This window comes from Lampris incognitus, chromosome 1 (assembly GCF_029633865.1).
Source record: "Lampris incognitus isolate fLamInc1 chromosome 1, fLamInc1.hap2, whole genome shotgun sequence".
In the NCBI taxonomy this organism is placed as follows: Eukaryota; Metazoa; Chordata; class Actinopteri; order Lampriformes; family Lampridae; genus Lampris; species Lampris incognitus.
In genome coordinates this window covers 141,713,891-141,777,943 of record NC_079211.1, presented here as the reverse complement: position 1 = coordinate 141,777,943, position 64,053 = coordinate 141,713,891, and the positions used below count along the sequence as shown (strand labels likewise).

General features: G+C 42.7%; 3 protein-coding genes across 4 annotated transcripts in view; 2 read left to right on the top strand and 1 right to left on the bottom strand.

Annotated features, from left to right (window-relative positions):
- The first annotated feature begins 15,432 nt into the window (after window positions 1-15,432).
- Window positions 15,433-49,778, top strand: tcf7l1b (transcription factor 7 like 1b). 2 transcript variants are annotated; one of them, XM_056283129.1, is made up of 12 exons: window positions 15,433-16,456; window positions 16,621-16,693; window positions 16,859-16,986; window positions 36,647-36,730; window positions 43,663-43,798; window positions 43,993-44,095; window positions 44,953-45,036; window positions 47,296-47,436; window positions 47,578-47,737; window positions 47,891-47,998; window positions 48,223-48,277; window positions 48,889-49,778. In XM_056283129.1, the coding sequence occupies exons 1-12, from the start codon at window positions 16,271-16,273 to the stop codon at window positions 49,353-49,355; spliced, it is 1,725 nt and encodes a 574-aa protein (XP_056139104.1). In that variant the 5' UTR covers window positions 15,433-16,270; the 3' UTR covers window positions 49,356-49,778. The 2 variants fall into 2 exon arrangements, with proteins under 2 accessions (XP_056139104.1, XP_056139027.1); XM_056283052.1 differs by having other exon boundaries at window positions 47,575-47,737.
- A 7,740-nt stretch (window positions 49,779-57,518) lies between these two features.
- On the top strand, window positions 57,519-61,693 carry tgoln2 (trans-golgi network protein 2). Its single transcript, XM_056274453.1, has 4 exons — window positions 57,519-57,740; window positions 58,660-60,071; window positions 61,341-61,424; window positions 61,554-61,693. Exons 1-4 carry the CDS (start codon window positions 57,671-57,673, stop codon window positions 61,557-61,559), a joined length of 1,572 nt encoding a protein of 523 aa, XP_056130428.1. The 5' UTR covers window positions 57,519-57,670; the 3' UTR covers window positions 61,560-61,693.
- A 1,696-nt stretch (window positions 61,694-63,389) lies between these two features.
- The window catches only part of zgc:153044 (uncharacterized protein LOC751678 homolog), an 820-nt gene continuing 156 nt past the window's right edge, over window positions 63,390-64,053 (bottom strand). Inside the window, exon 1 of the mRNA XM_056274464.1 lies at window positions 63,390-64,053. This exon is cut by the window's right edge and continues 156 nt beyond it. Within this exon, the coding sequence (XP_056130439.1) occupies window positions 63,440-63,982 (543 nt within the window). The 5' untranslated portion in view covers window positions 63,983-64,053 and the 3' untranslated portion in view covers window positions 63,390-63,439.

Sequence of the window (64,053 nt, the reverse complement as noted above, 5' to 3'; positions counted from 1 at the left end):
AGAAATTTCATATGAGTATGTAGCAGTTTCTCAACACGGGCAAAATATGTCCACATGGTGTCACTATTTGAAAGGTCCTAGATTAGCAATGAGCACTTAGAAAAAAAACTATTGCCAAAAATTTCATACATACTTGACATCCATCAACAAAATAATGTGTATCAAAACTAAATTATGATTGGTAAAGAGCACAGGACAGCCCAGCTTTGTGTAAATTTCCCCTTTTGCCATCTTTAATGTAAAACAAATCCAGAGTTAAGCACAAATACACATCACACTGATTCAAGAAAGCACAATGAGTTCAGACACGTATTCTATATCTCTTTTTGTAGGATTATAAGGAGGTGAAGAAAGACTATAGAATTGTTCATTCAATGCCCAATCATTGTAAACGCATATTCATCTGAGTCAGCTGCACACTCCAATTTCTGCACAGCACAGCCATGTCTCGCAAAGACTCATGAACTTCCCTTTATATGTCTTAAACAAGAGTGAAAAAAGCTCTCATTATTGTAGTGAGTATCAGTGAATGGGTTGCAGTGTTCATTCTTCTTAAATGGCTGATTCGATGTCAGGTTGAGGATCCTATAGTCAATGTGACACTGAGAGGGGCCATTTTCTTTAGGAAAGCTGGAGATTCCTTCAGATAATATCTTATTGTTTGCTCATCTCTGTGCTCTCAATGACCTGACTGTCCTCAGGGCTTGTCTGTAATCAGATTCAGCCAGCAGCAGAGGTAGCAGGGGCCTTGTGTTCTGAGTTTGTCTTCTTGGAGAGGCCATTTATCAGCATGAGATTTTCAGACACAGTCAAGCCAACACTTTGTTGGCTTGAAGCCTCAGCACACAGTCATCCTACCATAGTTTCCCTCTGTAATCCAAATGCGCACTGTTTTGCTAACTACTGTGTAGTTTCTATATCTGTGACCCAGACTCAAGGCTTGGCCCTTCAGTCACGGGGTGTATCAGTTGCTACCAGGGATATTCAGAAAAATGTGTGTAGAGGAGTTAACCTTCAAGGTAACCAGTATGTAGTTGTTTTTTTTTTCTTTCTTCTTCTTTCTTATAGATAAGATCACGTTAGCCTGTGTAGGGAAACCCCCACCTTTACCCCGGAGGTTGAGTTTTTAGTTACAGCACCGGTGCCCCAAGATCCAAATGATGTATGAGTCAAGGTGTAGATGCATCAGGATTGGGATGACATGGGCGGGGGATGTGGCTTAGTTCACATATCTCACATGGGGGAAAAGAAAACCCCATCTTAGCGCTGCAATATGAGACTACAAACTAAGAAGAGTCTAGCAGCGATCTCCTTTTGAGCACATGAATAAAGACGGACTGACGTCCGATTGCAGAAGGAATTCCGGTTAATGAAGCAGTTACACTACAGCTGTAGTATAGCCCCCTCTGTGGAATGTTTCCCATAGCTGCCACGACAAGGCACATGTACTTAGAATAATTTTTTACAATTATTTTAAATCGGTCTTGCTAATGCCTTTATTATCCAATAAAAGCATAACCAATTAACGCTGAGCACAAACTGGGCTCCCAGGGTCCCTGGAGGATGGCGCTCTACCTTCGGTCAGTATATAAGCTTTCAGAAGGCCCTCGTATGGAACAAAGATCCATTGTTCTCACACACTGAGGGATATTTGTACACTCCCTGTATCGATGGTCTTGATTCGATTATACACTTAGGCGATATGTGCAGGCTGTTCTCATGTTTGCAGAAAAGTCAGCAACTTTACACAATCCCATAATTCTCAAGCTAAGCGGCCGGACAAAAAAGCACATTATGTACGGAGCCATCACCGTTTCATGGCTTATTTCCTTGACTGTGATTTGATTGCCGATAGCCCTTTAACCCTGACGATATCTGAATTATTGCTCAAATTCTCCCTGTGCTTGAGTGGATAACCAGCAGTTACACAGGTCAATCCCTAAAGGTGCATGGTTTGCGCTCTCGGTAGCCTCCCCTTGTTTCCATATCGGTGGAAATCAAAACCAGCTGCAATAGTTTGCTTGGCTTTCAAGGTTCAGGGGCATGTTCCGATTTGTAGAGCTTGTTACGGACTTCATACAACAGTGTAAACATTTATAGCCCCAAGGATGTACTCATTAAGTGGCATTATATATTTTAACTGTGGCTTTGGTGAACTCTGCGGGCTTTAATTGGCCTAATTGGCAAGCTATTGAAGGGATGTGTCATTTAGAAATAGAGTTGTAGCGTAATAACACTACTTCGTTTATGTGTCAGCATCACTAATGTGAGTAAAATACCACTATCTCCAAGAGCAATCGAGTATGTGAACACAAGTCTGACGCCGCGCCTAGTTCAGGTGTCCAGAGTGGATCACGTCTAAGGTAATTTCCTGTTGTGCTTACGGCGAATGTGAAATTGTACTTCAAAAAAATTTGCAAAAATATGAAAAAAATATGGTCAAAATTATATATGAACTATAGCAAAAAGCAAACTCGTAAGTGTGTTCTTGCCTCAAGCTATAGTGTGGTACAAGGCAGGGAATTCATATTTACATCTGCATCATGACTTTAGTTTTGTTATTTCCTGTGTGTGTAATATTCCCAAGGTTGTTGGCATTGACGCTCCCCCGAGATGAAGAAAGGCAGTGGCGTAGAACAGCACGAGCCCTGTCACCGTCATCTGTCACCTCCCGTGCCCCCTTCTCAGGTGAAGTGGGGAGGACAGAAAAGCGCCACACATGGCCACAGACACACAGTCACCCTTGTGTGGCGAGCATTTCAAGAGGGCCAGCCGGAGTCCGCGCCGTCTGCTTCAAACACAGGGCCCAGCACCGTGATCCTTGCCCCATGGAAACAGTCTCGCCATTCCACTCGGCGGTGACTAGTCCCCAGCAGGCGATATCTAGTCCCGAGTGTTGACTAACACGTTTATTGCCGCGTCCGTGCAGCAGTCATTAAGTGAGTCGCAGTTGTTTAAATTCTGATGACAATTTCAGGTTATCCTAGTTTGCTGAGCTTCCTCGAGAGACAAAGAAGGGATTTCCTCTGACACAGACAGGCAGTGGCAGCACCAACAAACGGGCTTAGCGCCGTTATCAGATCGAGAAAGTCGAAATGTAAACTAATAATACGCTTCTTGAGCTAACGTGGAACACCGCAGCGGCGGTTTCCATTGTGTGCCCGTTGTCCACCCGCGGTCAGCCCCGCGGACTACCTACACGAGGAGTCCAAACAGACGAATAACTCAAGAAGAAGAAAACAGGCCTCGTTGCGTCAGCCATGTATATAAAAATATTCAGCGAGGAGTTGTTTTACGACTTGTTTTACAAGCCAAGCGAAATCTCTACATTTATTTGGTTACCGAGTTTATTTGGCCTTTTTTTCCCTCTTTTTTTTTAACTTGTCAGTTCATCTTTAAAGTCCGGTGTTAAATTCCTTTCCTTTGAGCTGGACTGACTCCGCATTCTGGACCGAAAGCCTCGCTGAGAAATTGTACTTTTATATTTTGACAAAAGCGGCGTCTCCTCTTTCGGCTGTACCCTTGAAATTTTGACACGAGGCTTTTTGTGCGTTATTGAATTAAGACAACAAAAGATGGGCAAGGTTTATTTACCCCGTGTGTCTGGCGCACAACAAAATGTGATGGGACAAATTCAAAAAGGTTATTCAACTCCCAGCAAGAATAAAACGAGTCGAAAATGCTAGTCCTTTACCTGATCTTGTGTATCCGAGCCACCCACCCACACGCCCACGCACACAAACACACATGCACGCGCACATGCACGCACACTCACACTCATTCAAAAAGTCTCTTCAACTTCCAAAAAGAACAAAATGAGTTGAAAATGCTAGTCCTTAACCTGATCTTGTGTATCCAAGCCACAAACGCACAAACGCACACACACACAAAGAGCGACACACACACGCACACACACACACTCATTCAAAAAGTCTCTTCAACTTCCAAAAAGAATAAAATGAGTTGAAAATGCCAGTCCTTAACCTGATCTTGTGTAGCCAAGCCACACACACACACACACACACACACACAAAGAGCGACACACCACGCATACACACAGGGGACACAGACACACAGAGGGACACACACAGACACACACACAGACCTGAGGTTGTACTAGTGCTGCCATTAGTTTGTAGATCTTCATTTCATGTTGGTGTGTTAGTGTGTGTGTAGGTCTGTACTTCATATGAAAAGATAGCAGGTGCTGAGGTTTGTATGTGTGTGTGTATGTGTGTGTGTGTGTGTGTGTGTGTGTGTGTGTGTGCGTGTGTGTATCTGTCTGTGAAAGAAAGTGAGTGGGACACAGGGCCTGTCCATCCTGCTACACAATAAACAGTTTGTTTCCCAGGAGCACCCCTCATGTTCCTGTTGTTTGCTCCATCGCTGCTCACTGGGAAAAGTCTTGGCTTCTATTGTCCGAGGGGTCAGGGGTCACAGGATGCTCCTAAAGGCCCGAAAAAAAAGGGGAGGTAAGAGGTTGGATGTGAGGGATGATAAAGAGCTTTCCCCCTTTCAAAAACAAAACATTAAAATTGGTCCTTTTTCTCCCTTGTCACACCATCGTTCATTTCTTAAAACCCGAGTCGTCTCAAGAGTCTCAGGAAGCCAAGTTGGGGTTTTAACCCACAATGCGACCACTGACCATTTCATTACTTTGCATCCCGGTCACCTTTTGCTCAGGTCTTCGCGCGCAGACCTCTCTCCCCTTCTCTCTGTGTAGTCTTTGTATATCTTTATTAAGTCCTTCAGTGTAGTGATTTCCTTTAATGGAGGACACAGTACACATGCTTTCCCACAGAGGTATGGGGAATTCATTCCAGCCAGCAAATTGAGGGTAAGGCGTATCTTTAAAGAGCAAAACAGCTAAGAAAGGATTGCTTGTGTCTTGTAGTCGCCACCAAACAATGTTGTAGCTCAACCACAGAGAGAGAGAGAGAGCGAGACAGAGAGAGAGAGAGAGAGAGGCTTTGTCAAGACTATGATACCATCCCTTGTATAGTTGTGTCTACATTGATGACAACCGTTGAGAAGCATAACGTATAAACTGCTGAACGGTTACCGTTTCGAGACGTCACACACAGGATATGAATGTCATTGTGGAACGGCATAAGGTTAAGACACAGGAATAGAAACGCCGCGATGGCTGTAATGGGACCTCTTTGCACCTCTGCTCGCACTACATTGCTACGAACAGACGACAGGTGCTCAGATATGCACGGTTTCATACGTGTGTGCATGTGTGTGCGCCGCATGGTCACGAGTTTATTTTTCCAAGACTTCTCAGCGATATTCTCCAACTTTTCGTTCATTGCACTTAATCCGCTAACACGGGTAGCCCTGCGCTACGTTCTACGTTCTTTACTGCGGTGCAGTGGGGTGGGGGTGCGGGGGGTGACCCCGGGGGTGGGGGGGTGACCCCGTACACTGCTCTCATGACATTCTCAGGTGCAAATGAATCAAACCCCGAAGAGCTCTGAGCAGTATTCCAGTACCTTCTTCAATTCTCGTTAGCTGTTGTGAAATGATGGTGCGAGTACGGCACTGGATATTAACATACCTCTGTCCCCTACACATGCTGATATAGTTAAGATGTCAGCGGCAGCCTTTAAATCAGTTTTAAGAGACGCAGACACTGAGTGAGAAATTCCTCGCATGCTGTTAGAGATTGAAACTTCGTACTTTTTCTTCCCCGTTCTCTCGTTGTTTTTTTTTTGTTGAAAATATTAGCGATTTCCCCGTATTTTTAGCCCGGTGACTGTTTTTGTGCAGACTCGGCTGAAGAATGGCAGGTGTAAAACGAGAAGCTGAAATTGATATGATAGAGCCGGGGTGTTGTACACAGTGATATTCACTTTTCAACCACAGGCGATCGCGACTATAATGCCCATAGTTTGAGTTACATACTATGCATTTTCCTCGGGGCCTGACCCTCACCCTATTTTGCCCCATCGTATCAGGTTAGGAGTTAGTGGAGAAGGGAGGTGACAGCTGGAAATGGTTTGGTGGTCTCCGGATAGCTTGTTTTCAGACCAGGCGAGAGAGCAGGGATGAGAGGAAAATGAGGCACTTGTCTAAGTTAGACACGGGTTTAGTACTGTGTTACTCGACGTGTCAATACGGTTATTTGGAATTATGTCACCGATGGAAATAACTTTGTAGTACAACGTGTAAAGCTAGCTCACGCATGCATGTGGCCGGACAATCTGAGCTGTCTAGGTATGCCAGAAATGTGCCACTATCTGAGCTAATTAGACACTGTGTGCTTTGAATTTTCCTGGAGCACTTTGACCTCTTATGGATTAATTTCCTGGTCTGTTGTGTTTTTTAAGTCTACAACCGGGTTCTGGCACAACTTGCTTTCTCACTTCCCAATCCTACTCAGATGGCTGGGGGTGGGGGTGGGGGTGGGCTTTTCCTTTCTTTATGACCAAATAAATCTAACTGGTGCCAAAGAAAAAAAAATGGGATTAAAATTCCCCTTTCGCTGTCTTGGGGAGCCCAGCTGCTCCGCACTGTTTGTTTTCCACAGCGTTACTGCAGCTGCAGAGTCAAGTATTCGGTAGGCCAGAGCTACACCGAAATTACTTGCAGCACATACAGTGTCCTTTGTGCTAATTTCATAGCGAAACGAGTGAAAAAGAGCGACAGTCTGGTTAAGACCGTCATCATACAGTGGAATATGTTTTCCGTTCAGATATGTCCCATTTTAAATGGTTTCCTACACTCAGTAAACTCTGTTTTACAGCAGAGAGAACCCTTTACTTGCCTCAGTGTATATCTGGGAACTCTGAGCATCCTGCAGGCGGTATTATACTACACAACATTGCGTTATCTGATCCTGCTAGGTTGATGAAAAGACTTGGCTGGTTTAATGCTATACTATGTGCGAGCTATATAAAACACCGGGCTGTGTTTGCATGACGTATAACAGAAATATATATTTTGCTATATTTAATTTAAGAAGCTTGAGCTATATCGCTCGCCATCGCAGTGTTGGGAAGCCACTCTGCATGACAGGCAGGGAGGGATGAAGGTGCGATAAGCAGAGATGTCAAGAAGAAACAAAAATGCAGGTCGAGATAGAGAGCGTTACGAGCAGAAATGCGGACCGGCAGGTAAAACACGTCTGTGGTGCAAAATTATCTTTGGATAAATGAGCATGACTAGCCAGCAGGTTTAGAAGAAAAGAAGTCCCACCCAGATGAATGTTTCTCACCCAATACCTGACCTGACCTTGGAGCGCGTCGCTTTAGAAGAGAGAGAGAAGACTGAGCTGTACACAATTCTCCGACACGTTTGATACCATTTCTCTTACGCTGACTTTTTTCCTTTGTTTCTTTATTTCTTTTCTCTTTTTTCTAAGTCCTCTGCCAGCACATCAAGCTTCTGGTTTTTTTTTAGATCCCCGATGCCTCTGATTAACATGACTTAATTCCCCCATAGACTTTACTGCCAACTTACTAATACCAAAAACATGTTGCAGATTTCACCCTCCGCATTTAACGACCAAATCCAATACAATTCTCCTTTTACCAGGACGTTAGCGCCACACTTTCCACACAAAGTATGTTGCTAGTTTGCTTGCTGCCTTCCACATGATGCTGTATTCAGGGATTTTATCCATGTATAATATGGTCTAGTTCAACTGGTAATTAACGATCGGGATTAACGAATCTTCTCTTCTTCATTCAAATCCAAAACGTGTGCGTGCACGAGTGCACGACAACCGAATTATCGACTCTCGCTGCACTCACACGTCGTCAGACAAAACATAATATAGAAGTAGTAGCAAGAGAGCAGTTTTCGGAAAAACACCCATATAAATGTAAAAAAAAAGGGCACGCTTTTCAAAGCCGGAGAAGCTTTTTTTTCAAACGCCTCTCCGCTTTTACATCACCGAAGTATCTGCCCAAGTAACTGGATCCTCCCCACCCCTGGACTAACAGCATGGCCTCATCAGTAGCTGCTGGAGAAAGTGAGGGGGGAAAAAAAGGAAAAAAAAGAGAGACTACTATGTCTTTCCACGGCGTTCATTCCCTCCACACCCAAAATCGCAGCTGTAGACCCGAGTACTGATACTCAGTAGAATGAGGCAAGTACCCGCTGCACGTTATGTTGTAATTCTATGGAGGAGAGTTTTACACACCGGCACATAAAGATGATGGTTTCCAGACCCAGGGCATTATTCTGACAGAATGTGTGCTGGATATGATCCTTGTAAAAGTAAAAAAAAAAAAGAAAGAAAGAAAAAAAAAAAAGAAAGAAAAAGAAAAGCCAAGACTAATAATAAGTAATCGGGGGCAGAAACAAAAGTCCGTATGAAACGGGGATAAGTTTATCTTCTCCTGTGAGTACATAGGCCAAAAAAATAAAAATAAAACCCAGCAAGGACACTAAAAATATGCAAAAGACTTGTGGTGCAGTTTCCCAAGGCCGGAGAAAGGAAATAGACTGACAGTTTCTCCCTGACCTCTTTACTACCCCCCGTAACCCCCTAACAACCCCCGCAGGGGATCCTGTCTCTCTCTGTAAAACAGACAGTCAAAAAAGCATCCTGGAAACTTTGGAGCCAAAAAAACAAGGGGACATGAGGAAGTCGAATAAAGCTTGTGTGTAGAGGGCTCAGTCGAGAGATAATCTGGAGGCCGCGCAGACCAGGCGCCGAGCCTCGAGAATAGCTCTGTGGCTTTTGTCGTTCCACAGCAGCGCAGCATGGTCATTGTTGTCTTTAGAAAGTAAGCAGCTTTAGTCGGCCCAACGGTGTGAAAGCCACCTCTCCTCATGGGTGTCTGCGCCAGGGCCCTTATCGTTGACATACAGGGCAGGTGCAGCTGCTCTCCATGACCACATCATGTAGACCCCCCCCCCCCCCGGACACACATGCACCATGCAAACAGAAATGCCTACAAACAAGGGCATGCCTGTGGATTCATGGCAGTCGTCTAGGTAGTAAAATAAAATATCCAGGAGAAGCTTCAATCTGTTCCCCAGACGTTAGTTGTCAGTTTGAAGACGTTTTCGCCATTCATCCGGAAGGCTTCCTCTGTTCTTCTTCTTGTTCTTCAAGGGCATGCCTACATACACAGGCATGCATGCACAGACACACACACACACAGACACACACAGACACACACAGACACACACACACACACACACACACACATAATGGCATAAATGCGAGCTGAGATTGGCCGTCACAAGACAGGGTTATATGGACAAAGACGAATCTACCATTTTCTTTAATATCTCTGCAACAATCAGCATGGCATTGCTGGTTTAACACAGGGGCCACAGAGATGAAAACAATGGCTGGATTCTTCTGACTTAAAGATGGCTATGGGAAACGCCAGGGATGCCAGTGCTGATAAGTGACCGAGGGGCTCAAGTTACTTCCAGCTGTCTACAGCCATGCATGCCTCTGTGGAATGTATGGTTCACGCATAATGCAAACCATTTCATTTGTGTAAGACTCATAAAAAAATCTGGCGGACACGTTAAATAAAGTAAACAGCCTCCCACTTGCATTTTCGGGTTTACATCACAGGAAAGAATCTCCGGTTCTCCAAGGAGCGGTGGTATGCATCCTCAGCTGAGAAAACACAGACGGTTTTAAGACTGTGGCCTTGTAACTGATCATGTTAACTGGATCAATAAAACCTGTGATAGCAGGATGCCTCAACGCGGCATCTGCCGCAGGTCTGACTCCGGCATTGTGTGCAGCAATTACATCCCTTACAGAGTCGTATTGGGCAAAAATCACACAGTTTAGGTCTCGTGCGTGCATTTGCTAATTTCACAGTGAACCGGTGAACTCGCGCCGCTGTCCACTGAACGGCACTGTGCGTTATTCTTCTACACCGGCACAGCACTGTAACATGGGCACACGAAAAATACAGTATAAAGTTAAGATTTCCGTGCACTGTGCGCTGAGTTTATTCAAAGTTCATATAGAATAGGAATGTGAGATATTAATAGGAACGAGTGTATTTTTGTATTTCCTTGCAGGGAGTTTTCGCTGAGAACAAACGCCACAGTGCGTTAGCATCACCTCCGTACCAGCGAGGGCCTCTTCCTGTCCATTTGGGAAATATGTCCATTTTTAAGAGGCGGCACACTCAGAAGGAAAGTGCTTTTGGCAGGCTTTGAAGTCGTCAGAAATAATGCTCCTTAAAAGCATCGTCCATAACACCGAAAACACGCGCAGGTATTTCAATCAGAAGGCTCGAGCGAACATTTCTTGGTGCCCATATGAAATACACAGGGGAGGATTTAAGCAAAAGGTGTTTTCTGTCTCTTCCCCCTCACAGTGTTAAAACTCTGTGCACAGCTTTAAGCCCATCTCCGGTGAAAATAAACATAGACAACATTTTGCTTTCACTCTTATCATCTGATCAAGCCTATTGGGATTTCAAATATAACCAATAATATTAATGCCATAAAAGCGGGACACCGCCGGTCCTGTAAATGTGCTGCACACACAAATACCTTGCTTGTCTCAAAATCAGGACCCGTTGTTGCAGTTTTTGGAACAGGACACTTCCAAGTGCAATTCAACGCCAGAGTGAAAAAGTGGCAAGAATAAAACTTTGAAACGCAATCTTTTTTATTTTCCCTCTTTTGCAAAGTTTACTGTTTCAGTTACACCCTCCAGGCAGTAAAAACTGTCATCTAATCATGTCCTCACATGCCATATACGCCCATACCAGCTTGAAAAGGGAGCCTTTCTGTGGAGAAAAACGGATATGAGGTTATTTTTGTGAGATCCATGATTGCATGAGGCACTCCCATCCAGAGTTGGTGTGATGACTGAGGAGGTGCTAGCAGGAACATTTGGAAACAGTACTGAGGTAATATGGCACAGTCTTGACGCAAAGACTTTTGTATGCAGACAGCTAAAAGAGATCCTGTTCTCTCAGAAAAGAAGAGAAGAATGCTTTTTTCCCCCCCCTTTCAATTTTTTTGTTCCTTACTGTGAGAGTTGGCATACACGTTATGCTTCAACAGCGATGCAACATTTTGCAGACTGTTGCCGAAAGCTAAGTTTCACATGAGCAGCTATGTCAAAAAAGAGACATCAGCTAAATCACAACAAGTGACTAATTGTATCCACTGCTGTCTTGATGCATGCTCAATAATCAAGGTAAGAAAATCAAAGGAGGTTTAATCGGTTCATCTGGATACAACGTTTACCGACACACACATCTGTCAATAAACATCGTATCCAGATGAACTGATTAAACTTCCTTTGATGTATCCACTCTTGTTAAATGACAAGTGGTCATTTTCACCATAAAGCACTTCTACCAAAACACACCGAAGTGCTCTATAGAAGTGTTTAACAGAGCAACAAACAATACTGATACACATAAAACGGAGCGGAAATTAGCAAGAAGGAACACAACATGTTGCACGATATAAGGCCAGAGCCGCGTAATTGCAGAAATAAATTGTAGATTCAACTTTAGCTCTATAGGTGTTGTGAGTTTGTGTGTGTGTACAAAAAGGCATGACTGAGATATTTTAAGACTCATTTGACTGACTGATTGATTGATTGACTGATTGAAGAAAGCACATAAAGGCGTCTGGGTAGCATAGCAGTCTATTTCATTGCCCGTGTCATCTCCGGCTTGGTCGGCGGGCATCCCTACAGACACAATTGGCCGTGTCTGCGGGTGGGAAGCCGGATGTGGGTATGTGTCCCGGTCGCTGCACTAGCGCCTCCTCTGGTTGGTCGGGGCGCCTATTCGGGGGGGGGGGGACTGGGGGGAATAGTGTGAGCCTCCCACATGCTACGTCTCCCTGGTGAAACTCCTCACTGTCAGGTGAAAAGAAGCAGCTGGCGACTCCACATGTATGGGGGAGGCATGTGATAGTCTGCAGCTCTCCCCGGATCAGCAGAGAGGGTGGAGCAGCGACCGGGACGGCTCGGAGAACAGGGTGATTGGCCAAGTACAATTGGGGAGAAAAGGGGCGGGGAGGGGGAGCACATAAAATTTCAGTCATGTTAGCAGATGTGGACAGCAGCAGTGCAACGTATCACCCGACGTGTCCTCCACATGCATTAACAAGTATCAGAGAGCTTGATGAGATGATGTTTGGCATGGCGAGATACGCACTCGTACTGCAGCAGAGCCGGGGGAAGACAAGGGGAACTCTCTCCCACCTCTGAAACAGTGAGGCAAAAAACGTGCCGAGGAGATGGGAATTACTGCTGAATTAAGCACCACTTTGATCGGAAACTGATTGACCGGAGGTTGGCAAAACATGAAAGGATGACCTTGAATTCTCCAAAGCAAGTATGGATTGGCACACAGCATCACTCTCGCTCTCTCTCTCTCTCTCTCTCTCTCTCTCTCTCTCTCTCTCTCTCTCTCTCTCTCTCTCTCTCTCTCCCCCTTTCTCTCTGCTCTCTGTAAGTTCCTCACACATACCCACACAGGCAAACAAGCATACACATGTACACAGACACACACAATGCACACACATATATACAAGTGTAAAGACACAAGTGAGGGGAAACACACATACATGTACACGCAGACACATACACAAGTGCACGCGCGCGCACACACACACACACAAAGTATACCATCCCTTTTTTTTCACTCCCAGTCTGTCTTTACTGAGGCAAAAATGAGCACACAGTCACGTACGACAAGCCAAAGTTGTGAGAGAAACTTCAAAGTAAGGCAGATGCAGGGACAGCACCCTCTGAATAAATTTTCTGGCCACCAGTCAATCTGCCCTCGGGCTAAGATTGTGGCTGTTCGCATCTCTCCTGACCCCTCATCAGCTTCCAGTTAAAACCAATCCCACACGAACCATGGAGTCACGGAGAGGAGGCGGGGGTGGGGTGGGGGTGGTGTTGGTGGTGGGGGGGGGGGATACATAGGTAGATATAAAAGAGAGGGGAAAAAAAAACAACACTCTATGGCATATTATAGGCGTAAGGAATAAAGCAAACCTTTCATTACCATTCAAAACATTTATCATAAGCCCCAAAAAGTCAAACGCTAATTTACAGCGTGGCTCAGCCCGTGAGTAAAACAACGCCGAAAATGAAGAGTTTCACTCCGAAAACTGCAAAGTAGACATATGGGTGTACACACTTACGGAAAAAAAAACATTAATTGACGATGAACAGCTTTGAAAAACCTGGAGATTTAGGGGTTACCACAAATTTTGTGGTTACCCCTAAATGCTTTAACCAAAACACAAGAATTTTGTAGGTCTAGCCATCATTTTTTGTCTTCGAAACGACACCTATCTCATTTTGGAAGTAATCTCTTCAAATGCAGTGTGGAGGGATTTTTTTCTCTCCTTTTTTTCAGATTTATCACAGAAGTGCTATATCTCAGTGTGCTGTTACAGGTTACCGTGGATAAGAAGCTGCTTACTACATGCCAATGGCACTTAATAGCAGACTGCTGAAACTTATGTATGTGTGAGAAGTGTCAAGGTTTGAGAATTATTCTTGTTTAGATGCACCAGCAAGCTCTGATGTGTGTTATTTCTGATATTGAATGGATTTACCTGCTGGGGCACACACAATCAATTACATTTCTGATATATAATACCTTCTCCATTAGAAAAAAACTGTTATATGTTTACGTCTACGTTATACTGGCCTTCAACACCAAAAAGGACTGCTATTGGGAATCGAGGGTTGCATCATAAATTTGGGCGAGCGAGACAAACACCTTTTCTACGCGTTATTTTGAGAATGATTTGTGCGTACTGTAGCTCCGAAAAACAATGATATGTAGCCCTAAGGGCAAATCTGGGTGCATGCAAGCAAGGGCATGTGTGTTTGTGTATAGAAGAAAATCCACTGTCCATAACCACCATGCATCCATTTTATAATGATACAGTATGCAACCACACATTGCTTTCAACTGAATATGGAAACACACATGCGTGCGCACACACACACAGACACACACACACACACAGACACACACACACACAGGAGCGAGGTTCTAATGAGGCCCATGGAGACACTGCTGAATTGTCAATCAACCCTCAGCTTGCTGACACGCGGTCGACAACATCAATTAGTTTTTTTTCTCAAACGGGGGATGCCTGTCAAATTGCATCAGAATTAAAGACAAATCGGACGTCTATGAGAGTCCCGTTGAATGGGTTAGAAAGGAGGGGTGAGAAGGGGTATGAAAAGATGAATTTAAGGAAAATAAAAGACAAACACGCAGAAAAACAGACGATTGTGTAGGGGGCTTTTTTTTTCTTTTTTGAAATGAGAGGGGGAAACTTTTTACAGCTTTGAATTCAGTATTGACTCCAGAATTCCATTGCATTGTTGTTGGTATACGACACGGATGAAGGTTAACGCGTGGATCTGGATAAAACAAGTACTCCTCCTGCTCTTCTTTCTAAAACCAGCAGCCCAGTCTATGTGTGAGAAGCAGGAATCCAACCTGCCTTGCCGTATTAAGTCATGCTTATTCTAGGCGCTGTTTGGCTCTACCATTCCCAGTGTATTGTTGTAGGACAAACAGACATACAATTTACATGGCAATGTGTAATTATGTCCTTCTCACTGAGCCTGGCCTGTCATTATCACGTGGCTGTAGGCAACATGGTTGCTGGAGGTGGCAGCCATGATTCTAAACAGAAACACACTTAGCGGCAATGACTGCAGCGCTGAACACATCGAGCATCCTTTCTCAGCTTCAGTCAAACTCTTGCAGGGCTGTTCATGTCGTATGTCTATTTACTGTTCACCTCTGTAGGTGGACCGCATTTAAATATGCTTGCATATCTCAGAGTTGGAATAGTCTACCTGTCAAATACAATAGGGCCCTTTTGCAATTCCTTCCATTGTGTCAGATTCCTTTTGTTAGGCTGAGTAAAAAAAAAAATCTTTATGTTCCTGGTGTATAACAGCAGGATGCATACCTACCCTGAAATCACTAACAGGGCACCAACCAGCCTAAATGTCTTCGACGCTAATATTTAAGACAATTCCCTCCAGGGATATTTCTGATAACAGTAAATGTTCCTGCTGAAATTACTGCTAACCTTAACCCAAAACTAAACGCCGAGATCATCAACATAATAATAATAATAATACAACAATAATGATAATAATACTAATGTAGTTTGTATAGTCCAAAATTGGGGCCAAATGGTCATTGTGCACAGGCACAAATCATCAGCAAACGCTTTCCTATTACTTCATTCACGCCGTACCTATTATCCCCCCCCCCCATTTATTATGAAGACGTCCTGATAGCTATCTGTACGTTGGTAACAGCGCGTCGGTGGCTTCAGGGTTAAGAGCAGCTCATCTGCATGGTGGTGAATGAAGTGTCGGTTTTCAGCGCAAACTCCTCCTCTACGGACGGGCTGAGCTGTTCTTCCACTTGAGCAACCAAGTTGTTTAGGGCGCATTCCCTGGCAGCGATGTGGAGGGAAAGAGCGACTTCGTCTTGCTAAAAAAGGGAAAAAAAAGAAAAGAAAAGAAAAAAAGGAATCAATCATTTTGCAACGCTTATTAACCCAATCCATCGGTTTATTTGCATATCGGGTTAGCGCAACATAGAACGTTAGGTTAACTTAAAGGAGGAGGACGCAAACGAGAACAAAACCAAACAAACGCACAGCCAACTCAGAACTTTAAAAGCTATTCCGTATAATAGGCTGGCTGGCTGGCGCGTTGCACAAACCGCGTCTCAACTTTTTCCCCCCCTTTGGTCGGAAGCTTCCCCCCCTTTTTTTTTTGGGTCACACATGGATATAAGGAGGTAAAATCTGGACGTCGTTTTTTTTTTTTTTGGTTTGTTTGTTGCGTAGCTAAACCGCCGTTGTGACTTGAGTCGAGCGGCTCCCTTGTGGGTGTGAAGAGGAGCGAGCCGCGTTCTAGAACCCCGCGCGCAGAGCCGAGGCTACAAGTAGTCGCTCGGCTGCCAAGACGACAAACTTTGGCGAGTCTGCAGCATCAACTTCGCCGACGCCACATCTCGCACGACCCGCGGTGGATTAACGGACGGTTTAACCATGGAGAGACGGGAGAACATGCAGCCGACACAACCGGAGATTTAAAACCAAACAAAACCCCCGAACAAAAGAAAAACAACGAAAATGCGCCATTATTTTCTGGTTTAGTCTTGAGGCGTTAGTGGCTAGTTTGGACTAATTTCTTCGACTGGTCCGTACTCAGTAGTTTAGCCGAGTGTCTCTTTTCTTCTCTTTTTTTTTTTTGGTCCCGAGCGCGAGCTAGCCTTCTTTCAGCGAAGAAGAAGAAAAAATGCCACAACTAAATGGAGGCGGAGGAGACGATCTGGGGGCGAACGATGAAATGATCTCGTTCAAAGACGAAGGGGAGCAAGAGGAGAAGATATCCGAGAACGTTTCCGCGGAGAGAGATTTGGACGACGTGAAGTCCTCGTTAGTGAACGAGTCCGAAAACAACAGCAGCTCGTCGGACTCGGAGGTAAGACCAAGCAACGTGCAAACTGATCTCTTTTGTTCGGGCGTGCAGTCCCGGCGGGGCTGGCGGTGGATTTGGCAAAGTTGATGTGGAAGTTTCACCATTATTGTTGTTGTTTGTGTTGTTTTGTTTCCCCTCCTTCCATGTGTTCCTTCCACCCATGTCAGCAAGCGGAGAGGCGCCCCCAAACGAGACCCGACTCGGAAAGTTACGAGAAAACAAGAGATTACTTCAGTGAAGGTGAACACTTTTCCCTTTTTTATTTTCAAATCCCTGTATGAATTTCAATTGCACTTCTACATATATATATATATATACTAACGCGTATGCTTATCCCGATGCTTATCCCGACGCTTATCCCGACACTTAAACGACTTTCCTCCCCCCCTCCCCTCCCCTCCGCAGCATTAAGAAGGCAGCAAGATGGTGGCTTTTTCAAAAGTCCCCATTATCCTGGCTACCCATTTCTTATGATCCCAGATCTCACCAACCCCTATCTATCGAATGGCTCGCTGCCTCCTGGCGCAAGATCGGTGAGTGACAACGACATGTTTTGTCCTTCCTTCATTGTCTTTTTATACACACCCGTGTTTCCATAATCTTTGACCACTCTCCAAAACTTTGGCCCTGAGTAAAAGTTTCTTGCTGCAGTGTCAGACCGCCATATTCCCTCCGAGTGGCCTCTCGAGGAGCACTAACAAGCTCTTTGTTCTTTTGGGATACTTCTCCCCGCGAGCCTACACACACACACACACACAGACTCCTCGTTTTTTGGTGGATAATCTGCCAGCAGTGCTCAAAATGTCGACACTTGTGCATTTTCTAACTCTCATTTGGGGTAATTTACAGCCCTCTCCGGCTAAGGTCGTTTTCCCTTTTTTCTCTCTCTCTCCATTTCTGGATCACTTGTAACGGAAGCGCCTCTTAACGTCTAGATAAAGCGTTCGCGTTTCTGCCCCCCCCCCTCCCCCCGGGTCGGTTTATTCAGCGCATGAAACGCGGCGGATTTATATCGTGGCGAAACTGAAAGTCCTGCTGCGTACGCCGCCAATGAGCTCTCGCTCTGCAGGCACACGGCGCGTATCGTTCCAACGCACTTGCGTCGGCTGCGGCAGCTGAGGCTCGCCTGTGACATGAGGCGTGGGGGCCGCACACAACTCCACTCGCGTGTAGCATTGGTCAGAGTTTTATGTTGCTTTACCGTTCAGACGTTGTCGTGTTCGTGTCGCCTTTAAAGCTTTTCCACCTATTTTGATCACTTGTCCATGATGCCCAAAGTTCAGATGAGACGATTCATGATATTGTGACATGCGCTCGAGCTCGATGTTCTCTGCCCACGAATTCAAATTTTGGAAGGGGAGGGAGGGGGGGTTGGGGGGGTTCAAGGTTTGGGTTGGAATGCACGACGGATTAAGAAATGCCCCGACACACAGATTTCATAGTCCTATTCCCAACACGGTAACGCAACACGTGAAGAGGGAAAAAAAACTTGAAAATAATAGGTTACATACAGTCTCCAAAGGGGAGGGTCGGATATTGGAAATGCAGAGCTGCTATGCTAACATTACTGGACAGAAATGGTTTGGAATGCATTTTAAGAACAACGCAAACAAACTTTAAAATAATCTTACTGGACAGCTAGGTTGTTTAGAGTATGGCCATGCCCAGATCTCCTGACAACCCCCCCCCCACACACAGACAGAAACAAGTGGGTTAGTTAGGGCCAGGCAGGGCTTTGATTGACCCCCCCCCATCCCTCCCACTTTTTTCTGTCTCCTTTTCGCTGTTCCAAGCCCACTCCCCTTGCCTCGTCCATACCTTCCATTCAATTAGAAAGGCGTTAGTTGACCATTGTTATTCTGAACAGGCTTGATGGCTTCATTGGAGGTCTTCATCAGGGCTCATTAACTAAATGGCTTTTCTCCTCACACTAGGTGCTGCATACCACTTTAGCACTTCTCTAAAGTCATTTTTTTCCACCACCGGATTTTTGTTGAATAGCTAATGTAAGGCATACATTGGAGTGTGGTATAAACACAATTTTAGATATGTGTTGCCTCATTTGCTGTTTCTCTGGAATTGATTCCTTGAAAGACTGTTGCATAAGCTGTGGTAAATGCTACTTGCATGATTCAGGAAAGAGAGTAATGGACTGAAGCATATCAACTTAAAATGTCAGAAACCCCTTTATCTCTTCCCCACTTTGTTTTGTCTTTGTGCGTCATTCAGCTGACTGGAAGAAAAAGCTTTGACTCCATTGTGTTTTTGTTTATGTTTTAGAACCAAACTTTAAAAATGGAAAAGGACGTTTTCTGTGCTAAAGGTGAACTAACAATTGATTGAGAAGACATTGGCATTTGCAGGTTAAATCCTTCCCATTGCAGTGGGAGGACAGTATGAGGTCAAAGACATTTGATGATGTCTATCAACACAATAATAGAAAGTAAGAACACGGTCCTTTGTTAATTCCATACAAAACAAGGTGTCTGAATGCACAGAAGTACTCTTGTGTCTTACGTCTGGTGAACACTAGAGGATTTTCACATCTTAACTTTTAAAAATGTGGGAGACCACAGACATAATGACATTAACTGATTTTCAATATTTTAATTGTAAGAGCGCACACACCAGACAATTCAGTCAAGATGAATGACCACACACTTGGCGTTTATACTAAAAGATTTCAGAGTGGCAATGCCAGGGACTTGGGATCTCACAGAAACTCGCGTGATCAAACTGCATCTCTTAATTGGCCTTCTCCCATCATAAGAGGACAGCGACATTGGCTGCAGTTCATTTTTATATCTATACATTTCAATTACCCTCACTAATTAAAGCAGTTTATGGTACCTTTCTCCTCAAATTATCAATTGAGACACTATACAGCTCTTTTTTTCTGTCAGTTTCATTGGCTATTGCGGGTCTCTGCTCAATATTCCATAGCTGTTCCTGTCACACTACAGGATTTCAAGTCGTAAATATCAAAACATGTTTGATATTTAGGATTCGAAGTCAGGGAGGTTCTGATCTAGTCGGTAACATTAAGATTATGTCTGTAAACCCCTCACGCTACATGATCATTTGGGCAGATAATTGGTTCGGATCAGCCTCGAATCGGGAACGCCCCTGCGATTGTCGGGAGGGGCGAATCGGACCCAAAATCTGCTCAATTATCCTCTGGTGTGAATTCAGTAGATAAGACATCCATCTTAGGATTTGTTATGGTCGTATCTGAAGCAATCTTGGATTGAGTTTCAGTACAGTGAGATCTCAAATGTTGAATATTTACTCCCAGCCGGCACCAACACTGACTCGATCGGCTTAACTAATTAGCTCTGTTGATGCAGTGTATACTTGTTCCACATACCTGCTGGATATCCTAATGGGTTAGCTGGGTGAAAGCTACCTATACAGCAACTGGGGAAATGCATTTATGTTATCCCTCTAGTTTCAATTTAATATCCTTTATTAATCTCTGGAGGGGTTGATGATCCCTTGTCTTCTCTGCTTTGGCCTCCTGTTGCGACAGACATGGGTTAGGTATCATGCAAAGGGATATATTGAGACGAATGAGAAGCATGGCTGCACATGGGATCAAAACTAGTGCCTCCGGTTAGTTGACACTAGGCCGCCCTGCTGCGATTCACAGCTCTTCTCCATACAGAGTGGTTATTGATGTTGCTGGAGGCTCGATGATCCTAGAAATAAAAGCAATTTCCTTAACATTGACTTATTGTTCTAGAGTTGCCACACGTTTGTAGCTTCGTGGGTGATCTAAGTGATTTACAACTGAGTGTAGGCTAAAATAATCTGCCCAATGTGCACATATGTGTTTGTGTGTGAGGGAAGTACTTTTTATTTTTTCTCTTTAATCTGTTTACAACTCCCCCTTCTGGTCTCATAGGCTAATGTATTTATTTATTTATTTCCCCACCCTCCCATTTTTTTTGTTTTAAACTAGTATTTAAAACACACTTCTTCACTGATCTCATTTTATTCGCATATAATAATTATAAAGAGAATAGTTTTGAATAGATTGCTTTCCCCAGAATCATATACATCACTTTTTTCTTTCTTTTTTTTTGCTCTCTACTTTGTGTAAATGTTGTGACCTCACCATGTGATGTACTTCACACCGACTGATTTTAGGCCAAACTTTTTAAATGTGGATGTGGAAACCCTATCATGAGCAATGAAAGACAGACTACATGGGATCAGCACAAAGTTCCCCTGAGGGGCAAGCATAACTGATTTAAAGCCTGCTCTGAGATGACATTCCCTTGTAATCCATAGGGAGTTAAGGAGGGGGTTTAATGTGTGGAAAGATGTTCCAACCAGACTTTTTCCTGGTGGAGGGTGGAGGGCCAGCAATTTTTTCTTTTTTTTTCTTCTTTTCTCTTGCTTGGGCTGACAAATTGAACTCATTGTTTTTTAGGCCCTGTGAAAAGTGCGGGGTTTGATTGGTGAACGAGTGCTGCTTGACACCACCTCAATCAGCTTAATCAGCAGTCTAGATAACTCCACTGGTACATCATCATCAGTAAAGAGTGAAATGCCTCTTGTGTGTGAGAGGTGGCAAGTAAGTGAGAGGGAGGTTAGTCACTCAAATATATCTTCATCAAATACTCACTGAGGCTACCAAAATCCTGCGCATGATCGTTGAATAGAAAATTGTCAGAGGCTGAGCTGTGGACTGAGAGCTTGTACAGGTCTAAACATGTTGGCGACTACAATTGCATGCCTCTCTGGTTCCTTTCTTCATTCTTTCTGGTGCTTTTGGTACTTAAAAAAATGTGCAGACAAAGAAATGTCAACAGGGACATTGTCCTGTTGAATAAAAAGGGCCTCTGCCTGCATAAGCAAACAATGTTTGTGTGAAGGTATCTTTTCATCACGTTGCTCACTTGGCTTTTCAACTCACCTCAGTGTGAAGGTGTGCGCGTGTGTGTGCGTGCGTGCGTGCGTGTGTGTTTGAGTGTGTGTGCATGCTGGGGCATCCGTGGATGCTAGGGAATATGTGTGTGCACGTGTGTGCATGCACTTGTGTGTGTAAGTAAATCTGAGTGTCTGAGGGGGGAGTGGATTTCAGGTGAGGGTCTGTGGATAGTCTGCAACAGAGGAAACAGTGTACAGGTCTCACATTCTGACAACCCTCAGTGTTGTATGCTGCTGCTGAAAGTAATCTGAATGTTAGCTGGCAAATATTTTTTCAACCAAGGACTGTGTCAACAGAGCTAACATTTTTGACTTGGTTTATAGTTTTTAAAAAGATTTTTTTTTTCTTCAAAGGCAAACACATCCACATCAGTTTAGTGGCACTACTCGATTACAAAAAATTTCTAACGGTCCCTGCAACACTAGGGCAGGCTAAATCTTGCCCCGCATGGTTTGCTTTTGAAAATGAATTTATTGTTAAGGAAAGTGAGACTTAAGGAAAGTAAATAAGATCACGCAAAAGTTTGTTTTAAATGTTGAATTAACTGAAGGTGGATGTTAGGACAGACTTTTAACTACACTGCATTACCAAAACAACTTGTGCGTGTGTATGTGTGTATATTCATATTTATATAAAGTGTGTGTGTGTGTGTGTTTACATAAATATTTGACTGAACAATAACTATAATATGGAAATAAAACTTGGGTCAGCACCAGTTTCTCATCATGGTAATATAAATCAAAACAAGGAATTAAAAATTAATTGACAACAGTGCTATTGTTACAGTAACCATAATGCCATTATGACATTTGAAGAAAAATATGAAGATAACATATTTTGCTTTACATGACTTCACTTTTAAAACGCTTGCAATAGACCTGACGTGCCAGGATGGTTTACAGCTGGAGGTCACAGCTTATCACAATCTGAAAATCTAAGACCTGCTTAGACTTTTAGCAGCTTCCTATACTATCTCTCTCCCGTGTCTAACAGGAACACAGTGTAGGCTCATGCATCTCATCCTCGAACCGGGGATGCTCTTGTTCACTGCCTAACTGCACTTGTGTAGAAATGTGTGAAATGGTGTCAGTCCTACCCTGTATCCCTCCCTCTTTGGTCCCTGCGGAAAGCATGAGCTGGCTTCAATTCCTCTTGCTACTTCTAGCCTGCTAGTTCACTACCTACCCACCCACCCGCCCGCCTGACATTAGAAATTCTGTTTATAGCACTCACTGGCTTCTCAAGAGCAGGGCCCATCAGGAGCATCTCAGTACCCTTTGAGGAAAGGATAACCATCTTCTCCCCTCTCCAGCCGCAGACTCCCTACGCTCAGTGACATCAATGAATCCCTTTGATGTGCCAAGATGAATATGTGCAAATGTGTTTTTATCAATTTATGTGTTTTTCTCATTCGTTATATTTGGCCGGGGCTACTGCAGAGTTTGGTACATTGCTTTTCCCTGTTAAAATTCGGTCACACTTGTGTTCTGACTCGGGGGGGGGGGGGGATTTGGCTGGCTATGACCACACTCTGAATGTACCTGGGGGTGAATTACATACTTTCTACCCCACTTCTTCTTGAAATGTGTCAGAAGTATGAATTGCTTTCTAAAGATATGTTGTGGTGAAGACTGGATCAGCTCAACCGATGGCAAAGATGTATCATGTATCATCTGAGTACTGGTTTGGCAAAAGTTTGTGCTCCGTGGTAGTAGTCATAAGTCCTGGTATGCGATGGAGGTTGCGATTTTAGTTTTTTTTTCATAGAATTAGACTAATCAATCTCACTCAGGGGTAATCAGACTTCTGGCTGATTGGTGTTAGGGGCTCAGGGGCCTGTGCATGCTATTACGGTGCACCATATATATGTGTGTGTGTGTGTATATATAATGTGTATGTATGTATATATATATATATATATATATATATATACACACACATATATATATACATACACACACACACAACTTTTGCTGTGTGTTACTAAAACGTGATTGTGTAGCAGGAAGAAAAAAAACCCCCTCTAATAGGGTTTCATCAGTCTGGTATTCCAAACAGCTGTTTTCAGTTTAAGCAGTGCAGGCAGCAGGAGAGGCAGAGAGCAGGGAAGAGGAAAGATTGTTGATGAGATGTAGTGGTGGGAGAATAAACTGGGGGAGATACGGGTCCTGCTTTTTCTTTGCCTGTTATCCTGAGGTGGGCTGGCTTCCAGACTTTGAGGCACTTACTTATCTGAGGGATTCTGTCTCCCACAGTGCTGGGCTACTTCGCTATATAGACTAGAATGTTTGACCGTTCCTTACAGTTACTGCCAAATCAGCGAGCAGTCAGGGGCTATCAGATCGTGCACATGTAGCATCACTGGTACCGAGATAGTCATCTGCTTTCACTTTAAGTTCACACACAGGGCATGAAAATGCTTTCTTTTGAGTGTTGTGGTGAATATGGAAGGGAAAACTCACTGCGCATGTGTTTTGTTAAAGGTCATGTCATAGATGTATGTAGCGTTAGTGAGGTGCTAGTAGACTAAATAAAGAAGTGGATGAGTATCAGTCCAGAATGAGGTTAGTTGACAGTGAGCAGAACAGCTGCTGTTCTTGGTGAAGTTATAAATCTGCTTGGCTTCTTCTCTTGCAGTGCAATAGTGGTGTAAATTAGAGCTTCTGATGTCAAATCAGCATGGTACCACCTGCATTCATGTGGGACCAGCATCAGACATTAGGCATTTAGTATTACTAGTTATATCAGTTTTTTTCTAAACTAAATAATTCATCACCATTTTGGTATTCAGAGAGCACTGTGCCCCATCCAAGCCCTATGCTGAAAGCTGACATGCCACTTTGTACCTCAATAACACAACAAGCTGGTCAGTTGCAGTATATATAGCAGGTCTAGAACGGGAAAAAGTCCTAAAGGGAAGTTAAATTCCTTGTTTCATGAGTACTTAGAAGCACATCACGTCTTACCATGTGATTGTGTTTACATAGTATATATATGTCTGTGTGTAATCTTACTTTAGGGGGAAATTATGGAATACTGGGTTGGGAAGGCCTGGGTATGAAGCAGGAATTTTGTTGGAACGATGCGTCTCCATTACATAAAGGGGCAACCAAAATCTTTAATAAAATAACATTGAACTGACTTGGTTGAAAGTCACGATGATCTGGTATCACAAGTAGTCTCGGGTCACCACATTTGCTTGACACACAAAAAGCACTGACCACATGACCTCAGTGTCCTCAATGGCAGTTGTGGTTATTATGGTTATTGGTTGGGATGTTGTTGGTCCTATGGTTATTATGGGAGCTTCATTGTGATGCTGCCTTGTGTTCAGTATCTCTGTGGATGTCAGTGGCAGGTGAGACAGGGTCAGAGAGACACCTATGCTTTTTCAAACCAACTAAGTTGGAACCTGCAAGGCAGAGGAGAAAGAACAGTGTAAAGACACAGGGAGTAAAACTTAAAATTGCTCAAATAAATATTTCTTAAGGGGGACAATTTGTTTTGTTTTTTTGTTTTTTGTTTTGCCATTGGGAGGATGGGAAGAGCCCCACCACCACTCCTTCCATTCCCAATGAAAATCCTCTTATATGGTATCTTTTTTTTTTTTGATAACTACTTTGCCTTCAGGTATTCAATGCTAACTCCAGTTACCTTAATAAAGAAGTTGTGCTTGTTAAGAAGTCGCTGTTCTGCATCAAACTTAATTAAAGCCAAAATAAAGGCACAAGTCATATACAATTTGTAGCATTCAAAGATGAACATCCAGACAGCCAGAGGAAATAGAGGAAAACCGAAGAAAATTAAATCTCCACAGAATATCACATTTTCCTAATTTTATTTTTTCAGTTTATGATCATGAACTAATTCACATTATTAGCTGTGAATAACAGTTTGTGGTTATGAGTCAAGCAACAGTGCTTCTCAGGCATGAATATGAGAGATGGAGGGTTTCTCCTTTTGCCTGCCTCAGATAATTACTATCATTAAAACATTTTTTAAAGATTTAATTTGACTTACTGGATTGGTCTTAATTTGATGTTTTCCAGTTCTTTGGTGTCAAATGTTTGGATATTGTTACCACATATAATTAGGTTCCGATTTGTACCAGATAAAAATATACCAAAGTATTCTTCTGCAGTATCGATGCAGTACCAGTGGTAGGTAGTAACAGCAACATCTTCAGCATTGTGTTGTTATGAAATTCCCGTTATGTACCGGTATAAGGTGGAACTTTTCTTGGATAGAAAGATGGATGTATGAGGGTTGGATGGCAGCCCCACACCTCCACTGGCATAATCCCTCATCCATTTACATGGCTGGATACCAAATCCCTACAAATGTGACTGACTTATTTGCTTCAAATTCAGAATAGCTACATTAGAAAAAAGATCTAATCAAGCCTATATGACATAGAGCAGGCCAAGGAGTCCTTTTGTTTGATTTGTACATGGGTTGGAGGGGCCGGCTATTGGAAATCCCTGAAGCAGGCTTTAGGGGCAGGTCTGATTCTCGTGTGAAATGGGAAGGCTCTATAGCTCTCGGCTGACTTGACTGGGGTTGTATGGGTGTGTTGGCAGGGGGAGCGCCAGTCATGAATAGGGTCTTTGACTACCGCAGACTTGCCCTGAAAGGCAGGACAAAGACCCTAGGGCAACGGCTTAGAGCCTCACAGCTGAGCTACAGAATGCTTGGCCTAGTCTTCCTCTCTCCTTGCCTGATTTAAATACTACAGTGGCTTTCAACATTCTGGCAGCGAAGGATCACATTCACCACAGCACATTTACCATTAACTTTTTTCTCTGTTTTTGTTTACAATATTCTACTGCCAGACCATTTTACTTTATCCATGGTATGGAATACTTAAGAGGTTGTGAATAAACAATAGTCTCGTAAAGCATACTGAAGATCTGTTCCATGTTGCCTGTGTTTATCAGGAGTTATTGTGATGCACTCCCAGACTGTGTGCAGCTCTACTGAAGCCTCCATGGCATAGTTGATCATTTTGAAACGTTGCTTTTGTTAGTTCAAGATGGAGATATTGGCAAGTAGATAACTATAAATTATGTCCCAGATCTCAAATTGGTAAAGTTTCTTGATGATTTTGACATATATGTGTGTGTGACAATTCAGTTAGAGATTTGCAGAGCAGAATAAAAAAGCCATAAATCTTTTCTGCAGAGTTAATGGCTCATTTGAGTCCTGCCCAGACACTCTCTCCCCATAGAGTGTCTAGTTTCAGATGTCACTCAGAGCTTTGTTTGCCCCCCAGGGTGAAGGGTTAGAGGTCAAGGTTCAGGGCCAGTTGGCTGAGTGGTCACAAAAGCCCAGGCTTCCCTCAGCATATCCGATCCCTTCTTCAACACTAGCCTGTAGCGACAATAAAGGGATCAATTTGCAACATTTGCTATAAACACCTATCTAAAATTCATTTCAACTTTAGCTGTGTCAGTTATGTGATATAAGGGCATCTCTCTTAGTTTGTTTGACAAAATAAGACTGGCCAGGCTGCTTGAGACTTAAGGAGTGCCTCTGAAATTTCTCGAAAAACTTGGGAGAATGGTTTAGTTGTTTGCTTTTTCAGCGACTCACAAGTTACCTTAATTCGGTCGAGTTATATTAAGTCATAGGAGATTGGCACAAAGACATTTTCACAGGTCTATCTGATCAACAAGTCTTTGTTACACCTCGAGTAAAACTTTGCACTGGGCCCTAAAAATGTTCTGTGTCTTTGTCCAGATCACCTAAGAATTTTGCAAGCCCGCCTAGAACCTTACTCTCCCCTGTCTCTACCCACAATCTCAATTTCTGTCCGCCCTACTACCACCCAAACATGTCTTCTAGCCAGGTTTATTATGCCATTTCACGCAGACCAAAATTGCAGCTGCATGGAGAACAATCTGGAGCACATTAGCTCAGGCGCTGTGATTTATAAATTGTTTCTCAGGCCATAAATCCCTGCTGTAATTGTGCACAAGCTCCCCTCTCCCTTTCTCCAGACTCTTGCCCCTCTTTGCTTCATAAGATTTCTCTCTTTCCCTGTTCATATCCCTCTTTCTTTCACCCCCCCCCCTCTCTGTCTTTCTCTCTTTCGCTCTCCCTGACACAGCTTATGGTCCTTGGGTCATCACTAATTGTTTACAGAAGTGTGCGTTTTATGACTATAAAAGCTTGCTGCATTGGAGCACAGATTTGGCTTCACGGGGACAACTATAAGTGCAAGATAAACTTCACTATTTTATACTGTACATAAACTTTTCTTTAGTATAAGCCATGGGTAAACTTCCAAAATGGAATAGACATTTGTCTTCAGCTCCCTGTTACTGTGGTTCAGGCTCTGCATTCCTGAATACTGTGTAATTGGTAGGGGCCTCTCCTTAACTCTGTCCCTTGGAATCTGATATTTGCAGCAGCCCCCTACCATAATCACCTTGCCTTTCTCATTATAACTATTGTTAACTGTTGTAAAGATTGCATTAGCAGCAGATGAATACATTTTTATTACAATTGCCTGCCTTGGGTTGACATTGTTGCAAATAATGTCATTAGAGCAGTTCCACTAATCTAGTGTATTTTTGGTAGCTCATTGATGTGATTTGTCTGAAAGAAATCCCGATCACATTTAACATCATAAATTATTTCACGTCACCCTTTATCCACAAACTGCCAAGTATTTTTTTTTGTAGTTTTTATTCAATATTGGAGGAGAATACAGGGTTAAAGTGTTCTTAGTAAGATTCCTTGCACATTTTCCACTCCATTGTCCTGCTCTTTGCTCGATGGTCATAAGCACAAGGGGCTTGATGAACCTTGAAGAGGTAGGGGGACCTTATGACCCAGCTTCATCTTGCTTTGTGCCCTTGATAAAAGCTTCTTTTTTTTGGCTTTGAAAATCATTAAAAATTTGGAGTAAGTTGGGTCATAAATAAATCGTTTTGAATATGGAGGAAGCCGTTGATCGTAAATGTGAGCTGGATTTATGGCCAATCACAGCTCACTCAGTCATGATTTAGCATACAATACCATATGCGCAGCATGATGAAACTGAAGCCCCTAGATTACAGCCAATGACTTTCACAAATGTTTCAGGCAATGTTTCTACTCTCCTCCAGGTCTGTCTAATCCACTGTCAGTACAGACTGCGAAAAGACCTGATAACTGGTTCTCCTTTGTCTTCTGTACCGAAGCACCTCTGCTAAGTTTAACTTTGATCATCGTCAATTCCAAAGGATCCTGTGACACAAACTAATCACAAGGATGAGTAAATACAGTGGATTGGCTTTCAGCATTTGACTTTTACAAAACCTTGAACATCAGAGTAAAACAAAAAGTGCCTCCCTGACTGTGTGTGAAGGGGGGTTGCTGGTCTCACAAAACAAAACCTTGAACATCATTGAGAAAAGCATAAAGTACTTCCCTGACTAATTGTGTGTTTGTGTTTGTGCGTGTGTAGTGTGTAAGGGGGTGCTGTTCAAACCCCCCCCCCATCAAACTCTGCTTTCTCACGTCTTATAAATGTTGAATCCAGATGCATTTAGGGGCGAGAAAGAGCAACAGGAATGAACGTGCAAGGCTATTCCTGCAACATGTGAATATTTAAGTAAGATTTTCTTTTCAGGGCAGGATAGAGGGGGAGTGGGGGAGACGCAGAGAGGACTGAGTGGGGTTAGCAGTGGGGTGATAGGGATGTCAGGCTGTAAAACTGAGATGAGGCAGGGCCCACAGTCCGGGTCTGGAGATTTGTGCCTGCCTCTCAGAGCAAACACAGGAGGCATCTGCAGGCAGCTGTGTGTGTGTCTGTGTGTGTGTAGGGGGGGAGGGGCTGCTGTTCGGGACAGGGGGTGGGGGTGTGTAGCTGGGTGGTGTTCTGGAGGGAGGGATGGGGTGGGGTGGGGGGGGGCTCTTGCAGAGTGAACACAATCAGCCCTCTGTTTTCATAAGACTTGTGGTATGTGAGAGCAGAAACAAATGTGTTTAATTTAGGCCCTTTTTCTCTCCCTCTCTCTTTCTCTCTTTCCTTCTCCCCAACACCCACCCATGCCCACCCCCACTTTTTCGACCTGACTTTTTTTCCCCCTTCAAGATGCTTCATGGCCTCCTGCCTCTTTAAGCAGTGCAAAAGGAAGTTTTTATAAGACCAAAAAAAGTTAAAAAAAGAAAAATGTAAAAATGACCCACTGTGACCTGTCAGAAAAAACAAAAAAACAAAAATTAAAAACACAAAACAAAGCACAAAAAAAAACTTTTGGCAGACATACTGTTGTTTAAGATCAAATTTACTCTTGGGGGATGTAAATATTTATATGCTATTCCTGAAAAGGAAAATAACACGTTTTTTATGTTTTAGCTAGAGGTAAGAAGTGATTACTGTGCTGTGGAATTCGAGCTGTTGAGAGCGAGGGTGCATGGTAGACTTATTATGGCCTCCAAACTGCCTTGGCAGCCATCTCACTGTATTATATTGGGTACCCATGCTGTCTCCAGTCAATTTGTGTTTGGTCATAAATGAAAAATGCAGGTCTCACTGGTGTGTCATTTGCGTAGACCTACCCACGTGCACGCACGCACGCATGCGTGTGCACACACACACACACACACACACACACACACACACACACACACACACACACACACACACACAGATTTGACTTCTATGTTGGGCTTTACTGTAAACATCCAACCAACCATTGCTAAACACCACATGTTCTGGAGTTAATTATACAGAGGTTTATGGCTGTGAATTTCAATGAGACTAGGCTGCTCCCCAAACAATAAAAACTTGTGTTCCTTTACAACTGGACAAACAATGCCAAAGGAAATGAGAAGGGCAGACAATATCTTTTGACATCGGTGGCGTAGCATGGCTTGACATTAGATCACGTTGACATTGACTTACATGGGAGCAGTCTTGAGACAATAGTATATAGATCTCCCAGGTGTGGGAAACCTCAGAACTAACTACACGTAATTGACTTAAATAGCATTGTTGCACCCTGTCTTTATGAGAAGGCCCTGCTCTTACCAGATGCGTGATTATTTACTTGTGGTTTTCCTTGGCCTGTTCTGAAACACAATTACTCACTTATTCCTAACTTTCACCTTAACAAGACTGAATAAGCTTCTTTTTTATGACTTTCTATAACATTAGATTCAAATTGCCTCAAAGTAAATGACATAGAATCAGAACAGTCGGTTTCAACATAGGTTAGATGGACTGTAACACCCTTAAGCTCTTAGTACAGGAAGCAATGACTTAGGCTTGTGTCCAGCAAAATGGGAAGGAAAAAAAAAACCCTGATGCAAATAATTGCCAGGGCAATAAAAATACATAAGTCTTGCTGAAGTTTACCCCTGCAGCTTACCTCCCTGAGTATGTGAAAGGTGTTGTTTGGAGGATTTAACTTCTCCTGTTAATGCAATCTTACTTATGAACCTGCAGTTGATTTGCCCACTAGACTTTTCAGATGAACTCGTATGCCAGACCAGTTTATCACGGCCCAGACAACGTGAGCGAGGTATATGACACCAGAGCTCATTGAGTTTACGGAAACTGAATCTTAGTAATTCTGATTCATTCAGTGTTAATCCAAAATCAAACAATAAGCTACAGGTACCCCGACGTGCACTGCCATTTCGCGATGAAAATACAACAAATGGAAAGTTTTCAGTCTTTTTCAGAGTATTGGAGACAAAGTCACCAAAGTTGCCGAGCGGTTATGAGATCTCCACCTCGCTGGGTAAAAAAAAAACCTGGGGATGATTCGTGGTGAATTGTGGGTAACCCGCAGGCATCGTGTGTAGCCGGTTTTGAGAAACCTTGGAAAAGCCTGGCCGCTGCGTTTTTAAGACCTCCCTCATGCTGCCTCCCCTCTTCACTCTCCTCTCTCCCTCTTTGCACTAATAGTTCTTTTGTGTACAAGAGCATGTTAAGAGGCCAATGAGCCTGGCCTTAATAGGCCACGTTGCCATGGAAACCCCTGCACTCTGGATGTCTGACCTTTGACCCAGTTTTTTACTGGCTGTGAATAAGAGTGCAAGACAACCAACCAGGTCACAATAGACGCCCAGCAAGCCGAGGGAGTGCCCCTGTCATAGTCACTTAACTTCACTCCTCTATGGACTAATGGACACTTCAAATGTGGTACCCATTAGTAGCATGCTAGCTCAACTGCAGAACCACAGGTTTCTCAGGGTTAATTTAATATAAAAGAGACTGTGTTCTCGCCACCAGTCGTAATGAGTTGAGTGATCAGCTGGAAACGGGCATAAATAGTTCTGCCGGGTTTATGAGTGCGTGTGTTGATTTAACACAGGCTCTTTCCCAATAATTCTTATTATTTTACTGCTCTTGCTTTCGATACCATGTTATACACCTCCAACCACAGGTATAGATAGAGTTTAAACAACCTATAATGTTTTTTATATGTTGGATATAAACACAGGGTGTCTGAAACTAGAAGGTGTATGCTTGTTTTTTTTTCCACTAATGTAATTGTGTTTTGTACCCAAAACATTTCTTCCCCATTGTTATGTTTCTCTTTCGCTGAGTCTTCCTTTGGTTCTGCAAGATTGTTTTCATTTACCACTTCCTCCCGGAGTAATCCACCACAGTGGACTGGATTAAAGGACACTACCTCCTCTTCAGAAATGTTGCAGGGGACCAACAAAAAGAACACTAGATTGACCAGCTCAACTGTTGTTTCCCCATCAATTAAACACTAATTAGCACAATAAGTGTCGGGTTTGCTTAAGAATTGTCAGTGTAATTGCCTGTAATGTTGGCAAACAATAGGTCTTAATGCAAAGTCCGAGACAAGGCCGGGGCTATTTACCACATTGTCTTTGGCCTGAGACCTTTTAATTGTATTTCGTGCATAGATCAAGCTGAGGTGTCAATGGCCCTACATGAGCAGGTGATATCAGCAGCACAAACCTGGGAGGGACTGTTGTGTTGGGGCTTGACAAGGCTATTGTCTGAAGTTGGTGTTCATATGGGTAGGGAAGGGTAATTAACACCTCAGCCAAACAGCAAGCTGTGTGGCCCATTTGTTTTCTGCTGGGGGGTAAAGGAAAACAATGGGGAGGGGTTCTCCACTCAGTTGGAGACTGACATTATCTGCCGGAGCAATCCATAGAGGAATCCCTGCTGCCCAACTATTCAGCAGAGGTGGGGGTAAAGCCATTGCACAAGCTTTAGGCCTTGTCTCAGCTGCCACTATATTAAGTCGTTCCTTTGGTTGTTGCTTTAGTCTTTTTGATTGCGCTTGCTGTGTTATGTGATCATGTAAAATCTATACATACATATTACATTTTATTAATAAATAGGTTCAGTCAATACTCGGCGAATTGTGTAATGTTGCTTTGCACCTAATGCCCATAATTATCATGCTGTTGCGGTCTCAGTGTTGGAATTTAATCAATTATATCTGTGTAACAAGAAGTTTATTGTCTTGGATCTATGACTCTCGAAACTGAGTGTAATTGTGCTCTGAAGGAGTCAGATAGTTGATAAAGTTTGGATTTATTTTTTTTTGTCACTTTGGCAGTGCATCTAACTTTATTTTGACAGCAAATGTCCAGACATCTGTCTCTCTCCTCCATGCTCTGATGTTGGTCTGCAGTGTGGCACCACACACTTCAGAGATGACAAAGACTCTTGGCTGTGTTTTCCTCGGCTCTGCAAGAGCTGTGTAACAATTAGAACCCAGCTCTGGCAGGCCACATGCCCCAGAGCATATGTTGTATTCTCTCTGTTCGAAAAACCAAAGGGCTCCATCATAGCTTTTTGGAAAATTTCGGTGGCAGCATTGCCACCTTTGTCGTATCTGGGTCCCCTAAAAGTAGCACATTCTACTGATGTCTATTCTGGGTGTTGGAGGCAGTAGGGAAGGCTGGAAGACAATTAGAGAGCTTCAAAAATGGATCAGCTAGTTGCCTAACTTCACTTTAGGCACACAATTTTTTATTTTCATTTTTTTCCGGTTTCATGTACAGCTCCCATTCTGAAATGAGCATTGCAATGGACCTCAACCATGCACTGTCAGTGATGTAAATAAGTAGGTGTCCTGCGTCTCAGATGCATTAAAATCCGAAAGGACGCAGTGTACTTGCTATCGATGCATCCAGGGGATGTACCCTATCCTTTCCCTGATGTTGCTACATTGTGAATGACAAATCCACGTTGATTGACATCATAGAAATAAACGAAAGAAATCTTGCCACCGGTCACCATTTTCTAACCGTCTGCGCAGAGGAGATCCCGTGTTCATCATCGTGACATGCTACTTCAGTTGCAACAAGTTCGCTGCACAGATTTCATTTCAGCAATCAAGGCTACAAACTTAGTTTTGGTAAATAAACTCACATGGCCACTGTCACTCATGTGGATGATGACCGATGATCTAAGGCTTTATGCAGGGCATTATAATTCATTTTGGTGCTACTATGTTGCTACAGACATTATTTTGTTTATTTGAGTTTTGTAGTATGTCATGATGATGTGACATTATTTTGTAAATAAAGTTTTCAGATTTGGGATTTTATTTGTTTAAGATACATTTTCAACACATACGTGAATATAACCATAATTATAACTATATATAGAACATCAAACATGAGTTCAACACTACAATTTGTTGAATTTTATTTTATTTTACTGGGGACTCACCCAAATGACCACTTGTTGGTCCCAGGGACTCGCTACATTGAAAACTCATTTACATCACTGAACTGTTCGTTTCTAATTCAGTAAGCACATCTCCCAAAACCGGAAGTGTGCTGACATTAAATGCAAGTTGTAATTGCTGATATTAGCTGATGTACGTTTTAAATTTTTCAGAAACATTTATCCATCCAACCATTATCTGAACCGCTTATCCTGCTCTCAGGGTCGCGGGGATGCTGGAGCTTATTCCTTTAGCTATGGGACTAGCAGTTAAAAATGTATTTTAAGTGCTTCCTCTTTTTTGTCGTCAAATCCAGTACTTTTTATCTCTTTTACTTTACTGTTTGTGCATTTTTGCTGTAAAACGGAGGCTCGCTGACCTTTAGCAGGCCATTTCTCCCCTGTTGTTTCCCAAAATCTCTTGATTGTACCCAGACGCCCACCCTTTCCCCTCGTGTGTTAGCGCAGCGCTTTGGTTTGGACAGTTAGATTTGTGGGGTTTTGTAGGACATTGTGCGCTTGGCATTTACCTGGATGGATATTTCAGGGTGTTTGTGAGCAGTTGTTTCATAGGATACACAGACAATTAAAAAAGTAGGCACTTAGGGAAAAAAAGTGCCCCAGGGCATGTTCCTCAATCCTGGCAGAAGCTGTCAAATAAGGGATAGATTGGGTAGGAGAGTTTGGGTGGGCATGGCCAGGCTAGACCAACTGCTCACAATAGCGCTTGTTTCATTTGTGGAAGGGCTCATGATTGACATAGATTAGACAGAGAAAACTGCATTGTTTTGGGTTTTCTCTCTGGAGGGTAGCATTCATTAGGCACCATGCACAGAGCAGAGTAAAGTTTCAATAGGGAGCTAGCAGCCTCTAAAAGCAACTGCCTCCTGACAGTTGTATGGACTTGGGCCCATTAGTTGGAACTTACGATTCAGCCCTGAGCAGTATGGTGAAAATGAAGAGGGCTGATGTCAACTCCAAGAATTTCCCCCCTATTCGAAGAGAAAAAGGGGTCCCCTCCCCCCTCCCTCGGCGCTCTGTTGGACCCCAGCTGTCAGGAAACAATACCCTCTGCCTGCTCCGACAAACTCATTCCTGAAAATGTTTTTTTTCCCCTTACACTCCCGTTCCCCCTCCTGCTATAATGTCTTTTCCATTTTTAACCCATGGCCATCCAAGCTTCCTTCCTCCTTACAAACCCTGAGTGATGAATGAAGCTTGAAAAATCAAAACCTGAATGCATGACACTCAGTGGAACTAGACCCCTAGCTTGCTTATTTGTTGCCATTTATCAGCCGTGACTTATCAAATAATAGACACTTTTATGCCATCTTATCTCACGCTGGTTTAGTCAGTCATTTTATCTGACATTTTATCTTACTATTACCTTTTACAACCAGCAAATGTTTGCGATGGGTGGATGTCAGATTCATGGTGCCATTCTAAATCACACAGGTTATGCTATATGCAAAATATGATTCAACACTATTCAATCAAATGAGGTAGATGCATGATGAGATGGAATGACTGCTTCTAACCAACACACTTTTTCACCCGTAGCTGGCGACACCTCGGTAATATGTCTACAATGTGTCAACGTGTACATGAATGTGTCTACATGTACAATTTAAACATATACTAAAATATAATTCTCTTTTAATTAATTTGAAACTGTACCAGTGAGAAAATCCCCATGCATGACAATCTGCTGTATCCGGTATTTAAAACTGATTCATAAACCAGATGGTGGGGCTCTGCCTGTGGAGCTCTGGCTCCTTGCTATCTCCATTGCTTGAGGACAAAAACCAGTTCAGCTTGTTGTATTTAGCAGGAAATTACAACACCCTCCCTTGCAGTACATAGATCCTGCTCTGTGGTAACGTGGCAGATGATATGCTTTTGCGATAACATTGAACGTGTTGGTAAAGTGGCAAGAAATAACAATAAATTTCACACTGGCGCTTTTGATTTTTAATAGCAGCGTAAAAAATAGTGACGGAGACAGTGGAACGGTTTAGCGTGGGTCAAAAGGTGAAACCAGTGGAGCAGGATAGACTGGGGTTAGCGTATAGTCCCCACCTCAGATTTCCACTCCTCTTGAGACAGGGATTCATTCCAGCTGTCTCTTCCCACCCGCTCAGCGATGGGCGCCCACAGCTGGGTTCTTGTTTTTCCTTGACAAACGGCAATTTCACAGTCCTCCACCAGTCCCCTTGTGTTCACATTGCTTTCCCTCCCCAAATGACAGAACTCGCTGTCTGACTCCAACGTTATAGGTCTCATACAGGTGTCTGTCAGAGCACTAGCTCTCTGCTGGCTTACACCATACCATTCACACCACTCCTGTACACCACAGGAAGACCTACAATCCATATGATTCAGTCTGAGTAAATATTAGTTTATACATGATAAACACAGAAGAATAAAATGTTCTATATATTGTTAATACTACATTGACTGCAGTTTGTTGCATGCTGAATCTTTTGTTTATGATTAATAGTTTTTTTTTTAATTATTATTTGTTTGTGGTATGCATATTTTTGCTACCAGTGTATTTTTTTTTCTCATGACACCCTTTTTCTCTCACTTTCAGTACCTGCACATGAAATGGCCTCTACTGGATGTCCCAGGATCTGCAGGACTCAAAGACTCCCGCTCCCCAACCCCAGGGCATTTAGTAAGTAGTCACTAACACTGACATCCATCTATATGGAGCAACCCCCAACAACCCATAGCAGTTGACAGCACCCGCAGCCTATCCGCTAAACACACAGTCTGTCTGTACAACAATAATTCACTCTACCATAAATCATAGAAATCTGAACCACCTAGCCGTTCATAAGCCATCCCACACAGGTTAGGACTAATCATCTTGGTGTGTAAAGTCTGGGTAGACAGTGTGGAATCTCATCAGACCTGTTTGGTGTGTTGAAGGTGGTGTTTGGGCTAGGGGTTGATAACGTTAGGTGAGAAGACACCTCGATCAGTATTCTGTGAAAAGAGAAAACCCTGCAGAATATCACCTATTAGATCCTATCAAAGTGATCTGTGGTTTGGTTGGTCACATTTAACTATGCAAGAGAACGTCACCCACACAATGGTCTGCACAAATAACTGCTGTGACTCAGCCCTTGACCTTAACATGTCCTGGCTAGATGTGCCTGTTGAGTTTGTGGTGAATTTGTCGGACCTCACGAGTGTGCTGATGTACGCGACAAAGTCTTCATTGAGTGCAGTCAGTGGGAAGCTGTTGTGAAGGGACTGGAGTTTTTCCAGACAATCCAGAGTTGCTGCGTGGCTGACTTAAGTTTCAATTGGAAACCAATTTAAGATATTATATTACAACAACTACTGACCTGTCATTGACCCCCTCTGACCATGGTTGGTTTGTCTATGGTACACAGAAGCTGCTGTGCAATATTCTGTCATAGCCAGTTAATTTTATTTTGTTTACTTTGTTTGTAACATTATGAAATGCATATTTTTATTTCTAAAAAAAAAAAGACTAAAAAGGGACTCAATGAGAGCACTGCTGAAGACTTGATGTAGAGGTAGAGGTCTGTGCTTGGATTGTTTCCACTTTGTTCTGCCTAGGCAGGATTTACTTGAATTTTTTTTTTAATCGTGTTTCTGTGTTGACTTGTTTCCATTATCTGATTGACCTTTATCTGTATTGAACTAGGAAGTTCAATAGAAAGAGAAAGCACATTTTAGATTACGACTGAGAAACTGGTCTGTGAAGGGTTTACTGTTTTTAGCAAAAATTGTGTAAGGCTTACTTTTTATTCTTTTCTTTTTTTATCCTTCTCAGCCTTTTCTTACACATTAATCCCCACGTCACCCATGCATGTGGTACACATTATTTAAACTCTTTAATCTCTATATAGGTCATCATCATAGTCTGTCATGATTAATTGATTGTAAACAATGCAGCACATGTTACAAGTATTTTAGTGATCGCAAAAATCCCATGGTATTTAAGAGGAAAATGTGCAAATGACATGATATTTTTGAATTACAATATCTATACTGTCTGTACTAACTGTGAGTCATTACAGACAATATAGGTTGTATGGTCTTATAGCTCAAATGAAGCAACTAAAATGGCAGAAGACAAATATAAGGATGGAATTTAACTTCACTTCATGAAAACTAGTTTTTCTTATTTTTTATGCTGTAAAAAAGGCAACTGAGTTCATCCAAAGTTTAAGCAGTTAACTGTCATCATGTGAACATAAAGAGGAAGTCAACATCCTACATCCTGTGATGTGTGACCAGAGGTCATTTGATGTGTGATGGGAAGTTCTAATATTGGGTACAACGTATCGTGGGTAAAGAAGATTTAGAGTGAAACATCCCACTGTGCCCTTGCCCCCTATACTAGGCCAAAAGCCCACATGCCCCTCTGGTGTGCTGCTGACAGGGAGCCAGGCTGATTATGTGCTCATTACTCCAGCAGTGGGGAGAGTTGGTGGGGGGGGGGCAGGAGGCTGGGTCCCCCAGGCCTGCAGGCTCCCCAGGCCTCAACACTGCACTAATGAGAGCAGGGGGAGCGGATGGGTTCACACGGGGGTCCAGGGATTACTGCCCAGGGCCAGCAGGAGCCAGAGAGAGAAACCTAAGGAGAGAGAGACAGTCAGAAGACACCAGCAGGGCCTCCTGAAGCAGACACTTATTGTATATACTCCCGCAGTCATTCTGCAAGCATGCATTACATCTGAAAGCATAGTTTTTTTCATGATGCCTGGTATTATCCAGTATTGATCATGTGCAATATTTGTTGAAACCTGCTTGTAGGCACATGTGTATGTCTTTGATTTCATGTGTTCCACGTGCATGCTATCTATACCTAGCCATGACATACTTTAAGTCTTTTCCAATATAGTAGATTGAGAGGTTGTTTTTTTTGTCCATTCTGTGAGTTCCCTTCAGTCAGCGTCTTTACTGATGAATAAACTGAGCCCTGACTGCATTACAGTAAGCCATGTATTGTAGACAGCAGATGATCAGATTCTTGTTGACTAATATTAAAGTGTTCCCCCTGATGCTTACAGACAACAAGACACTGTTATCAGTGTATGTGCTTTACTCCTCCCTTCACCCTTGCCATATGGAACCACAGAGGAGGCAGTAAAGTAGAAATCAGAGCCTTCTGTGGGTATAAACATCCATGGAAAGGCTGTCCTGTCACTGTGCAGATTGGGTCCATAAGGCCTGTATGCTAATCTGAAGCCTGCTCTGGCCTGAGATCCTCAATTATTCAACAGACAGGTTTGTTTAGCATTCAGTTGGTATTGTTTTTGGTGGTAATGGTGGTGGAGGTAGTGGAGGGGTTTGGGGTTTGGGAGAAGAAGGGAACAACCTTTTTGGTGAACTCTCCCCCCTCCTTTCCTTTCCCCGAAACACACCCACATGCCCACATATACAAATACATGCATGTGCACTACACACACACACTCTCTCTCTCTCTCTCTCACTCGCACGCACGCACGCACACACACACACACACACACACACACACACACACAGCCCCTGCACCCCTATATCAGCCCTTGTGTTCAGAGGGCTGTCTCTTCATGAATAATACATCAAAGGCGCTGCAGGGCCAGGTGATGCAGTATGGGAAAATTGTCAGGCCAGCAGTAGTGACTGCACTTGGCCAAAGAAGAGAGGACAGAGGGAGAGAGGAGAGGAGAGGGCGAAGCTTCTCTCTTGTCCATGTGTATCCATTTAACACTCGTCACCACAACATGCCCATTCAGCCATTACAGCAATGCTGATAATGCTGACAAAGTTGCATACTTCCTTGGGTCTGGGGTCATTCAGTCACTTGCACTGATTTGCCCATGAGGTGCTGTCTGTGTGGCTATTAACTACCATGACTATTGCTATTATGTTGTTGTAAAAGGAACAGTGACTCTGTAATGAGAAACTAATGACCTGAGTGTTTGTCTCGGAGTCACTTATCAGATCATGGCTCACTCACTGCTCAAATATGGGCTAGTCTGAACTTGACAGACACAGAAGAATCCCTCCCTATGTTTCAACATTTATTTACTTTCAAAAGTAATCAGGACAACAAGGGACCTGGTCTTGTCAGTGTGTCATAAGTCACTTAGTCACCAATTTTTTTTCTTTTCGTGAATTGAAGTGGTGCGGTCTGGAGCAGCATTCCAAAGATGCCTTTTGTCTCGTTTTGAGTGTCAATTGCAATTTCTAACTCACTGGACCATATAAGAGCTTTTGTACAGTTACTTAAACCAATACAGCTTTTCGTCTTTACACGAGTACACACTACTTGCTCTCGACCCACATTTTTCCAACAGACCTTTGACTGGGAATCCTGTGAGATTTACCCATTTCGCATTAGGCAGTGAACAACCAGGATCCATCACAAAATCAAAGGCTTCGGGAGGCCTGAACTGAATACTGATCTCAAGTCTGCAGTCCTGCTGGGCCACTGCAGAGACAAGATCCTCTTTATAAATGGAATATGGAACTGCTACTTTCATTCCAGTCAAAACCAACTCTTTTCACAGAACGAGTCCATAAATCAAGTTAAACAAACAACCATCCAATTCAAAGACCGATATCTCAAGAAAATGTAGTGTAACTTTAGACGTTTTGTTTACAAATGCTTTTGTATGATGGTATTTCATTCTTGCACAACCCCCCTCATAGATTTGTCCATTTCTGCCCATATATGTATGCAGTGCTGGTCTGTGTATGCCTTCTCTGCTGATTTAATGATCGTAGTGGATACTGACCATCTCTAGTAATATGAACATTTAGTGTGCTATATTATTCTAACCTAGAATATTATTGCTATTGACCTTTTCAGAGGCGATGACCAGACGTAACACGCAAGTTGTCTGTGATGAATGGCAGTTTTAGAGTGGCTGATTCTAAAGGCATACGACACGGTCGGTCCCCTCTCACGTCCGCTTCCTGATGGCGTTGACAAACAAGCCTCAGATTTCGCAGCATGCCAGGCATTCTTTTCACCCTGTCTTTCCTGGAGTTTTGAAAAAGGCCTCTGAGCCTCCCACCCAGAATTGCCTAGCAGAAAGGCACACAAAGCTGTAGGGTTATTCAGTTTGTTCTAAGCTCTCTTCCCCATCGGCTGTTTGCCTAGTAATTCAATTCAGATGTGCAGGATCCAAAAACATGTTTGCTTGAATGAAATCCACCCCTCCACCCACACTGACCAAGGACTGTGCTTTTCTTAGCGGTGTTCCAAGCTGGACAGCCCAGCGAGGTACTGCCACCTTGGCCTCTTTAGTATGAAAACCTCTTCACAGTCTTAAGACACTTTTTCCTGTCACCGACTCAAACAGCTTTTTAAAATCTCCCATCTTCCCAATACTGCGTCTACTGCGCTGTAGTACCAGCCCTGTGTGTTGTTACACGCTGGCATCGAGTCAGTCCACTTTTTTGCAAGCCTGTTCTAAACAAGCACTCCTATGTGCAGAGCATGAATTCTGTCTGTCAATGCAGATACCATCTGGTTCCAGGTTGCTCTTTATCCGGCCTGTCACGTAGATGTTGTTTATATTTAAAACACAGGTCATGTTCCATGTGGTTTCCTTATTACACCTTGCTCAAGGATCGTGAAACCAAGCACATGAAGCTGTCATAGGTCTCCTGAATATTATTCCTGCCCATAAAGGAACTGAATGAAGGTATTGATCAAGCAATGCATAGTTTGAAGCCTACTTTTTGTGTCTGCTCGTATCTGGAGAATTCAATAACTTTTTAATTTGGCCTGATCCAGGGAAAGGAATTTGTTTGATGAGGTAGCCATTTCTGAACCTAAAGGTAGACAACAAAGTTAAGGTCACTTTTCTTGAGATGCTTTCAACAGGTAGAGTACTTGTCCAAACAGTTGTCAATTTTTCCAACTGTGCACTCAGTTTTACTTTTTTGGATTGCTTGGCCAAGACACAGACTGGAATTGGACTTTTGAAACTGGTGCCTTTTAAATTTAGAAATCTGTTCGGAGCTAACCAACACATGATTGGTATATTCCAGAATATGTATAATTAATAGGCATCATTTTGAATTCTAACTGAACTGCCTCCCAAAAATATGTTGGCATCCAGGTCTAGAGGTCTCAAACAGCCCCCCCCCCCCAGTTTAGGGAAAAATCAGACACATTGTAATGAAAGTAGAACAACAAAGCATAACTAAAATATAGATGACAAGGGGGACCTGAGATTTCAACCACACAAGTCAGCTATTTCTTGTCATGGAGAGCCTTATCTGTGTCAAATCAAATCTTGTTTCCATGCACATGATATGCGTTGACCTAACACACTCAAAGTCTAGACAAAACAGGAAGCTGGTTATAAGCAAAGTGAACTTAATATAGCAGTTTTCACACTCGTAAATATTTTCCCCACTACACCTGGCATTGCCACCATCAAAGAATGCTTTAGACGTGGGAGAAACAAGTTTGCTAAGGATTTAAAAGGAGGAAAGGTTGGACATTTAAAAAAAAATGGCAGAGAGAGCGTGGCTAAGATTTGGAACAATTCTAAGCAGCGTGAAGCAAGAGAGTGTACAGAAGTCTCAATGCAAACCTTGTTCCCCACCAGACCACGACGGAGAGACGAGAGGTTGGGAAGGGGGATGGGGAGGGATACTGAAGAAAGGTTAGGCTAGAGGAACAAGACTCCTTTCTCCCCCCCCCCACCCCTTGACCCTCCCATGTGACAAGTTGAGCCAACAAGCACTCTATTCAGCAGGGAAGCCAGGGGGAAATGACTGAGGCTGAATGCAGCCTAATGAAAGTAGAAACGTTGGTTATTATTATTGTCTTTATCATTCTCATTGGCGTAATCCTGGGCAGGTCTACAAGCTATGCTTGGGCTGTAGTCTATGGACCATTGTTAAAATTGCTTAGACAACTACTTACTGCATAGAAAAAAAGGAATTGGGGTATCATCCTTAGAGTTTAGACGCTATCATGGCTCCTTTTATTGACTGGGTCAGTTATAAAGTGACAACATAACCCAATAGAGAAAAAATAATATCGTCAAACTACTGGGAAAAAAAATGGTGCCCTTGACTATTTTGACAGTTTTTTAGTTTATGTAGTTTTAATGTATTTCATTTGTGATTGTCATTTTGTGTGTGTGGGTGTGTGTGTATGGTGGTGATGGGGATTGGCGGTATTGGTGTTACTTTTGGACTGGTGGCGCTGTTGTTTTGCTTGTTGGGCTGAACAAACAGTTCTCTCCTCCACTAAATGACCGTAATGGTCTTGGCATGTGTCCGCAAGGCTTTTTAGTGTGCCTTGGTAATGGTCCAGATTGCATCATTGGGCCTGTCACACGCACAGACTGTTGTTTACTGTGGAGGGCATTCACACATGATAGCTCTTGTTCACCCAATGCATGTCATTTGCACAGTGACCAGCAAGAATGCCTCTGACTATTTTACATAACACAAGCTCATAAACATGCCATGTCTCTTGCTTCAAACATGCGAATGTAAAAATTCATAGTATGAGATTGTATTGTCTTGTTTCACCATGTTTTCAGTCTGCCATCTTCTGTTGCTAAACCTTGGGTGTTTCTATGTTATCTTCTCTCTCGTCAACAACAGTCCAACAAGGTCCCGGTGGTGCAGCATGCCCACCATGTCCACCCACTGACCCCTCTCATCACCTACAGCAATGAACACTTCTCCCCTGGCACACCGCCTGCACACCTCTCCCCAGAAATCCTAGACCCAAAGACAGGTATCCTTCCCCATTGATTGACATGTTTATGCTAAACTTTGATTTGCATCCTCCTTTACACAGCTAAGTGTATTGCGCTGTTCATCTCCTGAAGTTGATGGTTAATTTATCTGGTCTTGTTGGAGTTTCCACTCTTGGAAAATAGGATCTCATGTCAGCATGTGTAAACTTGTGTTTACTTGTTGCACCTGCAGGTATTCCTCGGACGCCTCACCCATCGGAGCTTTCTCCATACTACCCCCTCTCTCCTGGTGCGGTGGGTCAGATCGCACATCCTCTGGGGTGGCTGGTGCCACAGTGAGTTTCCTTCTATAATTTCTGGAGTTACTTTTAAATACTTTTCCAGTCTTGCCCTTACTACAAAAACAGTTCATGCTGACATATGTTGTGTGCAGAAAAATCTGTCCACCAGTCCAGCCCATCAATTCCCGAATGATTTATTTACGTCGTTGTGCACGCCTAACCAGATCAGATATTTAGAACAATATGAGAAGTCGATGTATTTTGCACCACAATGCTGTTCACTATTTTGTTTATTCCACTTAGTGGCTAATTTGAAATAACTGCTTAGTACATTTAAGGTGAGGAGGTGTTAAACAACGATTTTATTAAGGCCGGGAAAGCATGTGGCTAAGTTCAGATATTGAAAAGAGGAAATACTGTAGTAGAGTTTTTTTGTCATCTTTTCTTTTTGTCTTGTTGTTTTGTTTTTGTTTTTTGCAAACCCAGTCATTCAGCTTTGCGATCCTGCTCAGAATCTTGAGTTTTCCTACTTTCATCGCACCCAGCACTCTCCTCCCAATTTTTTTGTGTGCTATCTTGCAGCTGCTAACCAGCAAATTAAAACTGACTCTTCATTTTAATGTGGGCCACTTTTTTTCAAATTGTTATACCTTCCCATCTAGTTTATGTAGGTCGACCACATTAAGAAAATAATGAATTGAAACACTTGAGTTTACGAGGATAAATTATGAACATTTATGGGTTTTGCTATGGTTCTTATAATCAATTGTAACGGTGCTGTTCCGCAACGAGGGGATTTGAGTTGATGAGGAGAGGATTAGTGCTGGTGGGTTATCTGTCAGCTGTGTTAGATCCACCTCTCACTAGTGTCTCTCTCTCTCTGTCTCTGTGTGTGTGGCTCTCTCTCTCAGGCAGGGCCAGCCCATGTACTCCATCCCTCCAGGGGGATTCCGTCACCCCTATCCAGCGCTAGCAATGAATGCATCTATGTCCAGGTGAGTCCATCATGTTCAGCAACACCCCCACCCTCCCAATGGGAGATATCTAATATCTGCCGGTCATATGACATGTTGTAATAACACTTCACTTGTTTTCTTTACCAGAAGGTTTAAATAGTATTAAGTGTGAAGCAAACTGCTGATGCACAATGGAACATTTTTTAAATTCCATTATTCTCATTGTTTTACCGTCTTGGCAGCAGTTTGAGAAAAGAGCCCGAATCCTAGTTTTGAGCAGTAGTTGTTTAATATCCCATTGGCAGAGAAGTCGAATGGATTTCGATTAAAATTGCCAACAAATCAGGCCCAGTGTATTTTTCACTTCAGGCACAAGACTATCAGATCACAGACAGGCAGTGGTGTCAGCACTACAAAAGGATTTAGGGTCTAAGTCTATCAGAGACAAGTTCAGTGAACACATTATTGGGATTCACTACCTTGTTCTTCACACAGGCTTTTTTTTCCTTCCCAGAGCTAAACTTCTGCGGTCAGTCTGATGTTCTGAGCCATTTGACTACGTGCACAAAGATGAAAGGGCTGAGAATCGATCGGTGCAAATCAAAGCTCATCTGAACAAACAAGTCCCATCAGATTTAATTTTCTGACCTACTGTCAAAATTGGAAAGATTTGTAGCAAACCTTCTGGAGTTAGTATGGCATGAAATATTCAGAGGGGTCTGTATTTGATCAGTAGTATTAGTAGTTGTACCTCCATACTTAAACACCCCTAAATACAATATTTAATGTCTCAAAACAAAATTGCCTGGGTCCCTTTAGAGTTTCAACTCAAAAATAACCGTATTTTAAATGGTCAACCACATAATTTGATCGGTATGGGAGATGACATTTGGCTTGTATAGGTTAAAAATAACTAATGTATATCAAGAGTTAAACGCTTTCGTGTTAACACAAGACCGGACTCTGTAATACTGCAAATCCACACAGGTGTTAGTGTCACATTTTGAGCTCCACCGCACTCCCGACACTTTGAAATGCAGCAGCTAAGCCATTTGTGTGTAGGCAAAGTTCAAAGATAGTATGAATTATGATTACAGCACTGGATCAGCCTCACATTCTTGCAATATTTTACTAGATTAATTTGTTTGAATATTGAAAGAAATTCTTCAGTTTGTGCTTGCTTGTTCTGAGATAAGGCTTTTCAAATCCTCCATCAAAATGTGGATATCAAGTGAGCAGTCAAAACCTGCAAAAACAATCTTATCATTATTTGTATTATCATCTCTGTGAATGTTTCATTTGTGCACCAGTTGAGTTTTTTTTTACCCAAATAACATTACCTAGATAGTCTTGCCTGGTAAAAAGGTCTGTAACTATAGCAGTGATTTAGATACATCTTGAAAATATCGAGAATATCAGGTTACACTGGGCAGCTTTAATTCACAAGTTTGTCACTGAATCTGGCCGAATGTTGACGATGCTGCGATAGCACATTTAGCATATACAGCATAAACTGCAAGGCCAAAGTATATTGTGACTCACAAGACTTTCTTTGTGGCACTTTATGAGATTATTTGCACAACAGTTGAACATTTTCCAATCTAATATACATTTAACAAGATCGTGTGGCTGAGGTACGTGGAATGTCATAGTCCCCGCTTCTAAATATAATGCTCCATTGTATTAACATTTTGAGGGTGAGAAAAGGTGTTCTTTGTAGAAGGTTGTAGGACGCCCTCCATGGTTTGGAATGTGTTGAGAAAAAGTGGTTTCAGGTGTCTCTGCCATGTGGTCACCATGGCGACAGCACACTCCATTTTTCTCTAGCCATGGAGGAATAAAGGAGCTTTTGAAAAAGTCTTTATTTGAACAAAAACCAACCATGTAGCTCATTGTGTGTATCGCTTTAGTTTTGACAGATATAGCAAGCACGTCGAGTTCTACCTGCACCTAAATAAATGGTAAATGGATTGTATTTATATGGCGCTTTTCTAGCTGCAAGAGGCACTCAAAGCACTTTATCATTAATGCCTCACATTCACACTCGTACACCGACGGCGGTGTCAGCCATGCAAGGTAACAACCAGCTCATCAGGGGCAGTCATGGGTTAGGTGTCTTGCTCAAGGACACCTTGACATTTTTGCAAGGAGGAGCTGAGGATTGAACCGGCATCCCCCCAGTTAGCAGACGACTTGCTCTACCTTCTGAGCCACTGTCACACTGCAGCTCTAGCTGAGACGTTACTGTGTGGCAAATTAGTCAATTTGACACCTAATCTTGCCTTCCTTTGACCCCAGCTTGGTGTCCAGCCGCTTCTCCCCTCACATGGTGACTCATCCTCCACACGGCCTCCACCAGACTGGCATTCCCCATCCTGCCATCGTCTCCCCGGCCATAAAACAGGAGCCCAATAGTGACATCAGTCCCTCAATGCATGCGTAAGAATAATAATATGGACATATGGTATACAAATCTCCTGGTTCTTCAACAAGGACTGCTCTTTTCTTCTCATGTTTGCCACTGTGTCTAAACCAGTTTTGGTCCATTTTCAGCATCTTTCTAATGTCTTGTCTTAGCAGGAAATCCCCTGGACCGCCCAAGAAAGAGGAGGACAAGAAGCCTCACATCAAGAAGCCACTGAATGCTTTCATGCTCTATATGAAAGAGATGAGAGCCAAAGTAGTGGCTGAATGCACTCTTAAAGAGAGCGCCGCCATCAACCAAATCCTAGGAAGACGGGTAAGCAGAATGTAGGCAGACATACACGTGTGTGTGTGTGTGTGTGTGTGTGTGTGTGTGTGTGTGTGTGTGTGTGTGTGTGTGTCGCTGAAATGTGCTCGTGTGTATTACCCTTTGCCAGTCCTTTGATATCTGTGATGACTTTGTCTGCAGTGGCACTCTCTATCGAGAGAAGAGCAAGCCAAATACTATGAACTGGCGAGGAAAGAGAGGCAACTCCACTCGCAGCTCTATCCAGGGTGGTCAGCACGAGACAACTATGTGAGTATGACACACAGCCATCTCTGTTAAACAATGGTAGAGGAGGCCCCCCTGGGTTTCATGAGTTAAAGCAGACTTGTATGATGGTGATAGTATTGAATTTGACTACACTTTTGTCCTCATCATCTGCAGTTTTGACAGTGGTGTTTACTTTCACTACTTTTACTTTAACTGTGAAATTTTTTTTTCTTCTGACGACGACATTGTTTTGTTTATCTGTGCAGGGAAAGCGGAAAAAGAGGAAGAGAGATAATAATAAGGCAGACTCAACACCAGAGGGTAAGGGGTGTTTTCTCTCTAGTGTTCTTTTCGATACAAAAAAAAAAGAAGCTCCTGTTTAAAAAAATACAAAAGAAACCTGTAAAGCTTCACTTAACAAGCAACCTGAGACACATAATTTCATTTTATTTTTAACATCTTTTAGCTTTTTTTTTTCTTAACTAACAACTTTATACTAACCTCTCTCCTTCCTCTATACTTTAACAAGCAGCATATGAGGTTCAGTGCTAATAGTGGCAGGTATGTCTGCTGTTTTAGCAAAACCACTGCAAATCTACCCCACACGCAGTGATCAAATGCGGCTTTCTAACCTCATCTCAGTGCACGATTTAATGTTCAATGTGACATGGTTAAATCATAGCGATAGACTTGTTTTTCCATCATCGACGTCAACCGCATAAACTCTTTAAGCATCATGTCTCACTCCCCATGCTGATTTTAGTTGCGGTTTAAAATTATTTTTAATCTCTCCCTTTCAGACTTCTCAATAGTGTCGTCCTTTGTTTTATTTACCAGCATTCAGTTATGTCACTGTCAGTATTAAGGGACTTGTACCAGATTTTAAGCCAGCAGCAAATCCATAATTTACCTTTTTTTTTTTCCTCCCTCAGACTTCTCAATTAGAAACAAGAAGCAATGTGTGCAGTACCTGCCCTCAGAAAAGATGTGTGACAGCCCTGCGTCATCCCATGGCAGCATGCTGGATTCTCCAGCTACTCCCTCTGCAGCCCTGGCCTCCCCAGCTGCTCCTGCTGCCACTCACTCAGAGCAGGCTCAGCCTCTGTCCCTCACCACCAAACCCGAGGGACGCATGCACCACCATTTCCCTGTACCTGGGAAGGCTCCCGTATCCACTTCTTCCTCCTCCTCTTCCTCCTCCCAGCCAACCATCACCATCCCAACTGGTACTTCAAGCAGTCAGTCCACCACACCCATTCTCACTCGGCCAATTCCCTTCACCTCGCTTCATCCCTCCATGCTCTCACCCCCCTCCCCTTTCCATCAGGCAGCCCTTCACTCCCATCACGCCCTATTCCAGTCACAGCCCCTCTCTCTGGTTACCAAATCAACTGACTAAATTTGCAAAAGCATTTTAACCCCATTTAATGTGCTGTATATTGCTTTTCTCTAAGATAGGTTTTAGAACAACTTTTTTCTAAGTAATGAAAAGGAAGAAATATTATTGGTCAATATTTGATCGCCTCCTTTCCTACATCTCTCAATGAAACAAAATGTATTTTTTGTAAAGTTTACTGCCAAACTGGTTTCTCTTTTTTTTTTTTGATGCATTTATCCAATGACTCTTGTATAAAAGATCCAATGTACATAAAGTTTCTTTATAAAAAACAAAAATGAATAAAAACACCTTCTCTTTTTAGCCAAAACTTGATTAATGTTAGTATTAAGTTCAAGTCATAGTACTGGCCAATAATTGCAGTCCCCTTTTCAGTTCTGAAGCGTGTGCCCTTCTTTGACATGTTGAATAAACATTTGAAATTGTTTCTTAAAGGAAATGTCTTTATCTCTGTTACAGCATTCTCTTCATAACACATTTAAGTCCCTGAATGGGGAGATTATTATTTAACGAGGTATCAAGATCTTTATCAATATCCTACCCCATGACAAGTTGATTTAAGCTGAATTTTGTTCGTATTTAAATTGTAGAGTGAGCATTACTATTTCATCAAAACCATGTTGAAATAAAAATCAGAGGCACACCTGTTATGTTTATAAGTATAACCCTTTTCCTAATTATGTCGTACAACAGTGGCGGACATAATTGGTTTTGGCAGCACGTTTGTCTCCACAGCTCTCGACACAAAACATCTGCATAAAAATCTTGCTGATAGTTGCGTCGAGTCATAATCAAGTTTAAGAAGGCATATTTAAGCTAACCACACTGGAAAATGAGAGTCTGAACCAGGGTAACAAAATGTGAAGCCAAAAATAAATACAAATAAAAAAATAATAGACATCTGTTCCTTGCAGGAATTTAGAGCCCCATAACAACGACAAAAAAGCAGGTCAGTCTAACCCCCCCCCCCCCCCCAGCACACCGAACCCTGCTCAGTCTCTCTGTTCCTCTTGCACTTTTACTGCATCTTTATTCACCGTTTGGCACATTGCTAAGGTTTTAATTAACTCCGAGGTAATGGGATGTAGCCCCTGGGACCTCATTAGGCAATTCAATTAGTGAAAAATACACAAGGTAGGTTACAGTTTTTGGTGGCTTGTGGAGATGAGAAGTAGTGCCAGGGATGGACCAATTATCCTCAAGCAGTGGGGCTGGACGGGGAGATCACATTGAAGTCCCACCAGCCATTCACTGGAGTAGTTTTTTTTTTTTTCTTGACACAAGCAAGAAAATACCCACAAGGAGACAGATAGCTACTGTTCAACTTTTCAGTTGGTGGATCCGATAAGAGTGCAAGTTAAACACAAGGCTAACGAAGCACAATGAGTTCAATAATTATACTTTAAAGGCACTGTAAGACCAGTTTTAATGGAAGTATGTGAACATCAATTTTTAGGTTAAAATGTGTGTGCAATGTAAACGAGAGTGCAATGTAAAACCAGTGGCTAGATACTGAACAATGGCGGTGTGTAGGTTTATTATCCATGTCATCTATAATAGTTGAAGGCCAGGAACAAAAACAATGACCACTCTTTCAGATCTTCCTGCTCTGGATTTAAAATGGCAGACGGTTGGTTGTACTTGTGCACGCTGAGGATTTGTTTCCTTTTTGGCCCCGCGATGAGACACTACACTGTCAGAAACCCCTTGCCTTAAGCAGTCATTAGCCATAATAGGTCTTTGCTTGTTTGCCTTTCTGTCTTACATCATTTCAGACAGAAGCCTGGTCTCTGGTGCCACGGCTGCCTGCTTTAAGCCACTTCATCACTCCATCACTGAAATTACAGGTAATGAGTTGTCAAAACAGCCAATGAAGCTGCCTCCTCAATGCCATACATCTAATGCACTGTTCAGTCCTCCAAAGACAATCCCGCCATTATGAAACGGAGTTCAGACATAAATGACTTCAAATGCACTGGCCGTTGCTGGCAGTTTTGAAACCATGCCATGCATTTTCGGCAACGCATTTCACTGCCTGTGTGTCAGTCACATGGGATCTATTTAAAACAACAGCATTTTCCTATAGCAGATACAACTGTATAGATGTATCTCTAGAGCCTGTCAGCCTTACAGCCTGCTGCACCGTACAGTTCAGACATGGACTTCAAGTAGTACTCAACCACACAGGCTTCTCCAGAACCGATGCGGCGCTCCTAATGGGAAGACTGGGCTCGAAAAAGTGGAAGAATTACGTTTTAAAATTGAAATAAGCCGCGGAACGACTCGGGTTCCACAAATGTGCGTCTAAACATAGTGTATCACTGTTCACCTAATAATGAACTAACAAGTATTTGGTCTCCTCTCGCTCAGCATCTGCTATGTAGACACGAGGTCAGATTTAATACATGTTAATTTTGCTCATTAAATTCCTCCAATCTCTTGCCAAGGTCTTTTTTGAGCCCTCCTTTGATCTTGAATTTATTCCAGGTTAACCCTTCTGCACGTATGACGTGGAACCAAGAACTACCGGCCGGCTATTTGAGATTTACCGAAAATCCTCCCCATGGAAACTCATAAAAAAAAAACACAAATAAAGGCACTGCTATTTTATGCCCATGTGATGATCGAGGCAGACATATTATTTATCGTGGAAGATAATCCTGATTCCCCCCCCCCCCCAGAATTTTCATGCTATTGATTTCATGACCTTAAGGTTAATATTAATTCATCGACAACAGGGCGTTGGAAATGCTGTGTTCGCTTTACATCTGATTTCCCGGAGAGATATTAATCGATTGTTTCTCTACCAGTTGCTGAACCTGGCGTGACTCAGCTGGCACCTTTGTGAAGGTTGGTATGGCTCGCTGCGAGCTTAAGAACCTCCTCATGTTTTATTCATACCCATTTGACCTTAAAAGATGGAAATGCAAATGAGCCTCAAGAATAAGAGGGATCATCTGACTTTTCAAATGTCAAATAGCCTGTCACAATTAAGACATATTCATTACAAGAATCCACAGGTTCCCCCCCCCACATCCAGCTGAGATGTAAAACACCTCCAATTAACATTTTGATGATTATCCCATCTCTCGATATCGGGCCAACCTCAAGCTACTCTATTTCCTCTGGCTGGAAAAAAAAAACGGATTTCCTCGTCTTTATTTTGAATTAAAGTCAGCACCGTGTGCACGTAAGTTTATATTCCTCATTCATGCACGTTTCATCACAAGTCGACGTGTTCACAGCCAGCATTTATTAAGATAAAACGCAAATGTTAAACTTTCTTATGCACACACACGCACACACACACACACACACACACAGACAACAGAGAGAGAGAGAGCAGGAATTCTGTGAGATAATAAGCTAACCTTGCACAATTTTATTTCCCTGCACAAATGGCCCTAGATCCTAGATGTACCTTTTGTGTCTTTCAGCATGGACATTAAAAACATTGAAGTTAAAATTAAAAAAAGAAAAAGTAAAATACACCCAAACGCTTCACCTGGTTTTCAAAAATATTTCACTCTTGGCCTTTGAAAACAGTGATCAGTTACACACAACTCATATATACATGTGTAGGTGGACGGCTGTTTACCAGTGCATCTTTACATGGGACACTTTATGCACAGGCCTGCTGGAGTTCGAGAGCTCTGCTGGCTGCCGTGTGTCTGATAAGCACCAAGGCAGCACGTCTCTCGTTTAAAAGCCCAGAGTCTGCAGACCGCGGCCGCGTCGTCCTTCTATAATCAGGCAGCGGTTGCATCTGACCAGGAGGCGTGGATGCCAATTACTGCATCCGGGGACATCTCACTGTGAGCGTGAACGGAGGGGTCCACGGGAGACTTCAGAGAGGGAGCGAGGCCTAAATGTTCAAGTCACAATCGCTCACTCACAATGACCGGAAAAACATCTTTCAACTTTCCCGCTACTAAACCTGAAACGGACAATAAATGAAGCGGCGAATCCCGACAGCGTGACTCGTTTAATGCCACGATGAGAAGTTATAATTGTGTGTAGGGATGCAACCTGCAATTATTTTCGCCACTGAGTAACACATCGCCACATATATTTGTTTCGACTTACCAGTTAATCATGCGTCAAAACTGTTTAGTCTGGCCAGCAGCCAAGAAGAAATGGGGTATTGATTTTATTTCATACGACAGGCGAACGGATTGTTATCTTTGTGAGCAAACGATTACCAGCAAACGACTGGCGTTCAACTAGAACGATTAATCGATCATTCATTAACTTCCCGCCGACTGACCAACCGCTTCGCCGCCATTTTGAGATTACGTCACCGGTGTTTATAACACGAGTTACGGGTATATTGGTGGAGAACTGTCAGTCACCACATAGCACAGCATCAGCATGCACCAGTGAATGTGAGGGCCGAGGGAATAGCTAATTCAACCGCTTGTTTAGCCCAGAAGCCAAAACTGGCGTAAACGCCAGTAGGTCTATTTAGGTATTTGTTAACTATCGTTTATTTTATTCACCGGGGTGCATTAAGGGCTATCACATGAATAATATGAATAACCTTTGCAGATTGCAAAAATTTAACTTTTTTTCCCCCATTTCAAATACAGTGATCGTAAAATCAATTCTTTAATGCCATTCAAACCTTGTACATGCTTATCGTAGCCTACTCCAAGAAACATTTAAAGCTACACTCTGCAATTTCTTATTTATTTATTTATTTTCTGATCAGTCAAAGTGTTCTCGCTTTTATGCAGCACTAACAAGCGATTCAATACATCAAGTAGCTTCGCTGCCGTACAGTTAAAATGGGTTCTGGAAGTAAAAATGACATTCATAGGGAATGTGATTATTAGCTATAAGGTAGTAACTGTACAAGACATACTTGTAATGAGATATAACTGGAAGACGGCCGTGGTACAGGGAAAGATTTTACCGCTGCTGAATTTTATACATCCAGTTCGCCGAGGAGGAATGCGGGGCCGTGCTAATTGGCTTCCCTCTTCATCCGTCATGACAACGAAAATGACAATATGCTGTGTCACATCCCGTTCGAAGTGTACGAGAGGCGCTGATCTGATTGGTCAAACCGAAGCCCGCCCCAACTTCACCTGCCTATAATTTATTCATCCTAATCCATCCCTTTTATTAGTTAATAAAGGGCGCAGTTGTGCCATGCTGTGCCAGGGCTGCGCCTGTTGTCTCTGATCACCACAATACCACAAAACATACTGGACACTTCCACGTGTGACTGCGTTTGCACCTGTGCCCAGTTTGACAAAAACAGCCAGAATGTCCCCGTGATGTGCTTTTCTGGGCTGACTAGAAAGCAAATCACAGCACAGTAATATATATACTGGAAAGTAGAAATGGAAAATGTACGTGCTTGCAAAAGTTGATCGAAACCGGCATAGACTTTTTTTGGGATCCCCCCCCTTTCTCCCCAATTGTACCTGGCCAATCACCCCGCCCTCTGAGCCGTCCCGGTCGCTGCTCCACCCCCTCTGCCGATCCAGGGAGGGTTGCAGACCACCACATGCCTCCGCCGATACATATGGAGTCGCCAGCCGTTTCTTTACACCTGACAGTGAGGCGTTTCGCCAGGAGGATGTAGCGCGTGGGAGGATCACGCTACCCCTCCCAGTTCCCCCTCCCTCCTGAACAGGTGCCCTGACCGACCAGAGGAGGCGCTAGTACGGCGAGCAGGACACATACCCACATCCGGCTTCCCACCAGCAGACACGGCCAATTGTGTCTGTAGGGACGCCCGACCAAGCCGGAGGTAACACGGACCATAGGACTGTATAAAAAAAGGTCGTTTTAGCGCCTCTGATGTCACCCATTGGTTTCTGAGGGGGCGTTTCACCGCCATCTTGTCAGATGTCAGCGCCAGAAAATCCCAATTTGGGCAACAGGGTGGAGCATGGGTGGGACCTCTAGGGTCTTTACACTGAATACACTGCAACCTTCTAATCACTCTAGGCCGGACCTGTCAATCAAGCCAGACTTGCCCCCAACATGCCACTTTTTTTTTATATCCTTATTTCTTCACGGAACAATATTTTTCAAAATCCCCACCCTCTCATTGTGTGCCAAAGTCGAAATTAACAACTGGGAACCGAAACTTCTTGTAAACAAAAAAATTATTGGCTTTTTATTTGCAGGTAGAAGTTAAGAATTCCCTAACTGACTTCCATTGGATTGGAGGTTTTTTGGAGCCAGCCGCCTGGTGACCAATTTAAGGCACTTTGGCTTCAAACTTCATCCCCGGCGGTTGCTGCTGAGGGAAAAGAGATTCAGTGACATTGTTCCCAAAGCTTCTTGGTGCGTGTGGTTTACCTCTGTGGTTTTGTACATTTCTTTCTTTCTGTTGTTGCTCAGAATCAATTGCTCTAGGCCATGGTTCTTGCAGCTGGAACAATTGCTTATGCCACGGCTGCTGAAAAAGTGGGCAGTCACATTTCAGCTCAGTAGCCTCAAGTGGTTTGGGGCGACCAGTTGGGGTGCATTCGTAAAGTTTACTCTGAGGGCGTCAGAAGACACTCTGAATGCTCACTCGTCGTTTGGAAATCCAGTGTTCAGTGGATTGCCGTTGAGCGCTTTGCTCTGGGAGTATTCAGAGCATTAACACCAGGCACTCTAGCTCAAGATACGGTTTTTCTATAGCTGAGGAGGAGGTTATGGCAAAATGTGGCTTATTTGGTGATCAAGTCTTTTCACATACAGAGAGGACTCTTACATACTAGGAAGAATAAGCGCTAATGGGCTTCAGCAGTTTTCAACATGTTAATACATGGTGGTAGAAAATGGTGGCCCATTCATTTCAATAAAAACTTCACACAGAGTGGATGGCTCAGTGGTCAAGTTTAGAACTGCAGGTCATATGACGTCATGGGACCCAAAATTACTTTAGCCCCATACATTGGCAAAATAAAGCCTGGCGTTTGATTACACTATCGTCTATTGCGTGACTGGTCAGATTTATCCAAACACAAGCTTTCAGTGTGCTTGTATTGTTGATAGACCCGCCCACGAAACAAGGGCCTGCCGAGTCATGAAGGGTTGAAATCATCACCCCCTGGTGGTTATTTAAAACCAACCAATGAAGGCGTGATAGTAAATAGACTGCGCTTTATGCAGTGCTTTTCTACCCTGCAGCAGCCACTCAAACTGCTTTACAATTAATTAATACCACACACACACACACACACACACACACACACACACACACACACACACACACACACACACACCGTTGGTGGTGTCAACCATGCAAGGTAAAACCAGCTCATCGGGAGCAGATAGGGGCCAGGTGTCTTGCTCAGGGGACACCTTGATGTGTTTGCCAGGAGGAGCCGCGGATCGAACCGGCAACCCTCCAGTCACCAAAAGATGGGCTCTACCTCTGAGCTTATTATTGTCATTGCTAACGATTGGCTTATCGTCATATAATCAGGTGTCCCTTTATCATTGTAATCACTGTTAGACTGATTAAATCGGGTCTACAATATTTTATTATTATAGTAACCCTTGCACTTATGTTACTTTCACCACCCACTCAAAGAAGTGGTTATGCAAGGGGTGCATGTTGTATACATCATTTTATGTCATAGGCCTAAAAGGGAAATTAGAGATGTACGCTCATCAAAATGGATAGAGCAGCAGTTGCCGTCACGTTCTCACTGTTATTCATAGAAAAGCACAGTAGTATCATAGCACAATAATGGACATAGGCCTAATTAGCAGAACTGGTGGTCAGATGTGTAGATTACTATAAAAATCCATAGTGAACGGAATGTTCAAAGTAAAGTTGTTTTTGTTTTTTCTAACCAGAGACAAGTAGAATAAAGTGTAATTTTACTATGCGAGCTGCTTTTTTTTTTTTTTTAGATAAACACTAAAGGATGGCATAAAACCGCGTCGGAAAATATGTGTAACACTTTTCAACTGAGTTTTTGTCATTTAATTTACGTTACATTTTTACTTAAAACCGTTGACGTTGTAAAATACACACACTGCCATCTAGCGACAACGTTTGGGGATGACGTCTCCGAAACAAAGGAGGAAAGAAAAAAAAGCTGTCATGACTGCGCTTAACCTGTGGGCGGCAGCAGTGACTCGCTGACGCAGGTTATGCGGACGAAGAAGCGGCAGAATCCATGCGGCATGCGGAAGGCGGAAGGCGGAAGGCGGAACAGGGGGTTTGTTCCTCTGCTCGCTGTCGAACCGTGATTTCCACTGGCGGTTCAACTCGAAAACGAGCAGCGAACGCGATCGGATTTGATCTTGACAGAACTGGTTAAAAGTGTTTTTTTTTGTGTTGTTTTTTTTTTTTGGTCATGTCAGATGCCGTGATGCGAAGGATTTTTTGGATACTCGTTCTGTGTTTTTGTTGCGTCGTCATTGGAGGTAAGGGGGCTCATAATCCAACTGGACGTTGATATTTTAGCGATCCGATTTACAACTACGACCCACGGCGTGGCAGCTTTCACTTTACACCACAACTGTTCTTAACACGCTACTTTTGCCCTTGAGGCACTTTTTTTTAATTCGTGATATTGGGCTACACAAATAAAATGGACTTGACCTACTTTTTGAAAAATATCTTTTTTAGTCGATGGGGCCATACAGTAAAACCGGAAGCACAATAAACTGGCCCTGTATAACTGGCTACAAAGTGGGGGGGGGGTTGTTGTCATGTCAGTAGTCGTGATGCCAAAGAGGGTTTTTTTTATACTCATTCTGTTTTTGTTGCGTCATCATTGAAGGTAGCTACCTAATTTACAACTACGATCCACGGCATAATTTTACACCAAGATTGTTCTTAACACGCTACTTTTTAAAATATTCTTTTTATCGATGGGGCCATACAGTAAAACCGGAAGCGCAATAAACGGGCCCGTTGTTACGACTTGATCAGTGCCACAGCTGACTGTCATTTGCACGTTTTATTTGTGTGTGTGTGTGTGTGTGTGTGTGTGTGTGTGTGTGTGTGTGTGTGTGTGTGTGTGTGTGTGTGTGTTGGACTACACTTAAAGTAGCAGCGTCTGATAAAAGCTTAAATCAAAGTGCCCTCAAGTAGCCCATCTTATTAAATTCAGTCAGAATGATGAAAACATTGCTTTTTCTTAACCTTATTCAAATCAGCTTGTCATATTTCAGTTTTGTTTTTTCCCCCTTCAGGATGGTCCATAATGTTTGATACAAAACCTGTATTTTGATGAGACTGTGTTTTGAGAGTAATGAATACCCACAGTTTGTGGTCTGCACATAATGCCATTATGCTGGGGTAGAAAAAAGAACTTCTGCTCTATTTTCTTACTCACAGGAGCTCCAGTGGGTGATGGAACTGGTGGATCCTCGAGTTCCAAAGGGCGACAAAATAGCAATACTGCAAGTGCAGTTGATGCCACTGGAAAGAACGGGCCAACGGGAGCTAAGAGTGAGAACTCAGAAGAGAAGACTAAAGAGCATGGGCTAACAAAAGAGCCGCAGGAAAAAACAGGTGAAACCCAGAATTCACAGCACTCTGAGGAAATTGGTAAAAAAGCACCAGGAGCCAAAAGTATGCCGTCTGAAGAAGGGTCTAAGAAGGAGGAGACAGAATCAAAACCTGAAAAATTGAAGTCTGATAAAGGAACCCAAAAGGAGGGAAAGGGAGCTGTAACCAAGAAAACAGAACCAGGATCTGAAAGTAAGAACCCCATAGAAGAAAACAAGAATGAGGATCCAACAGTTAAAACTAAGAAATTAGAAACAGAAGATAAATCTAAGAACCCCGTAGAAGAAAACAAGATGGCGGAACCAGGAGCTGAAACTAAGAAATCAGAATCAGAAGGTAAAAAGAACCCTACAGTTGAAAATAAGGGGGAACCAGGAGCTGAAACTAAGAAATCAGAATCAGAGGGTAATAAGAACCCTACAGTTGAAAACAAGGGGGAACCAGGAGCTGAAACTAAGAAATCAGAATCAGAAGGTAAAAAGAACCCTATAGTTGAAAACAAGGGGGAACCAGGAGCTGAAACTAAGAAATCAGAATCAGAAGGTAATAAGAACCCTACAGTTGAAAACAAGGGGGAACCAGGAGCTGAAACTAAGAAATCAGAATCAGAAGGTAAAAAGAACCCTACAGTTGAAAATAAGGGGGAACCAGGAGCTGAAACTAAGAAATCAGAATCAGATGGTAATAAGAACCCTATAGTTGAAAACAAGGGGGAACCAGGAGCTGAAACTAAGAAATCAGAATCAGAAGGTAATAAGAACCCTACAGTTGAAAACAAGGGGGAACCAGGAGGTGAAACTAAGACATCAGAATCAGACGGTAATAACAAGGAGGGACCAGGAGCTGAAACTAAGAAATCAGAATCAGAAGGTACACCTAAGAACCCCGTAGATGAAAACCAGAAGGAGGAAACAGGAGCTGAAACTAAGAAATCAGAATCAGAAGTTATGAACCCCACAGAGGGAAAGGAGGAGGAGAAAGCAGGAACTCAAACTGAGAAATCAGAATCAGAAAGTAAAATGATGAACTCCCTGGATAAAAACAAGGAGGAACCTGAAGCTCAAACTAAGAATCAGAAGCCTGTGCCAGAGGCCAAGAAGGAAGCACCAGAAAAGAATACAAGATATAACCTATCTGACCTAAAAGACGAGACAGAAAGCAGTCACTTCTTTGCTTACCTTGTCTGCACCGCTGTGTTGGTAGCAGTGCTCTACATTGCTTACCACAACAAGCGCAAGGTACTTGGCATTTATGTTTTCACTTGCTTGTTCATACTTCTTTAGAAATCAGGTTTACTCATCAAGCTAAACTGAAGCATTTAACTTCCTATGATCCCACTGACCCAGATTTGATGAAAGAAGTATCCTTTTTGTTTTAACCTGCAGGTTTGCAGTGTAATTGCATTTTACCCTTTGTGGTTTTGAGGGGGAAAAAACTTTCACACATAGAGTGGAAAGTTCTGTAGCTTTAATTCCAGTTTGCAGACTTCCGATAAATCTGTTGTAGTTGCACATATAGGAAGGGGTAGACTAGAGGTTGATGCATGTGTGAAATCTTTGTGAAAGGGGAAAAAATGGAGTTGTCTTGTTGCAAGAACGTGCATAACTAGTGTTACGTGTGACTGTCAGTGATGTCATATAATCCAAAACTGAGGAGAAATGGTAAAATAGGGGAACTACTGATAAAAGTTGATGCTCTGCATCCTGATCTTCTTGATGAATTAAGGGCTATTTAGACACCAAGCTGACCAACCTACATCCTTAAGTATTTCCTAAAGTGACTGGTTGAGCTTCAGTTCTTGGATGAAATGGTGAAACTTGAACTGCTCGATGCCTCGTCAAAATAGGCTGTAGCCAGTATATTTTCTCTTTGCTTTCTGAAAGCAAAACAGAGATCATCATTGCTGGTGACTGAATTTTGTGACTCCTTTTTTTATTGGTGGAGGGAAGAAAAAACAAAATGGACAACAGAAAATTTCATGTAGGACTTGGTGTGTTTAGTTTCTGTGTGCTTTCCCCATTGCATGTTTGCCTCAGACTTGGTGTGTAATGGCCTTAAGTTCTATTGTTCCTTACAAACGTGAAGGCTAATTAACATTGGCCACCAAATTCATATCAAGTTACAGTGCCTCTAATCTAATAGAATTTCTGCACTAACACCGTGGGCTATATTATGGGAAAGTTAATTTTTGCTGGTGCCACTAAATTATAGCATGGGCCACAGCAGTAAGCTGTTCTTGTAGAAAATATGTTGATTTTACAGATCAGGCTTCATAAAACAAGTATGGAAAATAGGCATGCTGGCTGTCTGAAATTCAGTACAGTATCTGCTGTTATGTGAAAGACAGACGTGACCTTCAAAATGTTTGTTTTTCATCATATTCAATTACAACATGAGTTTCCCTTGTACCGCGTCTAGGGAAGCACATTTGTTTGCACAAATATACCATGTAGTTTTTTCCAGTAAGTTAATAAGTACCTGGCTAATCTTTACTTTGTGTCTGTCAGATAATTGCTTTTGCGTTGGAAGGAAAACGATCAAAATCGACACGTCGGCCCAAATCCACAGAGTACCAGAAGCTGGAACAGCATGTAAGTAGTTAATCGAAAGGAATACATTTTCTTTTTGGGTTTATGTATTAATGAGTGATGGGGAGAAATAATTTGAATATAAGAAACGATTTCAATATATTTTTTTTCTGATTTGTCTTTTTCTTTCAGATGTGACTTTAAATCACTGAAGCCATTACAGAGTGCAGCTAGGTGGGTTGATATTAAGACATGTTTTGTATATGTAGATAATAATTGCATGACTATGCAGACGACACAGTTGCCTTATTTTAGGAGTTAGTGAAACCGCGCAAAGGTAAAATAAGCATGCTGTATTTGCACTCTTGTTGTTGTGCCACTTGTTAGGCAATTTTAATTTTTTTGTCACTTGGTCTGTGTTTGCCTAATGAAACATACTCAGGATATTCTAGCAAAATTGAGATTCGCTTTTTGATGTCAGTCCTTGTTTGTACATTACATTAGTGATTGCATTGTGCAATTGTGAATAAGCCATTTAAATTGTAAGATATTTGTTTGCACTTTGTTATTGTTGAAATATCCTTTTGATGTTTATCATATAAAATAAGATTTTATTTTGTGTGAAAATGGCAATGAGATTTAGGGTGGGGAAAATGTCTGTTTAATTGCTTTGGCCAGATGAATGTAATGGGGGAATCTTCATTTCCCTAACAAGAAGCAAATGTCTTGCTCACACACTGAAACTCCCTGGAGATAAACCTGTTGTTTCTTAATGCTAATTTAACTGTTGAGGCATTGACGACACACTCAAGACACCTTATGATGTCTTCTGTCTCAGACTTGATAATCAACATTTTGAGCAAACCAGTTCGTGTTGTGATAAAACTTTAAATGCTCTCTGATGTAAGAGGAGTCTGGTCACTGCATTGATTCCTAACAACCCAATTTCTGATTTAATTTTGGATTGACACTTTTACCTTTTAGTCACGTAAAGTGCTTGCTGTGGTAACTACTGTCTCAAATGTTGATTTAACACAGTCTGGGAAATCAGAAAAAATTCTAGAGGAGCTCTTGGTAGTTAGGAATACTTGGAAAATTAAAACCAATTGACCACTATTCTATTAGTGTTAAAATACTATTGTATTCTAGATTTGTTTACCAATGACTGTAAATTGAGGATGTCTTATTAGTGCCAAATTGTAAACGGTTTGTATGCAAATCCATGACATTTTTTTTTTAGCATGTACCTGCTTGTGAATTTGCCACATTTCAACTAGGCTTGTTTCCTACAGAGCTTGCAATGGTTGATCAGTGCTCTATGGGAAGCCGTTTCTGCTTAATCAGCGAATAAATATTTTAGTTCAAAATTTAAAGAATTTATTTTTTTTATATTTCAACACTATACAGCGGTTATAGCATCCTTTTATTACATAATTTTACACAGCAGTTAAGATGCATGCCGAATAAAATTAGTCATCATTCCAAAGGCAGAGTTTCCTCAGCCTAGTGATTTTTTTATTTGGAGCATAATATAAATGACTTTACTTAGCTGCTTTACCAAATAACTCCTACCTTAATTAAAAAAGTTGAAAAGCTGAGACAAAATGATAAGCTATTGAAACTGTGGCGCCATAAAAAGGTAAAATATTTGTGCAGATATGTGCACAAGTTCCCTAAATGGCTTAATTGCCCATTTGATGACATGTGGTCTTTAGTGCTGGGAATGGCTTTCCATAGTCAATGTCCTTTCTTTCAGATTTGGGTGTGGATTTGCATAATAATTTTTGTGTGTGCTGGACCAATATCAAAACAGATTAAAAAATAAACACTTTGTACCTTATACTCTCGAATTGCATCATATGCACTCATCCTCACAACTTTTACTTATAGACCGATTCATAAGTCTCCCTTCCGAGTTTTGCTGCAGTTGGAGGCTGTATTCTGCATGCCCATGGTAACTTAGGGAATGCTTGATGTCTATCATAACTGATTTGACCACTAAAGGAATGATTTAACACGTTTACATGTGAAATGAGCATGGGAGCAACAAGTCTGTTTACGAGACACAGGATAACATGTCAGAGTGGCAGCATATTTCTGCTCTCCTCTTCATAGATGTCCGGTATTTCACCCAGGGGGGAACGGACCATTTCAACCGTAGTGCATCCTCTGAGTTCTCTCTCGTATCCAATGAGCTGCCTCCAAAAGCCATTATTTGGCCTGACAATGGGGCGGCAGGACTTCACCCATCGGTACGCTTCAAGGAGGCTCATGTTGCGGTGCTTCATCAGATACGCAATGCATAGAGTGGACGAGCGACTCACACCTGCATTGCAATGCACCAGTGTGTGTCCCCTGTGCTCTCCCACAGACTGTATCCGATCTGCCACCTGGTCAAAATGACCGCTCAGAGGAGACGCTGGAGAGTCTGCGACGGGAATATGAACGTGCTCCACTCCAGGAAGCGTCCGGCTGGCTTCCGTCTCGGTGACGTTGATGATGCAGGTGATGTTGAACCGACGTACAAGGGACGCGTCGACCGCCGCACGGAGGCTACTAAGATAGAGTCGGTCTGTTATTTGGCACAGGCCGGAGAGGCTCTGACTGCCGGAAGGATGCATACGGAGAGTACGTCAAGTTGTCGTAAGAAGGAACCCAAACGCAACCGCGATAAAGACCATAAACCCTACAT

Excerpts from the sequence above, each read along its gene's own strand:
- tcf7l1b (XM_056283052.1), top strand. The coding sequence starts at position 16,271 with ATGCCACAACTAAATGGAGGCGGAGGAGACGATCTGGGGGCGAACGAT. Across the intron at positions 47,437-47,574 it reads ATCAGTCCCTCAATGCATGC|CAGGAAATCCCCTGGACCGC; the intron begins GTAAGAATAATA and ends GTCTTGTCTTAG. Across the intron at positions 47,999-48,222 it reads GGTCAGCACGAGACAACTAT|GGAAAGCGGAAAAAGAGGAA; the intron begins GTGAGTATGACA and ends TTATCTGTGCAG.
- tgoln2 (XM_056274453.1), top strand. The coding sequence starts at position 57,671 with ATGTCAGATGCCGTGATGCGAAGGATTTTTTGGATACTCGTTCTGTGT. Across the intron at positions 57,741-58,659 it reads TTGTTGCGTCGTCATTGGAG|GAGCTCCAGTGGGTGATGGA; the intron begins GTAAGGGGGCTC and ends TCTTACTCACAG. Across the intron at positions 60,072-61,340 it reads CTTACCACAACAAGCGCAAG|ATAATTGCTTTTGCGTTGGA; the intron begins GTACTTGGCATT and ends TGTGTCTGTCAG.